General features: G+C 45.1%; 2 protein-coding genes and 1 pseudogene across 2 annotated transcripts; 2 read left to right on the top strand and 1 right to left on the bottom strand.

Moving 5' to 3' along the window:
• The first annotated feature begins 3,325 nt into the window (after nucleotides 1-3,325).
• LOC146195067 (uncharacterized) lies at nucleotides 3,326-6,152 on the top strand (annotated as a pseudogene).
• Nucleotides 6,134-9,187, bottom strand: LOC146195066 (uncharacterized). The gene is made up of 4 exons (XM_084597670.1): nucleotides 8,763-9,187; nucleotides 7,905-8,028; nucleotides 7,698-7,832; nucleotides 6,134-7,624 (listed from the first exon to the last, which is right to left on the bottom strand). Exons 1-4 carry the CDS (start codon nucleotides 9,185-9,187, stop codon nucleotides 6,653-6,655), a joined length of 1,656 nt encoding a protein of 551 aa, XP_084453796.1. The 3' UTR covers nucleotides 6,134-6,652.
• A 29,176-nt stretch (nucleotides 9,188-38,363) lies between these two features.
• Nucleotides 38,364-54,893, top strand: LOC146195065 (glutathione S-transferase 1-1-like). Its single transcript, XM_084597668.1, has 5 exons — nucleotides 38,364-38,611; nucleotides 43,040-43,098; nucleotides 47,330-47,471; nucleotides 52,215-52,379; nucleotides 54,708-54,893. The coding sequence occupies exons 1-5, from the start codon at nucleotides 38,471-38,473 to the stop codon at nucleotides 54,870-54,872; spliced, it is 672 nt and encodes a 223-aa protein (XP_084453794.1). The 5' UTR covers nucleotides 38,364-38,470; the 3' UTR covers nucleotides 54,873-54,893.
• Nucleotides 54,894-72,089: the final 17,196 nt, after the last annotated feature.

Raw genomic sequence — 72,089 nt, 5'->3', positions numbered from 1 at the left:
ACTAAAGCTAAAGGTCGTTATATTCGTCGCAACGCCGAAAAACAATCATGGCAGAAATTCGTGACATCTATAAACAGCTCAACACCATCTAAAAAAATGTGGGAACAAGTCCACAAACTAAATGGCAGCTTCTCCCCATATACGATTCCGATTCTCACAGCACCTGGTATGCAAACGAGCATCGAAGAGCAGGCGAATATATTAGGGGAACATTTTCATAAGGTTTCAAAGTCTACACACTACACAGAAACATTCCTAAAATATAAGAGCACAGCTGAAAAACAAAAGCTTCCAACAAGTGGCAGCACAAACAAACCGTACAATAGTTTAATTACACTGCAAGAATTGAAGAAAGTCCTAGCTAGAGGTAAAAAAACTGCACCAGGTCCTGATCAAATTCATTACGCTCATTTATCCGAAACCTCTGTAGAGGCACTCCTGAAATTTTTTAACAAAATTTGGGTTCTAGGGAAATTGCCGGAAGCTTGGAAAAGGGTCATTATTGTACCATTCTTAAAACCAGGAAAACTGCCAACTTCTCCTAACAGTTATAGACCTATTGCTCTCACCAGTTTTCTAGCGAAATCTTTTGAAACTATTTTAAATACTAGATTAACCTTTGTTTTAGAATCTCATGAACTTATTAATATTCATCAGTGCGGTTTTAAGAAAGTGTGCTCAACAACTGACCACATAGTACGCCTTGAAAACACTGTCCAAGAGGCTTTTATACATAAACAGCATTGCCTCGCAGTTTTCTTCGATCTAAACAAAGCCTACGATACAACTTGGAGGTACGGGATCCTACGACATTTAGCAGATCTAGGCATCCGAGGCCGAATGCTAAATGTCTTAAATAACTTTCTCTCACACCGTTTTTTCAAAGTCCGCCTCGGCGCCACCCTGTCTAGAAGCTTTGTTCAGGAAAACGGGGTGCCACAAGGGTGCATTCTAAGCACAAGCCTTTTGGTTGTAAAAATGAATTCTATTTGCAGAGAAATCCCAAATTTCATTATGTTTTCGCTCTATGTAGATGACCTTCAGATAGCCTGCACATCCTCAAACATACAAACATGTGAGAGGCAAATACAAATAACAATTAATAAACTAGCGAAATGGGCCGACAAAAATGGATTTCAGTTTTCCCCACAGAAGACGGTGGCAGTTATGTTTTCGCTCAAGCGAGGTATTCAGAACAGCCCTGTCCTCCACTTAAATAAAAACGAATTACCGGTGAAAACTGAACACAAATGTCTAGGCATTACGTTAGACAAAAAACTTACATTTCTATTACACATAAATATACTAAAAAAGAAAGCTTCCAAATCTCTTAACATACTGAAAGTTTTTTCGCGGAAACGTTGGGGATCCGACAGGGCATGTCTTTTACATATATACCGCTCGGTTATACGCTCACGCTTAGACTATGGGAGCATTGTATATGGTTCAGCTAGACCTTTATACCTTAAAAAATTAGACCCGGTACATAACTTAGGCCTTCGCCTTGCGTGCGGAGCGTACAGAACATCCCTAATAAATAGCCTTTATGTGGAAACGAACGAGCCTTCACTGAAAGACAGACGAAATGCACTCGCATGCGCTTATGTTCTCAAAATAAGGACACGGAAACAACACATCTGTTACCAGATTGTCACAACTTGCCCCTCCCGAACAATATCCACAAATAAGCCTCAGAGAACAAGACCATCGATAATGCGATTTGAAGACATTTGCCGTGAGCTCCACATTCTGGACACCTTGCCTGATGTCGCTCAAGAAATTAGGCCCCTGGCCCCATGGTACAACTTTCCAACAGTTTGTGACCTCACTCTTACACAGTTCAAAAAGGGCGAAACTCCTACAGAACATATATTACAAGAATATCGCGCACTAAAAGAGAAATGCAGCAAATGCACAGCGTTCTACACGGACGGGTCAAAAACTGCCTCCTATGTTGGCTGCGCTGTAGTGGATCGGAACTCCGAAAAAAATATTCGACTTCCTCAATATACATCAGTATTTGCAGCCGAGTGTTATGCTGTCCTGGTAGCTGTAGCAAAAATTGTGTACGAGGGCACTGAGAACAGTGTTATCTATACAGATTCACTGAGTGTACTCACAGCTCTAAACTCCAGAAATGCAGTCATGCCATTACTCGGTAACATAATACACGATGTAATAAAGATCTCAACCCAAGGACATAACATAATATTCTGTTGGGTTCCAAGCCACATGGGCATTGAAGGAAATGAGAGAGCGGACGTGTGTGCTGCTCAAGCAGGCAGGAAAGAAATAGAGAAAGTAAACATACCTTATAAGGATTGCATAAAGTTAATTAAACGAAAACAAAAGGATATATGGCAGTCTATATGGAATAACCAAGAAAGTAATAAATTGCACCTCGTAAAGCCCATAATAGAAGAATGGGAAACAAGCACTCATCAGGAACGCTTCATGGAGGTTACAGTATGCCGTCTGCGTATTGGGCACACACATCTCACACATAACTTTTTACTAATGAAACAAGATAAGCCTACGTGTGGAGAATGCGGAGAAGTACTGACAGTCAACCACATCTTGATTACATGCTCAAAACTAGATACACTACGGAGAAAGCATTTCACTATTTTTTATGATCGTGCCATTCCTTTCCATCCCAAATTACTTTTAGGAGAAAGATCAATAATGAACTTAACATGTGTTCTTAGTGTTTTAAAAGAAGCAGACGTTCTGAATAAATTGTAAACTTTAACGAACCTTTTTCCCCTTTTCAAATAAGAACAGATTTTAACCTTGCTCTTGGCGCATGATAGCCTCAGTTGCTTATGCGCCAAAAAACCCCAATACAATACAATACAATTAATACAAACAAGGTTAAAGACAAGAGAGGCGGCACACACGTGCCTCTCATGTCCTTGTCTTTGTTTGCACTAAAAAAGAAACCCTACATTAAGGTTAGCTTTAAACTCACCCAGCAGGAAGTTTTAATGATACTGTGCAGGCACCCTTCTTAACTGTGTTCATTTGAGAATAACTTTAGTTTCAATAAGTCCTAGACTATGTGAGACCAAAATTACCATTACTTGTCACAACCTACTGCAAAGAAATGGAAAATGGAGATCGGTTTCTGAACTGGTACTGCTATTAGTGAATCAAACTGGAAATTTGCAGTCAGCAAAAACAAAAACCAAGCCATTTTTAATAGCTGTTCACTGGTAGAGCAGAGCATAACCAATGCAAATACAAACAAGCCTTAGTTTCTCAAACTTATGGAATGCAGACATGCTACTGTCAATAGACGGTTTCATCCAGCGCCGACCGTACACTGGCAACACTGTGCCCCCGTATCCGGCGCCCTTAGAAAACTTCCGGTTGTGGTTTGTTTTGCTGGCGTTTTGTGTGCTCTCGCGCTCGCGCTGTGCGCATTTTGTTCGATTTTTCCGTAGTATATCTATATTTGTGCGGATTGTGGCATTCCGTGCGTTGTTCAGTGTCCAGTGGCTCGCCGGAACAACGCCTTTCTCTCTTTTCGATCCTCTGGCGGCGGTATCGCTTGATTGTATGCGGTTGCTCGCTGGAAATGTGTTCAGCGTCGTACAAGTCACCTGTGAAGCGCTCAAGGATGGGTTCGTGTTGTGTTGTACCTGGGTGCAGCCTTCGCTCAGGAACAAACCTTCTTTCGGCAGTGCGAACGTTCAGGTTCCCCAGCGAGGCCGGTAGGAAAAACGCTTGGATAGCAGCGGTGCGCCGAGACAACTGGCAGCCTACAAAGAGCTCTCAGATTTGCTCTGCTCACTTCATCCAAGGTATGTTGCTACTTACAGTAGCGCCGGCGCTGTCATGTGGTCTAGTTATATAAAAGTGCTACTGCCGCCTATACTTTATTAAGGTTCGTGTCATATCTTGTGTGATCCACGCGCGAGCAGTTTGAAATCTAACCAGCTCCTTAAGTTCATGAGTACAGAAGCGTGCAATGTAAAGTTTGCATCTGCTAAGCGCAACGCCACAGGGTAACGATATTTACGTCGGCGTGTAGCCATACAGTCGCCGTGTTTTTTTTGGTTTTTTTTTTGTTTTTAGTTTTTATCTGGAGCACTACTGCTCTTCTGCAACTTCACTTATTTAGACAGGTGTATCGCTGCCTACCGGCATGTAGACAGCCGTGTCGACGATAATACTTTACGCAGATTATAATCCCAAAAATAACTAGTGGTATCCATACATACATGCAGGGAGTTTCGGCCACTATCCGGGCGTATTTACGGCTTCGCAGAGGCAGGTTATGTGTTATTCTCGTGAACTACAGTTTTTAGTACCTTGCAGGCGTGGCAAAAGTTGATTCCCTTTCAATTGACCTTGCTGTTTAATATTACAAGGACGTTTGAGAAATTCATTTGTGTGTTCATGCATATTAAGAACAAGCCATGCTGATATCACAGAGTGTGCGTATGTGCGCACATCATCTCGCCCTTTTATTAGTGTGTACACACAAGCAACTCTTTTCACTAATTTCATCCTTTGTCTAGCAGCAATGAAAGTGCCATTAAAAAAATGTTTAGTTGCAGATAGTCCCAATGCGTGTCATAATTTTTATCCTTCTGTATTGCAGGCCAGCCATCTTCTGATGCAAACCACCCAGACTATGTTCCTTCAGTGTTTCCTTACCGAACACAAGGAAACTCAAAACAGAAGATTGCCAGATTCGAACGTGCTCAAAGAAAACTGCCTTCCGAACAAAGAGATGGCATTGCCGAGTCCTGTATTTTGACCTCCCCAGGTGACCCCACCGACCATGGCGACAGTCCAAGGAAGACGTGTGATGCTGGAGCACAAACAACCCTCACTACAAAGGACATTGAAGCTCTGCTGGAAGAAAATGAGTTGACAAAAAAACATCTCACTGAAATGAAGCAAAACTTTCAAACTGCTGAAGATAGACCTGCTGCAAAGGAGAATAAGCCCATTAACCTTCCAGAGATCACACAGACTGTGGTGATGCAGTCAGATAAAACTTTAAAGTTCCACACAGGGCTTGTATCCGTAACAATGTTCAGGGCACTGCTGCAGTTTGTGTTGTCTATTTGGACACCAGCCCAGACATGCCTGGATGCTGAACAGCAGCTTCTCCTAGTGTTAATGAGGCTCAGACTAGGACTGCTAACCAAAGACCTCGCATGTAGATTCAGCATTGCAGTAGGTTCTGTGAGTGCAATTTTCCACTCGTGGCTTGATGTGCTAGCCAAGAATTTTGAGCAATTCATCATTTGGCCATCGAGAAAAGCGCTGCAGTCTCACCGCCTGCCAGCTTTTCAAGACACATTATTTGATAACCTGAGGGGTATCATCGATTGCACTGAAATATTTATTCAGCGTCCAACTTCAATGGAAGCTAGGAGTCAGACATATTCAAACTACAAGCATCAAACACCGTCAAGGCACTTGTTGCAATTTCACCTTCAGGTTCAGTTACATTTGTATCGAAGGCATGGGGTGGACGGGTTTCTGACAAAGAGTTCACACTGTGTAGTGGCCTGCTTGATAAGGTTGAGGAGGGAGATTGTTTTCTTGTGGACAGAGGCTTCCGGTGCGAGGACATGTTTGCTGCTCGAGGTGCTAAAATACTAATGCCCTCATTAACAAAAAAACGCCCCCAGCTGCCAGGAGAAGAAGTCACAACATCAAGAAAGCTCTCACGGGTCCGAATTCATGTTGAAAGAGCCATTCAACGTTTGAAGCTCTTCAGAAGTCTCCAAAGTGTGCTGCCAGTAAGCTTCGTGAAAAGGTCGAACGATGCAGATTGTGCAACAATCGACAAGATTCTGGCTGTCTGCTGTGGGCTTGTCAACCTACAAACACCAATCATCAACAACCTAGCTTCCATTGAAGTTGGACGCTGAATAAATATTTCAGTGCAAATTCTTGGCTAGCACATCAAGCCACGAGTGGAAAATTCCACTCACAGAACCTACTGCAATGCCGAATCTGCATGCAAGGTCTTTAGTTAGCAGTCCGTCTGAGCCTCGTTAACACTAGGAGAAGCTGCTGCATAATGAGCACTTCCTCCATTGTTCTCGTGGATGGTGACATTGTGGCGTGATGTGATCGTTTCAATGAGTGCAAGACTGGACTTTTTTGGAAGTAACATTTTTATGAGAGGCTCAGTTTGGCAACATGGCACCCATATTATCTTATTTCATGCCAGGTAAAAACCAAGACTGGAGTTATTGCATTTGAGCGCTTTGCAGTTTCACTTTAAAATTTTTGTATTGTCCTTTCGTTCTCTTTATTATTGCACATGTTTATTGCACTGAACAATCATCATTGTAGATGGGAAACATGAAGCTGTACTTGAGCATTTACAGTAAAAGAATGCAGGTGCCAAATAAGATTACAGCATACCTGCAATCCAGTAAACAGACAATATGAAATCTAGTAATCATAATGGCTGCTCATAATGTCACGGCATGTGTTTAATATTTCACTAATCCTAAACATGGTGTCTGAGCCTTCACTGGCTCCGTGATATCAGAGAAAAAGCGACATATATATAAAATTGCAAGAAAAAAGAAGCAAATCCCACAATTCTGAATGTGCCGTCACAGCAGAATAGGACAACAGATCGAACAACACTTAAACTGTTTCATTAGTCTGCTTACTTTTGACACTTTATGCATGTCCACAATTTTGGTGTGCGTTTGAGGTTTACACACTTGAGGTGAAAACCGTGTAGGCATTGAGTGCACTCTACAATGCGTCCAGATTTGGCACCGTGGCAGTGGCACGTGGATTTCGCACTTTCTATCTTCTTTAAAATTTGCTTTGAGTGCAGCTCTGGGAAGATGTACTGAAAGAAAAAACTTTCCGCTCTGGCTTCTGTGTCTGCCCAGAAGTGTTCATCAAACGTCATAGCCTCAACCAGCACTGAATGTCCTGTGTACACTACGAAGTAGGCTCGACGGATTCTGGTAATAGCCATTTGGGCTTGTATTTGCGTATAGTATGCATGGTCATGCCTCAGCTTTAAATCAGCATTAAGATAAGCCAGCTTAGCAGTAATAGAAGCACCTTTTGCCGATGCAGGACACTTCACCTCCAGCACAGCGCTCTCACAGCATGCACAGGAAACAATAGCGTCTGGAGTTGCTGCCAGGAATGGCAGCCTTTCCAGCACAAACAGGCCACAGTCTCTTATTTCAAGTTGGCTGTGATGCGGTGACTGATGAGTAATGAAAGCTTGTTTTGCTTGAGGCTCTGCTTCACAGCCCCAGCGCAGGTTTGGCTTAACATAACCCATAATTTCAGCAACAAGACCTTCTGCCCCTGTTTTACATCTTGTTACACGGTGTAACACAGAGGCAGTAATCCTGCCTCGGCGCTCTTCCTTCCATGTCGTGTTCTTTGACTGTCTGTTCAATCTCAATGCATGCGACATCTGCACTTGTTTCGCTGTTAGCAACTTACTGTCACCATACACAGCTTGCAGTGGAAAATGCAAGGCTGATTGTTCGGACACGGCTGATTCTTTGGATTCTTGGGCAGCAGCAGCTTCAGTTGACTCGGGGGCAGAATCAGTCTCTTCACTGTCTGTCAGTGAATTCAGCAGCAGTGTGTTTGGTGCAAACCTCTGTAAGAGCAGATAAAGGAATCAATGTAAACCAAAGAAGACAAAATAAAGGATATTGAATATAAGGATTCACCTTGACTTGCTGCATGAAGCTGCGAACCTCATCATTGCTCCAATTTGGTATTGTTTTTTGGGGTCTTGGGACAATCTCAGGAGCCGGATGACCCACTTTGGGCTTGAAGAACTTGATGTTGCTAACTGGTGCTGGCTGCAAGAAATTTAGTGTTTAATCCTTGTTTCTGCACTATTTGTTGATGCAGAGGAAAGGAAAAATACCTACTCTGCTCCTTCGTGTCACCTCAATCCACTTGCACTGGACATCAGTTGGTGATGCATCACTGTAGTGCACATTCGCTTGAATGCTGAAGAGCAGTGAAGCAACATGCGTGCAACATTCTCCGAGGCTGCAAGTTAAAGTAGTGGACACATGCTTATCAGCAACTCACAAAGCACAAGGAAAAAACTTATCAAGAGTTGTTGTTAGCCTCGGGTTGTTAGCGCCTGCGTTTAGTTTTCCTGTTTTTGTCCTCTGTGTGGTTCTGTGCTGTTTTCCATCTTAGAGAAAGAAGCCAATAACTTGAAATGTGTTGAAGAAGCATGGCGAATGGCAACGATAGCAACATGCTAACAGCCATGAAATCACCAGCAAAGCTGTGTCCTAGGTTGACTGGATACGTTTCCTAAGATGGAAACATTATGTAGAAGGGAAAACAGTGCAACCCACGGGACATGAAAAAACACGCTGGCATAACGCGCTGCATGCTATGGGACATTACAGGATACTGAATTTTTCCCCCTTGTCCCTTAAACCTTTCCTCCTGTACGCAAGAATGATCCCACACTACGGGCAGCATGAGCCAAGAATAGCCTAAAGTGCTAATGAAAACAGTGCATTTCGGGACTGAGTTTCTTGCAAAGACCACTGCAAAAAAATTTGTGACAGGACTATGGAAGCACTCTAGTATTATAAATTAGCCGCGGTCAATGCGATATTCTCGTCACGTTATCTAAGGGTTTTCACTAGCGCGTTATCGCGCCACAACTTTGTTTCCGCGACACAAAGAAACAGACAACCCGACACCAGCACTGTCAGTAGGAAGCGGCCGAAGCAGCCAAATACGGAGCGTGTAGTACTTACCCCGCCATGCAGGTGCAGTGAGCAGTCTCAACATTCCCGTCATCTTTGACAACACACCACGCTTCGTAAGACTTCGTAAGCGTTTGGCTTGCGTCCACAGTGGCCGCAACGAGAACCACACCGCCGCCACGCTCGCCTGCTCTGAACGACTTCAGCCGCTTCACCTTTCCACTTAGGAATGCGTTGTAAGCTGCACTCATTTTGTGGCTTTTAAACTGTTCCTTTGTGTAGAAACAGACTCCTTCAACCAGGTATACGAAAATGTCTGTCACTGTGACAGGTGGAAGGTTGCGCGAACCTGACGTGAACGCGAACCGCGCGGCATCGTCGAGTGGGTCGGGAAGCTCTTCGCCCTTGAACGTCAGTTTCTCTCGATATCGGTTCTGTGTCTGCGTGTCAAGCTTCTTAAAATACTCACTCGACATCACGGTACACCAAACTGCTGCAGCATCGCGCACGGAAGAAAATAACAGAGCCGCACGTTGCATCAAGCAGCTAGTCGCGCTGCGAAGGCATGCCGGAAGTACTTGTGCCGGGAGTTTACTCGGGGAAGCCAATCAGCGCCAAGCGCGGTTTGTTTACAAACATTGAAACTGTCTATAGCAGCCACTCACCAGGGCATTCCTGCCTTCACTCTCCAGAGAAGCACCAAAAGCTTTTAATTCCTCTAGAGTTGCAAGAGGTTGCACAAGAGCTGCATCAGCAGTCTCTGGCATTTGGCTTTGTGGCCTTGTTATTTCAGAGATGGCCTCCAAAATTTCTGCTTGCGTATGCCTTATAATGGCGAAATTGCTTAGAACTCGCCGCTGGAAATCTGCAGGCATATAGGAACAAGTTAAAATGCATCAAAATTGCCTACAGTAAGCAACATTGAATTCACCAGCATAGCCAAGGCAATTTGCGCAGTTTTGTGCATCCCCTGAAAGTTAAGTAAAATAGCATTAACTTGAGATGCCTAGGACTGGAATGCATGCAGTTATTCGGCACCACCAAAAATTTACCGCAGTGGGTGCCATCATATTCAACTGCTCGCATATACAAGGGCTCTGAAGGAATTAAATGAAAAACACTTTTGTGTATTAAACATGATACAACTTCACATAAAAAGACAATTATTACAAACCAAACAATAAACTCTACATCTGTGAAGTGGTTTATGAATTTTCACCGCATTAAAAGGTTACTCAGAACACAACAAATTTTTGTTCTACATAAGAAAGCAATCTTGCGGTTCAGTCCGCCTAAGCAGCATTTTTTTCCCATCGCCAATGACATGTACCGTCGAGAGCAAAAGAGATCCTGATCATCAACTGTATGGTGGGCGACAGATGGCAATGCAGCCTTGCAGCAATAATTTGCATGCAAGTAATTGCCTTGGCATCACTGAAGTTATATTGAAAAAATGTGGCCGTAATGGCATTGCATGTAGTACTTCGTTTCTTGGTCTTTGGTAGCTTACAAAAACTGCATTCAGCGACATTAGATCCTGTCATCATTATGCGACAATCTATTGACACAGGCAAACTTCACACATATCCTCAGCCACTGCTCCGAATAAACAGCATCATTATGACAGAAGGAATCATTACATACCTTGCTCGGCAGGATTGTATGGCAGCTGAGCAGCAGTAAACACTTTAGCTGTGTATGCATGCACAAGGAAAGTAAATTATAATTCAAAACACGGAACTGACGACTCAAATCGTTGTTGAAAGGTGATTACCAGTGTTTTCACCAGAACTGCTGCTTAGTGCTGCTGCCACACTCTTCTCCTATGGACTTTTCAAAGAAAAAAAAATTGCAAAATCAAAGGGGAAATAACTGCAGCATTTTGGGTGGGTGCAGAGTGTTGTAAGGCTATCTAAAATTTAGCAACGTATGCCATGCTATACGCTTTCAACATTTAGATGATTGAATTGCAGAGATAAATCCAACATAGTTTTTCGTCAGGTAAGAGAAAAATAACAAATTTTACAGCTCGGGCTACTCACACGGGATTGCTTAACATGCCTGGCATGCTGATATGCCTTAATTTTCCTTTTTTTTTTAATGAAACGCCTCCAGTGCATCACCATGCGCGAAGTCAACAGAAGGTGATCACGTGGTACGCCTGATAACGTGTGTTATTGATCATCTAGGCACACACAGTTTTTGCAAACCTGCCCAATAGCAAACAACGAAACACGCAGATAATGCGCAGTGTCACTGCAGAATGGAAATAACGTACACGTGCTTCTTAGCTGTGAAAGTCCCTGCGGAGCGGTAGTATGTCGTCGCAGTCGGAGTCGCTATTGCTCCAGCGCTGCAGTCGCATGACTCGCTTGCGCTTTGGTGTATTGTCATCTGTAGACAAATCTGATGTATACCGTGCCAGGCCAAGTTTCCTTCGCCCTTCATAGTAGGTGTCTAAAAATTAAAAAAATATTGGAGCTTCGATATTGTATCAAAAAGGTGGTATGTGCTTACGGAATGTTCCTTTTACGCTTGCCGCATAGTTCAAAAAGTCAAGTCCGGGTGGATCCCCACGCCGCGCCAACCTTGCGGCTCTATCGGCAAGCATGTTTGGCCAAAGGCATTTGTCTCCACTGACCCATGTGCACGGCACTAACTCAACTTCTGTTTCTTTAAATTCTACCATCGCGTACATGTCTGAAATATAAAGTTCATCACAGAAGCATTAGTAAACACATCGAGACGTCTCAGCCGAGATCGCAAGCTAACTGCACTTACCGTAATTCTTGCATCGATGCGGCGATGTGGCGATGTCAACGGTTTAAACTAAAGCTGCACGTGCGTACTGCTTGTGCACGTGCATAAGCAATGTGCCGAAGACGTCGTTCCCTCCCCATTTTCCATCCCCCATGCCTCCCCCGGTACCCGTTCTCTCCCCCGTTTTTTCGCTCTTCCTAATGTTTTGATGTCGGTATGTTTTAGTTCGCGCGTCTGCCACGGCGCGGGTGTCTGCTGGTCTCATCAAGAGCTGTTCTTATTGGCTGCCTGCTGTGGCGAGCATGGGTTACGTTTCCGCGCCGATTCCGATGCTGCGCGCTCAAGCACGGTGCACGCGAGTTTAACGTACCCACGAGGCGCCGAATCGCGCATGCGCGCGCGCAGTGGTAGTAGATATCACCGCACGCCATCACATGGTTTAATCACGTGGGACCGACTCGCTGTCTTATTTTTATGGCTTCAAGGGTATTGCCGCGCGTGCCTTCCTCAGTTTTTCTAATAACGTTTATTGCCTCAGGGCATAATGGAATATGTAAAAATTAAAGGGGGTATTAAATGAAAGAAAAAAGGTTAGCTGTTCTAATAAAGTGCGAGAGAGAGCGATGATAAGGCCCTTGAAGATCAATGTATGAAGATGAGTTGTTCGGCGAAAGGCCCACCGCCGCCAGGCGCCGAATTCTCGTCGGCTTCAGTGCCGGGCAAACCAACACAAGTGGTGAATATCTGCCTCGTGATCTGGTGACTTGTAGACAGAACATCCTCGACGTTGATATAAATATCGATATTGCGGCCATGTTCGTGTCACCGCAGGTGTGAGGGCAACCCCGACCAGGATCCTCCGTGGCGCAACCTCCTCAGCGTGGGTAAGACCGCTGGAGAGGGTTACCGCACACGGTGGGATAAGAGCACGTGTGAGGCGCCGGAGGTGCTCCTTTCTTGTGAGAAGCAGAGTGGCATTATCCATAGTGAGGAAGCGTGTTATTGATGAAGATAGATTCGCCTGGCGGGTTGTAGAATCTGCAGAGGTTTGCGAACTGAGTAGGTTTTCTCCTCCATGCAGCAGATACACTAAAACAAAGAGGTGAGCAAACTACATACCATGCAAAATTTGCGCCCGAGTATTTTTTTGCGATTATTATGCTTTATTGGCCAGTCTGTACCCTTGTGGCAAATTACTGATATAGAAGTTTACTGCGTAGTATCTAAAACCTTACAAATTAAACCCTTTCAATATAAAATCTGCTTACTTCAGCTATGACGCCAAAATAAACATTGAAGATCGCATTTGCAACAATTGGCACTAATTTTATCGCGGCTGCTTTTTCCATCGACTGGCAACAACCATGTTTCACGCGCGGTAACCATGCCGTAACCATAAAGGCCATCCATCGACTTCACCACCACTTCACCCGTGTGGAGTTTCAGTGCCTCAATTCACGTGTTTTGTTTGCAGTTTCCGTCAGCCTACAGGTGAATAACTGAGCCGTTTTGCCCATTTTGCTTTTCGATGCACGCACTTCAGCGTGCCTAAAATCAAAGAGTAGCCCTACGCGCGGTCAAGAGCCTCGCTCAAAGCAAAGAGAGCCCTTCATAACTTTGGATGATATGGCTGCCAAAGCCCAATACGCGCGCCATCAACAGCATCGGCAAGTGCCGCTTCCGAAGACAATGCCACAGTAAGATGGGGCACTTTCTGTGACAGTCAGGATTAACAAGTGACTGCTGAACAGGGCATTAACAGATCAGCAACACTTCAGTTTGGTCTCCCAGAAGCGGTGAAGGCCGTTTCATCAGACGTGGAACAGGAAGTGAGCAGCTTCGCTTGCACTCCCGCTCCAGATTGCGACCCATTTGGTGAGCGTCAACCGAAGAGTTGTCCCAGCACAAATCCAGCCGCCGAGTCTGATGATTTGGCTGCAGCACTGCGGACGTGGGCCCTCAAAGAAAATATTTCGCAGCCTGCCTTGACATCCCTCCTTAAGCTTTTAAGTGCGTACTTCTCCGACATTTGCCTTCCAAGCGACGCTCGTACCCTGTTGCGCACACCGCGAGACACAAGGCATGTTTCGGCGCTCTCCTCCATGCCGCCCGGAGAATACTGTCACTTTGGTCTTCAGCACCAACTAAAAGCATGCTTTCCCAAAGAGTTCCTGGAAGCAGGTCTGTCTCTCGGTCATTTAATGTCGATGGGCTGGCTATTTCTAAAGGTTCTAGGTTGCAGTTATGGATCATTCAGTGTCTAGTCATTGAATCTCGCAGGGTTGCACCTTTTGTTGTAGGTGTGTTTGTTGGGAACTGAAAGCCAGATTCAGCCAATGACTTCTTCACTCTTTTGTAAAGGAGCTTAAGCAGTTTATTTCACGTGGCCTGAACATCAACGGTGAGGTTTTTCAGGTTTTGGTTGTTTTATTTGTGACGCACCAGCACGATCCTTTATTTTTTGCATTAAAGGCCACATGGGTTACTCTGGATACCCAAAATGCAGCGCAGAAGTCACTTATATAAGTAATAGGGTCGTCTTCTTTTCGAGAAGCTCTGAACTTCGAACTGACCAATCATTCAGGCATCAGAATGACCCAGACCACCACCACGATGTGTCAGTCATTACTTCACTTCCTGTTGACTGCATCACAAGTGCACCTCTAGACTACATACATTTACTGTGCCTAGGGGTGAGGAAAAAAATTGATGATTTTGTGGTTGGGTGGGCCACTAAGAGTACGTATTGGGCCTGCAGAGCGCAGGAAGTTGTCTGATGTGAACATCTCCTTAGCATCATATGTGGCTAGTGAGTTTGTTCGCAAACCACGGAGCATATCAGAGTCTGACCGCTGGAAGGCGACTGAGTTAAGACTTTTTATTTTACACAGGCCCAGTAGTATTCAAACCTATTGCTCCTTCTGCCATCTATTCTCACTTTCTTACCTTACACTGCGGTGCATTTCTTCTCGCCAGTCCTGCATTGGGCCATAACTTCTTTAGCACTTTTTGAAGATGTTTGCAAAGCTATATGGAGATGACCACATGTCATACAATGTTCACTATGTTTTTCATATTGCAAATGATGTGAGAATGCATGGACCGCTGGATTCATTCAGTGCTTTTGCCTTCGAGAATAACATGCAGTTCTTGACGCGCCTCCTGAAATGCACAGTGCTCCGCTTTCTCAGCTCTACAATCGTATCAAGGAGCGGGAGGAAACGGAGCCTATGGCCAGGTCAGTATCATCCACAGTCGAGCTTGAAAGGAATAACACAAATACTCCTCTACCTATTGGTTGCAGTGCTCCCATGTACAAGTGTGCAAAGGTTGATGATTTTAAGCTTGTAGCAGGGACAGCTGACAATTGCTGTATGGTGGCAGACTCCGTGATTCTTGGGGAAAGTTTTGCACACCTCACATCAACACGAGCTTCATGTGTAATTGGCCGAGAGCTCCTGATCAAGGAAAACGTTTACACTAAACCATTCCTCTCATCCCAAATTGGAGTTCTTTTTGTCTCTCAGCCGTCTGGTATAAAATGCTGGCCAATAGACAATGTCTGTAAGCTCATCAGGTTTCCGTACTGTGACCAATTAATTGTAATGCCACAGTTGCACACATATTAGCTTTCCACTGCATCATAATCGTCATCAGCCTTTCTATACCCACTGCAGGGCGAAGGCCTCTCCCATAATCCTCCAATTAACTCGGTCCTGTGCTAGCTGCATCCAATTGACCCCTGCGAACTTGACCTCATCCACTCACCTAACTTTCTGCCGCCCCCTGCTACGCTTTTCTTCCCTTGGAATCCAGTTTTTTATCCTAAGCGACCATCGGTGACTATCTCTTCGAACTACGTACCCTGCTCATTTCTTCTTGATTTCCACGAGAATGTCGTTGACTAGAGTTATTTCTCTGACTCCCTCAGCACGCCTCCTATCTTTTAACGTTACACCTACCATTTTTCGTTCAAACCCTCTGCGTGGTCTTCAACATAAGTAAAACCCTTCTCATTAGCCTCCATATTTCAAGGTGAGTACAGGTAAGATGCAACTGTTGTATATTTTCCTCTTGAGCGATACTGGTAAGCTGCTAGTCATAATCTGCAAGTGCTTGTCAAGTGCACTCCTTCCCAAACTTGTTCTTATTTCCTTTTCATGGTTCGGATCTGCGGTTACTACCTGTCCTAAGTACACATATTCGCCCACTACTTCAAGTACACATATTCGCCCACTACTTCCGTGCTTCGCTACCTAACGTAAACTGCTGTTCTTTCCCGAGGCTGTTGAACATTACCTTAGTCTTCTGCATATTGATTTTCAAACTTACCTTTCTACTTTTCATGTCTAGGTCATCAATCATTCTTTGTAGTTCACCACCTGAGTTACTTAGCAAGCAATGCCATCAGTAAATCGCAGATTACTGAGGTATTCTCCATCCACCCTTATCTCTAACTACTCCCATTCCATCTCTCAATACTTCCTCGGCTGTGATAGTACTGGGGAGATCGTGTCTCCTTACCTAACACCACCTCGATAGAAATTCATGGTAGAAAAACGGTAAACTTTAATCTGATGTTTCGGCCGGGGTCTGGCCATTGTCAAGGAATGCAAAAAGAAGCAGTCGGTCCTCATTTCTTACATACATGCACAATCCAAGAACACATGGCTATAACATTTTTCACTTGCTTCTTTTTCAGAATGGATGTGGCAGGTCCGTGGAATGTCTCTCATTAGCATTTCATGTCATGGCATCAACAGGTGGGCTGCTACTGTGATACAATAGTCAGCTTTCAAAGGTAATCAGTTTTGCTTCCAAGAGTGCATTTCCAACCAAATTTCAACCGCCTGGATCCTTTGACGTTCTTTCATTGCATAATTTTCAAGAGAACCTGTTCCTGCCGTGACATGATGACAGTCTGAGCTGTCATTGTTGCTCCTACAAGTGCTGCTGTTTGTTGCTCCCCTCTAAGTATAGAGGTAAGTACTGCTGGTGAGTGCAATTGAGAATTTGCCCTTGTGCTGTTCTCATTTCTCGCACTTATTTTTCTAGCTCTGAGAATGTCGACGAGACCAGGACTTCTGTGATATGCTGATATTCTTTGCTAACATGCCACCACAGTTCTAATGGTAGGATACAGCTCCGCGGCAACCATTTTCTAATCTCGCTGCTTGTTGCCTTGTTTCCTCAGGGTAGCTCTATAGCTGGGACCGGCTTGTTCTTAGCAGCTGCATAGCAATTTGCGCTGTGTAGCAGCAATTATTAAGGGTATTTGAAGACTGTTATTTAATCTGCCAACTCAGTACTGACATATAGGTAAGTTTAAGTGTTTAAGTTTTATTGTTTCACATATTTTCCACTTACTCTAGTGCAGTGCACTATATACAATGAGCTCATGCTTTGTGTTCATGCATTTTTCTCAGAAGTTCTCCTTACCACTGGGTTACTGCTGAGTCGGGTAGCATCTTGTCCCTTATGGCATCCCTGCAGCTACACATCCTTGTAGGAAAGCAGATAATTCTTTCTCAGTTATCTAGAACTTAGGATCTTGAAATATTTTCTGCACTGTGCTACATTTTGGCGATGAACCTTATGGCCAGAGTAATTTTGAAAAAAAAAGCCTTCTGTATTATGTCTCCTGGTTAATTGCAAGTATTGTAGACAGAGAGAGAGAGAGAGACTCTTTAATGGAAAATCAGAGAATTTTGCCGGCGTTTATATTTCGCTGACATGCTACTCTGTGTGGGTAGGGGAATTCGGGAGGGAAAGATTGAAAAAAGAATGGTGAGGGAAATAATGTAATTGAAGGGGGAGATAAAATACGGCCATTAAATATGTGTTAAGGTGCTTCGTGGAGTAATGATATAAAATCAAATAATGAAATGCATGATCCGACAAATGTGCTTATGGAGTTCACAGCTTGCAAAATGCCTGAGGGAAACATGCGAGGTGAATTTAGAGTTTGTCAAGGAGTCCAATGTTTTGTATTGTAGAATTGTATTGTAGGAATAAACATACACTCGCCAAAATGTGTTGAAAAAGAAAAATACGATGTTTTGGGGCCCGTACGGGTCCCTTGACGTCGCGTTTTCTTTTTTTTTTTTTTCAAAACATTGTGGCTAGTGTTTATTTCTACAATGTTCGCTCCTGGCCAGACGGTATCCGTCAAACCCTGGACTATAGTTGCAAGTATGTGGTGTAACCTACCCCTTCACAATTTGTTTCTTTTGTCTTGCAATGTGGATGTTGTAACCTATGCTAGTGACCGAAACCCCAGCACTGTGCATCACTTTACAGGCAAATGGTGTAATAGTGCGAGTTTCCTCCTCTCACTTATCTTGCATCGTTTTTTGCGTTGTACGTTTGGAAGTTGTCTGGGTATGGTGCAGCAACTTGTGCCATGCCACAGAATGAGCAGGTATAGGTTGCAGTTGTGCGGTAAATTTGCGTACTGTCACATATTTTGGAGTGTTATTTTAGCTTTCATTGGCGACGTTATTGCCTGTGAAGGTAATTTAGTACCTTGCACTGCATTATGGCAACATATGAGTAGGCTGGAAGTGTGCTGTTGCATTTCTTCATGAAACTATAGTCGCAAACATTATCCGTTATAATATATTGTCAATGCTCTGCAGGCCTTTGCTGTCCTGAGGTAATATATCTCGACAAACAGCAGTTATCACCGTTTTGGTTCTTTACTGAGTTGCTCAATTTTTCCTTCTGCCCTGTGCATTCAGGCTGGTGGGGATAATAACTATATATACTGCAAATACTTGTCTACCCCTGACAGTCATGGATATGCATTGATGCATAGAAGCAATTTAGCAGAAACTTGGAGTTGCCTATTTTCTAATAGTGTTTATAATAAAGAATGTTGAACATGACAAATGGCTTAGCCTTTCAAAAACAGTGCTTTGCTTTGGTCTACTTTTTTTCAGAAAATCATCCCAATTTTGGCTATAAGTCCAGCCATAAGAATACGGCTTGCCCCGATGCTGTGATGGTAGGACCAGCTTGAAAACCTAAGACTGGAAGCAGCATTAATTTCGTCAATAAAATTGCCATGAATGGGGTTCATTGTACTTCGTTGCCATTAGTTACTTTATAGAGGCATGCATCTCACATACTTTGGTGCGCATGTCTAATTTCAAGCATTTCATTGACTCATATAAGCAAATGGGGTCTGCTAGCTTTATTACTTGGCTGCGGTAGTCATGGATTGCTTCTTCTAAGTAGAGGCGTCACTTCCGAATGTCCTCTATAGATACACCAACGGATATCCGGCGCGGATATCCTTGGGAGATTCAAACAATTATTTTTGTACATCCGTTGGAGATTTGTGGGAGATCCGTCGGACGTCCGCTGATCTCCGACGGACATCCGTATATCCAGAACCGGACGTAGATCGAACGTCCGATGTATGTCCTGTAGTTGACTGGGGACCGTACAACAGAGTTACAGTTGTTTAGGGGACAGACCAAAAGGTTAATAAGTGCCTGACGAAGTCTGCCCCCTTTTGCTCCAACTCAGGAGCACAAGACATTAAAAGCAGAAGGCACAAAATTAGTGCATAATTCATAATCAGACATGATGAAACGCTTTATAGTGATGAATGCACCACATGGTACATGGTTCGAATCCGAGCTGTTGATGTAGGAACGCCAGATGCGTGAGTTCGCGCGCGAGCGCATACAAGGGAAGGCAGTCATTTCTATCATGTCACAGTGCGAAAGGTAGGCGAAGTCGCCGATTGTCGCCTGCAAAGACGAGAGGTCTCGTGTTTATCCGGCGTGCGTCGATACACAAGCCGGCGGCGTTCCCGTACGCGAAGCCTGTGCTAAGCACGTTCAGAGGGACTTAGCCCGCCGACTGGCCTTGTTTATGACATCGGTACTCCGGGCGCATGGGCCACAGGCATACTCGGAATAGTTCCCGGAATAGCTCGATTTGGAGCTCGTGGGACACTGAAGCAAAGACACTGCGTAATGGTACCGCAGAACAAGCCAAGTTTTTCGTCGAGCGCATTCTCCTGCGACACGGCGCCCCCGAAGTGCTCATGACGGGCAGGGGAACAGCCTTTACGGCGGAGTTCACTCAAGCCGTCTTGAAGTACAGCCAGACAAGCCACCGCCTACCACCCACAGATGAACGGACTCACGGAACGTCTAAATAAATCTATAGCGGACATGCTCGCCATGCACAACGATGCAGAACGCAAGACCTGGGACGCAATTTGCCGTGCGTGATTTTTCCGTAGTACAACACGGCCATCCAGGAGACAACCAAAGCGACCCCTTTTAAGCTTGTGTATTTCAAGGGACCCGAGACAACACTTGACGCAATGCTGCCGCACGTAGCAGAAGACAACCTCGACGTCGCCGCCTGCCCGCAGCGTGCAGAGGAAGCCCGACGATTCGTACGGCTACGTTTTAAAGACCAACAGCGCACCGACACCCAATGATACAACTTACGGTTACGCCACGAACAGTACAGGCCAGGAAATCAAATTCGGATATGGACTCCAATTCGCCGTTGTGGCCGTGAAAAGTTACTGCGCCGATACCTCGGGCCCTACAAAGTCCTTCGGCGCATAGGACAACTTGATTATGAAGTCATCCCCGACGGCACGACCACATCCCAGTGGCGCCGGGCGCGTCCAGCAATCGTCAATGTGGTGCGCCTGGCGATGCCTTTTTAAGGGGGAAGTAATGCTGCAAATGATTCGTCCTTATGGGTTCTTTTTTGACAGCTGCCGGCATGCGGCCTTATCATTCTGATTCTAGCCCGAGGATCGATTCTGTCCCTTGTTTTTGTTCATGCTCGTTGTTGTGAGATGCTGCTTTATCACCTCTTTGTGCTCGCGCAAGATGCCTTGACAGAAATCTATAAGATTCCTGTCACTCACATGTGTTTCTGCAATGTTCCAGATTACGCTAGTCACGTCGTCTGCGGATTTATCTTGATATTTTCTTGCCGCCTTTAAATTCATCTTTGGCGCGTGCGACGTTCATTCGGAGATCCATGACCGCAGAACACGATTGTTGCTATCGCCGCCGCCGATTGCTTAGTACTTCTGCGGGCGCAAGTCAGCCCAATAGAGTCGATTCATTTGAAGATTGTCTTCTCATTTGTTGGCAACAGCATTGTCACCAACACGTGACATTATGAATTTAACCTTGAAAGCATAGCTTGGGACTATAAATAAAATAGACCATGCTGAGCAAGTGCACATTTTCCCATCTGGAGAACTTAGATAAGTTGGCTAGGCTCTTTTTGCGGGCAGTTTGTGAAGTACTGTGTACATAGAGGTTTAGATAGAAATATGCGGTTGGAATTGCATATCATGCCAATATTGTTCATTGCTAATGATAGTTATTCGGCCATGAGGCAAGTCTGCGAGAAAGAGGCAAATGAAGGCTGAGATATTAGAGGCATTTGGCACGAAACGCTGTAGCATATTCTACACATCAAAGTTCTATTCTGCTGGTAATATGTTTGGGTTGACATTGGGAAGTTGTTCTTTTTCATTCACAGAAAGAGATATGAAACATTATGAAGGAAGAGAAGCACTTGTATTACACAGACTTTATTTCTGTTTTACGTAGATTCAGATTCCTGAAGCCCTGTACATAATTCGCCTCCAAATATCTTCCTGCACTCTCCATGTCGACTACATTCGCTAAGGGAGCAATTAAAGTATTGAATATATTTTGTATGCTCCCAGGATAGAGGTTCCCGGAAATAAAATAAATGATATAGGTAATCATTATGAGACATGTAAGGGACCGACGGTCACAACGGATTAGCACGGGAAGTCTGAGAAAGTGTGTGGCTACCAGCCCAGCTGCTTTTTGTTCTCGTAGCATGAGTAGACGCAGGGGATACACACATCACGCGGGCCCCGATGGAACGCTGTAGCGAACGCCTAACAATAGCACTACACTCGTGAGCGTGCCGTGACAGGACCGCTGACCGCTCTGTTCATTTCTGTTTTTTCTTTTTTTTGTATACCGGGTTGAGCGCGCTGTCTCGACCTCGCGGGGGCAGGTGAGATGCTCATTCAATGCAAGCGCCCAATGGAGGGACGTGATTCTAGGAGTTTTGCCTTTACTTTTTTTATGAGAGAGAGAGGGTTTAGGCCTCTTAAAGTTGAAGGGGGCGCTGGAAGTCGGAACGAACTAGTGTTCCTGTATATACAGGAACACTAGAACGAACTAAAGCCCCTGATAATTTGAAAGCAGCGACACTCTCCTCCGCGCCGCGCTTTCCTCCTCGATTCTCCTCGCGCGCCGGCGGCGAGCTCTGCGCACGACACGCTTTTTCTCCTTGGCGCCCGCCGGCCGGCCGCAGCAGTGAGTGAAGCGCGAGCTTTTGGGCCAGGTCTGCGCTCCAGGTGTGCAAAAACGTTTTGAAAAATTGCGAGAAAAGCATTGAGAATGCCGAAAGTAATGTTCATGAATTGATTGGTTTCTTCTTAGAACTGTTTGAATGGGGAATACTGATAAACAAAGCTTTCAGGCGAGTTCTGTGCTGCAGACACTTTTTAAGTCACATGATAAGGTGTTTTACTTTGTGCACCTAATCTAGTACTGCCTCTGACTTTGTGTTTGTTCTTTTAGAGCTTGACATCTGTCACCGCGGTAAAACTTCGGAAAACGATCCAGGCTGGCGCTTTGAACTTCAAGATCAGAGGTCAAAGCTGGACTTAGTCTATTTCGCTACTGTCGAGCAATCTGTCTAAGCATAGTATATGTCACGTGATCAACCATCAGATTGGATTATTGGTTAATTGTACATGTATTTTGATCAATTACTGGGCCAAATTAATTGATATTTAGTAAATTGCAATTAAAATCTAAATTTTAGCTGCAACATCGAACCGTATACCGTTGGAAAGCTTAGGCCAAGTGTAATGACACTGTGCTAGTTAGCGATCCGCAATAATCTGCGTTAATTAGTTAATTTTGTATAAAACCAAACTTTGAGCTGTTCTTGCCGCTTCGAGACAAGGAAAAGGTTTGCCACGGCTGTCTTGATATGATGCTGATGGAGGAATTAAATAATTTTATGAGTACGCGGCCACTCACTGACTTCGCGTGTGGTTAAAAGACAGCAGGGTACGCTGGGAGAAGTGGTGGGCCTTATTGCCGACACACTGAAGTTCTGGGTCAAGCATGCTGTGGCCTCATGCGCTATGTAAAAGAGCGTAATTTCATTGAACGCAACAATCAAATAAAAAACAGGGGGCACATAAGTCTTCAACGTGCGGAAATGAGAAAGCATATAACTGCCAATTCACTATCGCTATCCTATCTATCACTATATCTACTAATGCCGTCAAGTGACCTGTCATAACTGTCGCTATTCGCAACTAACACTATCACCTCACTATCTGGGCCTATTACTATCGTTTACTATTAATATCCGTAACAGTCACCATCCTTAGCTATCACTATTCATAAACATCCCTATTTAATCTGATGCCGTCCAATGACCCATTGATATACTTCAATTTTCATTGACTCACGTTGTCAGTCATATCTCTATTACCTCATAATATCTGACGAGACAACTATACATTTACTTTTAATTCTTATACTTTCTTATTTTCTTATAAGTGAAGGTGGGAAAAGAGCTAGCCACAGAAATAACTGACAACTATCAGCGCGAGGTTCATTCTCTGTCGAGGAGGCTTCCTTTGCTTCAGTGCAGGTCAGTGAGAGAAAATTGATGGAACTGCGTTGGGCCTCAGTTTTTTTTTTCGAGTTCGTGTAATATTGGCGGCTCAAACCGGTCTTCAGTGAAATGTAGCTAGAACATAGAACGATGAGTTAATCACTCAGGCTAGGTGCAAAAAAAAAATCTTGCATACAATTGAAATGAGTAATATGTTACAGTTCAAAGAATTGTTGCTCGCAAAATGGTCCCCTATTTTTACATCATAACTATAATCATTATTGATTGTTTAAGTTTCGTGAATACAGAAAATTGATGCAATGATTCCGGCTGATTTGACATTGATGGGAAAACGTTTCTCGCAGTAAATGAATGCGCGGAATCGCGGTTTTAGAGCTCCAGCTTTCAAAGCGAAGGTAACCTGCCAACGCCTAGTAGTCATGGTCAAAGTGAAGCGTGTGTGATCATGTGAACACCCCTTGCACATTGGCCGTATCCCTGATAAAACGAACCCATACTTTTTAACCCACGCGTGCGTCGAAGCATGGCAAGATACATTCAAGAATTGACAAAAAAAAAATGCCGTACGACCTAACTAGTGCAGATTACCCGCAGTACCTCGGGTTTACTTGCTAAAGAGTTCTTCAGGGCCAGCATTCATTGCTCCTGAGTAATCGACGCACACTACAAGTACAAGCTGGAAACACTAGCTCCTCTACAAGCCCCGATTTTGATTTTTAGTGAAGGAGGTCAGGGATCCTAGCATAATCACGACAAATGCAATCGAGAGACTGTACTTTTCCAGTTATCACTGACAGCAAAAAGCAATTATAGTGCCGTATTTCTGACTACAGAAGTCGACAGCGTGTGAAATGATGGAGCCTTGGAGCCCCGTAGAATATTCAGCATGCTGCGGAGGACAACCTTATTTTTATACAATGACCATGTTGCAGCCGCAAAAATATTGAGGAGCAAGCAGGAATAGAAAACGCAGCGTCAGGTGACGCGTTACGGGGAGTGAGGCGCATTACGTCGCAAAGAACCCTGTTCTTTCTAGGAATAAACTTTTTTCGACTAATCTTGTGAATCCATTGACTCTTGCGCAAGCCGTCACGCTTGCCTTGAGGTATCATGAATACCGCATAACCATCTTCAGGCCGCTTGCTGCAGTTGTACGCGCTACAGCACGGCATAGAGCTTGCACGCTGCAATAAAACCACAGCGCGCAATATTCGCTCGCCGAGAATAGGAGAAAAATGGCGCGAAGGATAAAGAAAACACAAAGAAAACGCCGGACGCGCGTTGGTTTCCAAGGGCAACGGCAGGGAGACCAATCGTCGCTCAGGAAATCGGGCAGAGAGCCGGCGAAGGGTCGCGCAAGGGGCAAGGAGGAGGCGAGGAGGTAGCGCGGCGGCAGCAAAGTTCAATCGTTGGCGTAACTTTCAAAGTATCAAGGGGTTTTAGAACGAACCAATCAGGTTGATGTTGGTTGTGATTGGTCGTTGCAGAAATTAGGGCTGGACCTAAGGGGGTTAAAACCGAGCCTGATGGAACGGTCCGGCGTTCCGGACTAGGTTTTGATGCTCGGCATCGTCGGCTATGCCGAGGTGGGAATATTTCCCTTTTAGCCGGTTCTAACCTGTATCTCTGCTGTAAATGTTGTAAATATTTTGTGTGTGCATAAAATTCAGTTTTTCTTCTCACCAACTCCTGCCCTCAAGTCTTCGCTCATACCGTCTCCGACGGGGCGCCTCTGGCGCAAGAAACCTCCACTGCAACATGTATATACCGTCTCTGGCGGTGCACCCCTGGTGCACAGGGCTAAAGAACCACCATCGGAACTTAACTTCGCTGGCGCAGTCGTACAGGATGTCTCTACGGGCCAAGTAGAGACAAAGTAAGACAGCGAAGAAGACGGAGGAGGAGCAGGCGGCGAGAAGCGGCAGCAAAGGAAACCAGGAGAGGTAGCAGCAAGGACCAGAAGAACGGACCAGGGACGCGGTACTGCAGCCGGTTAGGAAACGCAGCGCGTCAGTCAGCGGCTGGTCTACGCAAGTTGGCAGCAACGCTCCCAAGGCCCGAGGCGAGCGGCAGCGCATCGCAGGCTCCACGGAAGGTGGCGGTGGACGTCGATACGGGAGAGTGTTCAAAGGAGATCAACACATCCAAACCGTGAGTTTTTCCGGTCCCATTGTTCGTGCCTCTGTCTGCGTTCGAGCCGGTTGGGCAGTTTTAAGGGTGCGTGGGTCCGCATGGATAATTTCTGAGTTTAAACCTAGGTAGAGGAAAACAAGTAAAAATGCACAAAAGGTTAATTTGGTAGCGGAACAGGCGCGGTGAAAGGAGCTGCAGGCAGAATTGCAGAGGCTAAAGCGAGGAAATGCGCTCAGTTCCGAGTGCTGTATGCTCGATTTTAACCGCGCAATTGAAGTTGAAATCGCGGAGCGCCATGAAGCTGATCGGAAGATCGCTATAGCAACACGGTGGATGAGGGCACTGGGCGCACAAATGCCCAGCATAGCGCCACTAGTTACACCACCAGAGCCGGAAAACAATTGCTCTTTGAGTGAGCATAATGCGGCTTCTCCAGCGCCAAGTGATAAAGAGGAAAGCGGCCAGGTATCGGCAAAATGCGAGCCAGGTCCCCATGAAACAGATTCGGCGTTGCCTCAAAAACAACCTCAGGCAAGCTCAGAGAAAGAGCGGTTCGAACAGCGAGAACCTGTCGCGGACAACCGATGTGACCTCGTGGAGCTAGCGAGAGGTGGAAATACCTGGCAGGTGCAACGGCGCCCTGCGCTTGGCATATTGCATGAAGTGTCCTGTACTACTGTCCTCAACAGCAGCTCCCCTTTCGAGGATACGAGTGGAGAGGGATCAGTAGGACAGAACGTAACGAGGGCTGTGCAAGTTTCAAACGCACCCGACGAAAGCCTGACCGCGTCGTCCGAGGACAAAGCATTGTCGCTAGACAATATCGAGTCAGGCGAAAGGAAGGTAGCTCCTGTAGTATCAAGGTTCGACGTTGCCACGGAGCCGGAAAATGTCTGTCAAGCAGGGCAAGATATTGGGAATGTTAGTGGGGCAAAAGGCGCCCATCGAAGTAAAGTGCAAGTAGACAGGTGCGTAGCTCATATGATTTTACTGCCTACCGACAACACCAAGCTATTACTTCTGTGGAAGGGGCCCTTCGAGATCAAGGAAAAGAAAGGTGAGGCAGACTACGTAATCGAGACGCAGTCTTAAAAGAACGCGCTTAAAAGATACGAGGGGCGAGAAAGCCAGCCAAGAGAAAGGGTATGCCACGCGGTCTGCGGCATCACTGAATCGGACAGCGATGGAATTATTCTTATTCCGGCTTGTCAGAAGACAGAGGGCGAACAAGACGTGAAGCTTTCTGATAGCTTGACGGTGGATGAACGACAGCAGCTTCGAGGTGTAATTTCAGAACACGCTCGCATTTTCTCCGACGTTCCGGGAAAAACGGACTGGGCTGAATGTCGGTTAGAGCTCACCACCAGCACTCCGGTGCACGTAAGGCAATACCCCCTTCCATTCGCGACGAGACAAGGTGTCGATAGAGAGGTGCAGCAGATGGAGAAACTCGTAATAATCGAGAAATCGCAGTCCCTAGTCATTTTGGTGAAGAAACCCGACGGCACGGACCGGTTTTCCATCGATTTCCGGCGCCTGAACGACGTCTTAGTCGCCGATTCGGATCCCATGCCCAGAGCTGACGCGGTCTTCGCTACGGCCGGAGAGAAGAAATACTTCTCCAAGGTGGACTTCGTCAAAGGGTATTGGCAAATTCCGTTCATCGAAGAGTCCAAGTCCAAGACTGCGTTTTCAACAACTGCGGGGTTCTTCCAATTTTGTTTTATGCCGTTTGGCATAAAGACAGCCCCCGCAGTATTTTCCAAGTTGATGCAGAGAGTTGTGGAAGGAATTCCGTGAGTGCAACACTATTATGACGATGTCCTGGTTGCCAGTGCTACGTGGGAAGAGCGTCGCTCTTCGCTACGACAGCTGTTTGCAAGGATCCAAGCAGCTGGTCTGACAGTGCGACCCAGAAAAATGCTAGTTCGGGATGGAGAACATCGAGTTCCTCGGGCATCGCATCGGTAGTGGTGAACTCGCGCCACTTGGAAAAACGCTGGAGAAGATTCAGGCGGCACCAACCCCTCTAACAAAGCGTCAGGTACGAGCATTCCTCGGTTTGAGTTGATATTACCGCGACTTCATTCCAGACTATGCTCGAATAAGCGAACCTTTCACCCAGCTCACGAGGAAGGGCGAGAGCAACGTCGTAAAGTGGACCCCGGTCCACCAGGAACCACATGTAATCACGGGACCTGTATATGTGACCCGAGCGTCGCCGCCGGCACCGCATTTTCAGACCGCAAGCTGCACCAGAAGGACCGTTGCCTTCGAGTGCCTCCCGTCTGCGTCGTCTCAGTGATGGACTGCCACCGCGCTCCCCGGTCAATTGTATGTTCGAAACTGCTGTGAACTTTCTTTCCCTTACTGTTACTTGAATTGTTACTTCCATCCCGGAAAAGCATGACCCTGTATACGTAATTCGAAGTATTTAATTAGATTGTTTCTTCACCCATGTCGTTGCCTTTTAGAATGTAATTGCTTCCCTCTAAATGTTGTCTGTATTTCTCGTTCTGAGCCTATAAACCTCTTCTTATTGTTGTTAAGTCAACGCGTCTTCGTCTCATTCTCCACGTTTGCTTACCGGCTACGCCGGGCATCGAACGACCACCCCCCTCTTTTGTCATGTCTCGGTGATTACCGAGCGCGTGACACCCGCCAATTTCCAGAACATTCTACCTCAACGTGGCAGGTTTGGCTAGACTCGGAGCACTTGATGTAGTTTTTGGCCATGATGATCTCGACACCCCCCCCCCCAAAAAAAAAAAAAAATATATATATAAAGAAAATAAAAAAATTGGCACTTAAATACTCAGTTTCATTAGGTTTTTCTTCTCCTTCGCCTCCACATGCCTGAAAAGTCTATTTTCGATCTATCAATACACTTGAAATCTCGCTGCGAGCCATTCTTAAATGGAATAGAAAGCTACTGGTCTTTAGTGGAGGAAGACATGTCAATTTTGACATGTAGAGGCAGATACTATCGGAATCGACGTAACGATATTAGTACAGGTTATACGGCTTAGATTTAGAGAGCGTACCACTTAAAAGGTTCTTTCCACTTATTATCCTGCTCCTTAGCACGGAATTACCCTGGCATTGGATGTGGCAAGCAGTGCACACCGAAGAGCTACTGAGTCCCATTCATGTCGATAATTGTTTGGCTCGCAAGTTCACTTATTTACACATGTTTTCGGAGTGGTGATATATCATTTAAAAAAAATGTACCATTTTCCTTTGCCTTGTTTACAACGCTCAGCTCCCGCTTCCCTGAAAGTATTATCGGCAGGTAAATTGCCTCTTTCTGAGGCTGCAAGCATTGCATACACTTTTCGAACACTTTCATTTTATCACGAAGGTTCTTTTTTTTTGCTAGTATGGTTTGGCTGCAGGGTTTAACGCTCCAAAGCGACTCAGGCTATGAGAGACGCCGTAGTGGAGAACTCCGCAAATGTCGGCCACCTCGTGTCCATTAAAGCGTTCTGACATCACACTGTACATGGGCGCCTTGCTTTTCGCCTCTGTCGAAAAGCGGATGGCGCGGCCGGCTTTGATTCCGCTTTCTTGGGTACGACAATCGAGCGCCCTAGTCACTCATCCACAAGGGCTGGGATATCAATAAATTCTCACAGCTCAAATGAGAACTCCACCGGAAATCAAAATATTCACGCAAGCATTACCACCGCCAAAATAATTTCGTAAATAGGCGCTTGCAAGAACATAGAATTTTGTAAGAAATGCGACATGAAAACGAACAGGAAGTAATGAAGCGCAAAGATTAATAGCCTTATTTGTGCTGAAATGAGTAAAATCACTTTCATTGCCAAAATTAACGAGTCTGTAGAGACGTTGTAGTTACCGAGCTTTGTTAGGTGCGTGGATAGTCTGCGTACCAAGAATCAGCACTACCGTTATCGTCCCGGCACCTCTTGCTGACAAGCAGCAAGAGGTGCCGGTTGCTTGGAGTTGTGTAGGGTAACTGCGTTTCCATCATTTTCCGATATGTGCATCCCCAGAATTCAGAGGCTTGATACTTCTGGCACTTGCAAGCCGTTCACTTTCATCTTAATGTTTTGCAGCTGATCTCTAATGGTCAGAACCTGTGACTACGTTTTTGAGGGAGCATTATACACCCACTCTATTATTGATTTACCATACTTGGCCCGTTACCCCTCGCAGTGTTTCTTCAATCTCTCTTTTGCTTCCTGTTTCTATCCATAGGATTTTGGTGTTTGCTTATAAGAGCCCTAATCGTGAGATTTTCTCCAAATATCGGGCTATTAGAATAAGCGCAATGTCGAAAAGGAAAGATGATGGACTGATTTTTATGACGCAAGGACAAGGGCATCTTGGGCAAAATAGGGTTAAACACTAGAAAAGGAAATGTGATAGAAATGATCCTTGAGGGGTGTCCTGCTACAGAGATTAAATGTTCGGGATTTTATGGAGGCCAGCTGGATGTTGGCTGTCGTATTAGGTTAGAATGCTTTTATGTCGCGTCAAAAGAACTAAGTCAGACATTTTAGCACGTAGTTGGTGTTTATGAACTTTGTAAACACCGAGCGTCGCAAACAATAACATCAAAATCTAAAAAAATAGAGCTCTGCGTTCTTAGAAACATGCAAGGAAGTGAGAAGCCGTCTGTCTAACTGCTCATTGTGTTTGGTTCTAGACGTTCTTCCAGGAACTGACATTAAAAAAAAAAAAGTGTGCTGACGCACCTGACATTCTCATGGCGGGGTTGATAAATTAGCTGCACTTCGCAGTGAGCGAGAATGCATTCATCTGGGCAGCATTATTCTGCTCTACAGTCAGAGACAGGAATATTCCGCTATGGATATCCCGCAGGCTTTTAACTAAAACAAATGCGGTTGGTATAACTCGCTGAAGACGGCGTAAACAAAGCTTAAAAAATTCATCCCTGCAGTTTAGGAACAGCCGGCGAAAATGCGTAAATCGGTTCGTGTCGGCTCAACCAACTGCGAGTTTTGCATGTAATCGATCTTAAACATTAATGCCAGTTATTAACGACTGTAGTAACCAAGTGTCTAAGCGAAACATTTGAATTATTATAAACAGGCGTCCTTAAAGCCAGTCAGAGTAGCAGTGCTTGCGCGCGTATGAAGAAAAATAGATATGAGAGTAAAATGAAATGTTCGTTGTGCCATTAAGCCCCCTTCTCTCATTTTGTGCCTCACGACTGTAAAGACCTGAACATTTGCTGCTTCGACAGCCCTAGGCCCTAAATCATGCGCGGCCAAGTTTGCTAAAGGGTAGCATGCCACTTCCACTCCAGCTTAACACAGCCGGCTACTCTTTCCCGTCCCATGATTCACAATATAAGCACGACAACGTTGGAGGACCCGTTGTGCAAAAATCCTTGTGTTTCGGCATTGGCGTTGCCGCCGGGATTTTGAACGGAGATTCATGGATCCGGCTCAGGCAGGTTGTTATTGGGAGATGGCATGATCGCGTACTGATTCGACAAACGATTGCCTGACGTAAGCACACCACGTGATATACCACTTTTGGAAAAAGGTCTGGTCGCTTATTCGAGGTGGGATCAGAACCAATCTTCTAGGGTTGGTTGATCCTGAGTAAGGCACCGTACTCGCAGGCCTCGCAGGCACTTTCGGAAGGCTTCGTAGAGCGAGGCTTTATATCTTTGCCGAGTAGCGCCTCACGACCGGTAGCTGGAAAATTTGGTAGCTTTGGAGTGTATGATAATATGAAAACGCGAATATTAGAGACACAACGTAAGGAATTGGTAATGAAGTGAATGGAGAAATTCCGCGCGAATAGACCATCGACGGGGGAGCCGCAGACGGGAGCCAATAGGGAGTTTAAGAATTGGTTGACGGTATCCGTTAGGAGGATATGGGGATAGCGGGGCGCATGCACAGAACTCTATATCGCCCCTTGGAACCTTGCGCGAGGGGGCGACGCTAACCCAAAACACGTGAGAAAGCGGGCCCCCAAACGCTATCGAAAAGCCGGATATGGTCGGGCAAGATGGAGGCGTCCAGCGAAGCGGAGGCCACACGACTCCCCCAGTTTGTTCTATCACTCCATTATGTCTCGCGTGAGCCGCAAACGTGTTGGGAACGAAGCCTTTTACTTGTCCGATGATGACGGCACCACAAAAGTCTGGCGACAAAACGTCTAAAACGTTAAGATTTCTTGCTTACTGACACTTGCTGGTCTTTGCGAGTAAGCGTTGCTCGGTCACCATAGTGACAAAATGTCGGAAAGCGCCGGATGTTCTAACATCTTTGTTTAGTTAAGAAAAAGAGGTCCACCGTTTGTTGAATTTCATATATCTTGTCGCATATTTCCACCATTACGTTTAAAAGGGGACGCTCTTAATCCATCCATTCACCCCCCGGACGCGCCGATACGCCTATTGTAATGCTCTCGCGTATGCACATCTGTCGCAAGCCCCCGCATTTATGGCCAACCGAGGCACGGGATACCCTTTACGGTTACCCGTCGTCCCTGTATGAAGTTTGAGAATACAAGTAAAGGTTCGGCCGGTCAACCCGTGAAGTCTGTGTGTCGGTGTGTGACTGAGGATAAGTTGAGGACAAGTCACTTTGTTTGTCAAACAATTGGATATTTATAGATAGTAGTCCAAATTACACTGTATAGTAATGAAAAACGCAATGACACGATAAGGACTAAACACGACTCAGTAAATGGCAAAGGGAAAACGACAATGAACAAAAACGTTACGATAAAAGAATACGATAAATATAGCAATGAAAGTATTCCAGAAGTAGAGGCACGGGTTATACAGAAAACACAGCGTAAAACACTAAGCCAGATCAACGTTTAAACAAAGGCAAAAACAATATGCGATTAACCGACAGTCTGTGCCAAAAAGGAATTCTCACAGCTTCCTTGTTCGATCAGGTGTCGTAGTCGCAGGGTTGATCGGTAGCGGCGGCCGTACAAGGTGAGGAGAAACGATGAGTTGATCGTGGGCTTGGTGAAAAACAAAACAGTTTCCCAGAGCGAGCAGCCCCGAGAAAGGCCCGGAAGACTGAATTTTCCCAGAGCGCACAGCGGCGGCCTCGTTGTGGTCTCCCTTTTTATACTCTCGGCTGGTTGCGCTGCTGCCCTCGTCAAGGACGCGCGCTTGCCGGTCGCTGCGCCGGAGATTCATGTCGAAGCATGCTTGGATTAGCGAGAAGATCCCGTAAGTTCTGCTCCATATGTGAGGCAGGAGATCCCGTAACTTCCGCGCTATATGTGAGGCAGCTTGTGAGACTGCCCCTCACTGAAGAAAATAGTCTTGGAATATTCTAGACACCCGCAAGCGCCGAATCTTGGTGAGCGACGTTATTGCGCCCCATGAGGAGTGCAGTGAATTGGGTCCGTCTGTTGCACTGAAGATCGTTCGCCACTCACTACGGTTCGTGACGCACACCATATACGCACTGATCAGAACCCACACAGCACCACAACACTCGGCAGTCATGCCCGGATATCAAGGAGGAGGAGGAAAGGCAGCGAGGTACAAATATGCAGGCACATAATATACGATTTCATTACGCCAATCAAAACAAAATGCAACTAGGCAGTAGAGCACAAATATACTGACACATAATGTACCACTTCATTACACCAGTGAAAACAACGCAAGTAGGCAATAGTGCAAGTTGAACGACTATTCCAGCCGGCTCATGTAATCTGCTCCACACTGGTCAGTCCCTCGGAAATGTGTACATCCTCGAGAGACTGTGTCTGGGAGGGCCTAGGAAGCTCTATCTCTCCAGCATCTGTGTCTTCTTCTGCCGACATTACTGCACCGACGGCTGCCACGATGATGCCGTCTTTCCCTTGCTGGTATTTCGTTAGCATTATGATATGGAATATTTTTGTGACATTGCCTGAATCCACTTCATAGTCGACATCGCCTCTACGGCTGATGACCGAAAAAGGCCTCTTCCATTGCATGAGCAGTATATTCCATTCTGTGGATAGAAGAATAAAAACCTGCTCTTCCGGTTTGAGTGAGCGTTTATGACTCTTAATATCGTAGTAGCGGCTTTAAGCTCTTCGTGGGCAAGTTTACAGGTATTTTCCAGTCTGTGCCATAGAGCAAGGACGTACTCGTACGTAGTTCGCAACTCGTCAGGGATGGTAGCATTAGTCAAAAGCTCTCTGAGTGCAGTCAGAGGTTTACGCACATTTCACCCATATAAGAGTTCGAATGGGGAAAAGCCGAGGCTTTCATGGGGTACTTCCCTGTATGCGAACATGAGTGCAGCCAGGTAGCGATCCCAATTGGTTGGTCTCTCCTGGCACATGCGCTAAAGTAATTGTTTAAGCGCGCCGTTAAACCGTTCGACTAGGCCATTCGCTATCGGGTAGTAGGGAGGGGCATCCAGCTGTTCTACTGACAAAAAACGGCTAACCTCTCATTTTTTCGGGCATAAAATTAATGCTCCTGTCACTGAGGATCTCCCTGGGCACTCATACACGGGCAAACATTCTTCGGCTAACCTTTCGGTCTCAATCCAAGGTAGTGCGACTGCATCTGAGTACCGAGTGGCATAGTCCATCATGGTCAGGATGTAACGATTGCCTTGAGTGTACTTCGGGTTGAGTGGGCCAACAATTGAGTAGACCAACCCTCTAAAACGGGATCTAAATGATAGGAACTCGGACCAAAGGCACTCGGTGGTGTGACCGTTCGGAGTTGTGCGTGGGCATAGATCGCAAGAGGCAGCGAACCGCTCAGCGTCAGCCTGCATTGTGGGCCAGAAGAATTCTGTCTGCAGCTTTAGTAGAGTTTTCTTCGCGCCTTGGTGGCCACACATTAACGCGTCGTGTGCCAGCTTGACAAGAGCTGATCTGTAATTTTGGCTCACAAAAACTTGTGTATACGTCCCGTCAGACTCAGCCACGTATTTCCTCTGAAGGACGCCGTTAGCAATGAAAAACTGGTAACTATACTTTCTCTTTTTCGCTTGCGGCGGACCCACGCGATCGAAGCACGAGCGTAAGGTCGCGTGATTTTCTTCCTCTTGAACCAACTGTTCGCGGCATACACTAGGGAGGCCTTGCAGGACTTTGAACTTTTTTGGCATTTTATTCTCGCATACATACTCTCTACTCATTACCGGACAAGCTTCAGTAACATCCAAAATGGGTGCGGTCCTCACGGTGTCAGGCACTAACTCTCCAACTTTTACTTCAGTGGATTTCGCAGTCTCACTTTCTTTCGTCTTGTGCCAGTTCGGATGGGGTCGTTTGCTGGCCTAGCACCTTCCGCATTTCCCAGCACCAAATTATATAGGAGATTCTCAATGCATTTAGCGCGAAGTCGTCCCTTAAAGTATGGAGTGTCGACATCGACCTAAGCTTCTGGGAGGATTAGGACCGAGCGGTTAAGTAAGTAAACTGGAGACTTCGTATCGGTGATATCTTCCTTCCGTGCCAAGTCCTTCCTTTGCACCGCCGTGTTGCAGCTTGTGTCTCTCAGGACTCGGACTGTCAGCCCCTAATCACGACGGCCACGACAGGTAAGCATTCCATGGCTGCGCGTTCCTTATTGGTGAATCCAGCGTCGATGGCAGGGATCTTCCCTCCATCCTTAAGTTCTAGGTATCCATTCTCCATGCATATTGCAGCGGACTTCGATTTTCCTCTCCCTGTTTTGAGGCCGCATTTGCCCATTACCTACAGCTTCGATGACTTGGCTTGCCGCATTTGTGGCATTTCTTTGGTGGTCCCGATCCATCGGAGGTGCAGGCCCGGCAGTTTTCGGGGCGGTGTTCCGTGCGCGCGCAAAAAGAAAAACCATTACTTTTCATCGCTGCTCTTCGCGTCCTATGATTGAAGCAGCCTTCTCTCTCTCTCTCGGTAGTCTCAGAGATGGCGCTTTATGCCTTGTTTTCCGGGGTGCTTCGCTTTTCGAAGTTTGACCAAACGTGGACCTTCACATATTTTTCTACCCTTGCTATTGTTTCCGAGAAGAATGTGTGATTCTTTTCTTTCAAAATATTTGTTGCGGAGTGGAGCAGTTAGAAAGGAACTGTTCCCTAATCAGTTCAAAGAGATCTGCGTAATCTTTCTTTGTGTCCGACAGCTTTAGCCATCTGTCTAGGAAGTTCTGTTGGCGCGTCAAGAACTGTGAACACGTTTCCTCATCCCGGGGACTAGCAGACCTGACTTTTTCTCTGAACCGTTCCTCTGTCACGTGGAAGCGAATCACGAGTGCCTGCCGGAGCCTATTGTAGTGGAAGCACTCAAACGCAGACATGCGACTAAAAAGGCTGAGCGCTTCGCCGCTTAAACATAGACTAAGGGCTGCAGCCCACTGCAGCCCAACGCGAGGAATTAAGATATCATTGTACACTTTCTGTTTTGGATTTGAGCAGTCCCACTACATCCGAACGTCATGCATACCTTAATGGATCAGTAACCCTGTTCAAGTTTCGCCACCACGTGGTCATACAAGCATGCTCTAGACGTCATTCTTTCCATGGACAGCGGTCGGCTTCTGCGATCTTTCACACCACATTGCCGCCATCACTTGCTACTGTGCGTTCCGTGAAAGCCCCACCGCTAATTTCACAAGAAATGATGCTGTTCTTCCCTCTATATTGCGTCCGGGGCTTGGTTAAGGCGTGTACGTGTATATTGTTACGGGGTGGCAAGCTGATGAACAAAGGAAAAGAGGACAGAGAGATGTGCGATGAAACGAGATTAATGAACGCCGGCCGGCTTAGCGCTTAAAGGAAAAACTTAAGTGCCCTTCCAGCAGTTCTTCTTTTTCAGGCCCAGCTAGCACTAGCAAAGTTATCCTTCGCTATCAGATTTAAGACTTAATTCTTCATTCCGGTGAGACTCTCTGCAGCAATAACGCCACAAAATGATCTCCGCTGCCTAAAGTATTTTCGGAAACGGATTTAAATGCCGCAAGATTATGCAGCAGTTTCACAACCATCTAGCCTAGAACTATTAAACGACGTTATCCCAGAAGAACCCGTGGAAGCACATACTGAACGTTAATAGGGGCTTATGGGCATCATATTACCTTAAACTGAGACTGGGCTTACAGTGATCCTTTTACGAAGTCATGTAACAAAAAAGACCCCAATGCGCTCCTCGGAAATGAGGATTTTATGTTATGATGGGCAAAGAGTTTTGTCATTTATTTTACCTTGCTGCTGGGGCTTACTTTACTATACTGTGAGCGCGAACAGCAACCTTAGACAGTCTACTCAATAACAAGTTATTGAAATTTATAATTGCACTGCAGTAGCGAGGTTAAGTCAAAACATGGTAGACTGTTTAGGAGTTGAGTGCATTAATTAGCGTTTGTTGAGTGGAATTTTCCGCCGAAATGTGTGGAGAAATAAATGCTCCAGATCTAGCCTGGGGACAGTGGAGATACGTTTTGCCCTTTATTCCCACAGTTTCCGACAGGAACGATGTAGAGCAGTCCAAAAATTCAGTGCGCCTGCGGCACGGCACAGCAGCCCATGCTAATCAGCTTACGTGCTCGACCAATGGAAGTCCTACAAAGGAAGTACAGGGAATAATTGCTCATAAGTATCCACCTCAACACAGCCTTATCAGTAGAGAGAAAGCTATGCTTCTTTGTCGAAAGTTCAGTACTCGAGAAAGGTGCATAGCTTCCCTTATAGCCGTATGGCTACCACCGGATAGAAGGCAATAATTATTTATTACAAATCTGCTTCAGATTGGTATTTGCATTAAATATTTGACAAGAAACACTAGGCACTTTTTGCCGAGGGGTAACGCGTTAATTTGCGCGGTAACGCGGTAACTCGCAAGTTCCTGCCTGGTCTTGCTTTGAGACTGAACTGCGCTCGAATGAAAACTCATGATGACGGCGATGCACGGCGCAAGTAAGTGGCTTTTTAGCACATGCGATTACGCCGCTCCAAATTGGTCATCATATCATGTGGGTTTGTGCCATGCTTCAAGAGGGTTCGAATCACGATCACGTCAGTATGCTTTTTGTATGTTTCATTTGTCATGCGCCCATCACAAGTGGCATGGCGTCCCACTATGATGACGGCAGAATGGTTTCAGTGCCTCGAGGCCTCATATCAGAAATTCGCCGGCGAGACGTTACGTTCTGCGCATGCACTATATGCCGCGAATGCAAGGAGCACAACATCGTGCATTGGCTAAGCTCATGTAGGGGTTTCCTCAGTTTCCCCCACTGATTTCCCCAGTAGAGCCACTATTAAGGTTTAGGAGAAGCAGCTCACGCTGCGAAGTACAGAACTTGTGTATGAGTTTCGGGCGACGTCGCTTATCACTTCAGTGTTGTCTCCTATACAGCGTTGCTGTGCGGAACCATTTTCCTCATAACTCATCATACGACAGGTGGACAGCATTTCAATCATTCCTGCGATGTTCAAAATGACATAATCAATAATTAAGCCCAAGGCTCCTCCTCACAGCATAGATTAGTGCAATGAAGTTCGGGAATGATGTCACGGACATAATGAAATTTAAAAGTTCCGGAGCTTTCTCCTACACTTTGCCTTGCGGTTTTGGATGCCGCAAAACAACGCTGCGTAGACTCCGCTCTCATTAGATCTGGTTTCTTTTAACCCGAACAACCATTTCTGCATTATGAGTGCACCGCCCCATAACCCGTTGATGCCGCCCCCTCCCCCCCTTTCACTTTCCTTCTCCGCTCCGCAGGAAAGCCAGGACGCGGTAGTAGTTTTACCTGATGATTATATGAAAGCTGTCGCAATTGTAACCGATCATGTAGTCACCATTTCCGAAGCTAAATGAAAAAGTCGTCTCGTGTTTAACCATCACGCTTCATAAAATCAGTTCTTTCAAGCTCAAAAATTCTATATTTTCCCCTCGCCCTTTAATATCTATTCACATCACACGGGAAACGGGCACCTTTTGTGTTTCCCCTCCATCGAAGCTCGGCCTCACTACACCTATGAGAAGTATTGACAGGAATGCGAGGAAGACGGGGAGCCGAGCAGCATACCGGCGGGTGGTAGTTGTGACGTCGCACCGCTGTTTTTCTCACGAGCGCAGCTGCTGACAGCCATTCGCATTAGCGCAGGCCACGTCGGAGAGCACGAAAGCGCGCAGCGTCGGCGGTAGTAAGAAATCGCGGAGCTTCCGAAAAGCTAGGTTGAATCAGGATGACCGTGGACTTGTACTTCTACCCGACCAGCCCACAGTGCGCTTTCGTGCGCATCGTGGCCCAGAGGATCGGCGTTCAGCTCCGACTGCATCCGCTGAACCCCGCTGTGAGAGACGAGTTCCAAGAGAAATTTGCTAAGGTGAGTCGTAGAAACGTCGTAGAAGCAGGGACGGTGCAGTTCTCTCCTTCTCTTTGTACTGATTTAGTTAGTGAAATTGATGATAAGAACCAAACTTCCGTGCCAGAGCTCAAAATAGTTTAGCAAAATAGACAGGTTTTGCATGTTTGTGCTGCCCGGAAGGGAGTGAAAGAAAACACCTAAGAAATTGTAAAAGGAGAAGCGGGAGCAGACCTGCGATGGTTGTGCGAACCAGTATAACAGCCGCTGACCACGTCGAAGTAGAAATGACGTTTCGGAACCCATGTCAATTTTTTTTTTTACTTGGACTTGGTCAGTCATTGTTATACTAGGCAGTGCTATGATAGGGGCCAGTTGGTTCTGCATGTTGGTTCTCAGTGCACTAGAACACACTAACAGATATTTGTCCTGCATGTTTTCCCGTTTTTTTTTCATGTTAGTGTGTCCTAGCGCGCTGAGAACCAACACTGTTATAGTGTTTGTTTAACAATGCCTGACAAGACGAACTTTGGCGAACCTTGGCATAAGCCTGGCTAGATCGTTGTTCATTCTGCACGAAAATAGCGTGCTGTGCCAACGACCAAGAGCTAAACGAAAAAAGTGAATAAACACAAGACAGGTAACAATCCGCGCTATTACTAAGGTATACGCGACATAGACGTGACATTTTGATTTTCTGCATGAACTATTGATTTCGAAATTGCAGCTGGACATCTTTAAATAAAGAGGGGAAAGAGGAACAAAACTCGAAGGCAGCACTGAGGTGCTTTGAAAAACTAGCCGCTTTGAAAAACTAGCCATTTTAGTTCCGATTAAGAAGTTCGAAAAGACTATTTGACATGGGTTTACCCATGTGCCGCTAACAATCGGCCTAATATTGGTACCCTAATTGCAATTCACTGGTCCTATGTTGGGCGGGACATTGCCAACAGAGTACCAATATGGGTAAATAATTTGTGCCGCCCGGGATGCTTAGCGACTCAGCATTGAGAGGCTGGAACAGAGTTAAACATCTTTACTGTAAAGCCATAAAATTAGAGGTACATACGTCGTTGCTTCGAGTTGCTCTTGCAAACTAGCCTCCAACTTGAGTAGCAAGTTAATGTTAATGAACAGCGGAATGGTTTGACAATACCCTAAGCGCTGCATGCATAGCGGTTGTGTTATACAAAAGGAGAAACCTAGGGTTTCGCGGAGGTGCGTTAGCGATGCCTAAATGTAACTGGCGTGCCAGACGATTAGGCGGAGGGTCCTTCCCACAGGGGTACCTTTCGTGCATGCCGTCGTCCCACTCGTCGCTTGAGTGGCGCGACAGCGGCTTGCATCGCAATTGCTATGGCAATCAGCGAGGTGCAGGCAAGGTTTTTGCTCGACTCTAAGGTTGCATAAGTGCTTTTACACTAACGCAGCGCTAATGACCATTGTTCCTCTGCCGATCCCAATGGTGAAAAGCACTCCGGGAAGGAAGGTAATGGTGAGAGAAATAAGGAGGGGTAGTGAAAGCTTTACATGAGGAAATGACATACTCTCTACCTGCCCTGAGTGCATGTCTGAGTGTATGTCAGGAGTGGAACATACCGGTACGCTAGCACGTGAGCAAGTGTGTGATGGGAGGCTCTTCGAACACGGCCGGCTATTCGCGCTGATTCAGGACGTCGTTTGTAAGTTTCTTCCTTCAGTCCGTCATCATCACTGCACTAAAGCACTAATGATGAGGGCTTTACGCATCAAAGAAGGCGCAATCAATCTTATCTTGGCACTGCCTGATTACGGGGCTGCTATAAAATTGTGGTTCATACTGGCATTATATATGGGCGTGGCCTGATTGTCAGCGTGGCTGATCTATTAAAACAGGCTTAACTGCTCCGTGAACAACTTCCTTGGCGGCTGTGAAAAATTGTGCAATCATTAGATTAGATTAGCTTAGCTTATAGAGGAAGTGAAGGGCATCAGAAAGAACTGTTTGAGATAAATTGGAGCAGGTAAGTGAAAATATGCGAAACTTTTAAATATCAGGTCGAATACCGCTCAATTCGACTCGCTGAACCTTATAAAGTGTTCATATTTCAAAATAAAAATTAATCGACTGCAATCGAAAGTGTTCGAGTAGTTTTCAAATAACAGACTCAACGTTCTAAACCTTTCTGGCTGCGACTTTCATTGAATACTATTTAGGAAGGTTGACCGCCACTAACGTCTCACAGCATGCTGCCGTGATTGCTCGGTGTGTTCAATTCCATGTAGCAGGCCATCCTTTATTAGGCATTCTCAATACGTAAATCAGTGGTCTGCACTACTTCACGACGCGGAAGAGTTCAGTCCGCCACTGAAATACTAGATATTAGAGGTCTTGGCTCATAAATCTTGGCCCAGTCATTAAGAAAGATGCTGTTCAGTTTCTCACTGTCATCATCATCATCATCAGCCTGATTATACCCACTGCAGGGCGAAGGCCTCTCCCATATCTCTCCACTTAACCCGGTTCTGTGCTAGCTGCATCCACTTGACCCCTGCGAACGTCTTAATCTCATCCGCCCACCTAACTTTCTGCCGCCCCCTGCTACGCTTTCCTTCCCTTGGAATCCAGTTTGTTACCCTCAGCGACCATCGGTTATCCTCTCTTCGCACTACATGTCCTGCCCATGCCCATTTCTTCTTCTTAATTTCCACTAGAATGTCGTTAACTTGAGTTATTTCTCTGACCCACTCTGCTCGCTTTCTATCTCTTAATGTTACCCCTACCATTTTTCGTTCCATAGCCCTCTGGGTTGTCCTCAACTTAAGTAGAACTCTCTTGGTTAGCCTCCACGTTTCAGCCCCATAGGTGAGTACAGGCAAGATGCAACTGTTGTATACTTTCCTCTTGAGCGATACCGGTAAGCTGCTAGTCATAATCTGCGAGTGCTTGCCAAATGCGCTCCATCCCAATCTTATTCTTCTTGTCACTGTCATCACTAACAGCAAAAGGCAACTTTCCGATGGGGAAGAAATAACGGTTACAAAGTTAATATATTGACTTTGTGCACTGGACATCCCACTTTCAAGAGCTACATTAAAAAAAAAAAAAGCATCGCTTACAGTGCTGTAGCCGCACTTTCTCGCTTTTAGCATTAATACACATCCTATACTAATATCAGCACAAGCCGCTAATAATCATTAACATATTCAGTTCGCATTACAGTATATTCTTTCGATATTTGATTCGTATATTGTACGGGTTATAGGTAACCGATTCGCATCAAGTTTGGTACCGAAGTAAGGCTTTTTGTATTCTACTTGATTTTGAAAAACAGCTATTCTCATTTCTCTATACGATATGGGACTGACCATTCTTCCCGTCCAAATCCGTAATACCGTTCCAGGGATGTAAAGATATTGTCACGACTCAAGCCACAGGGAGCCGTGAAGGTACACGTAGACGAGGACCCGAGAATAAGGTCGGCTTCTAGTTCCGATAACAGAATCCAGCACCAGCGCGCCTCTTGAGCCAACAACCGCTTCTTCGTCATCGGCACCAAGCACGGCAGTCGCGCGGCGCTAGGCACGTGGTATTACCCCCCCCCCCCCTCCCCCCGTGAAAGAAAAACATCGTCCCGATGACAAATGCCACGTGCCTAGCGCCGCGCGACTGCCGCGCTTGGTGCCGATGACGAAGAAGCGGTTGTTGGCTCCAGAGGTGCGCTGATGCTGGGCTCTGTTATCGAAACTAGAAGCCGACCTTATTCTCGGGGCCTCGTCTACGTGTACCTTCACGACTCCCTGTGGCTTGAGTCGTGACAATATGTTCAGAAACACTACAGTACACTTTGCTGCGCTTTCCACTCTTAAGTTCAACAGCTTTCATCAGGATGTGGTTATGTAAAAGTTCAGGAGCGTTAGTTAAAGAAGTAGATTACCAATGAATTGCCCTAGACCTGATGCTCAGATTGCGCGGATATATTTTTCTTCAAGCCTTTATCACAGAGACACAAGCCAGGACAGCAGCTTGGGTACACAAGGCTGAGTCGCGCTATTGTGTTGCTGGCGGTAATTTCTCTCTGAGGCAAGAAAATGCCTCGAGAGGAGCTTCGACAACTTAACCAGCAAGCAGAACTGCTAAGCGTTTTATATGCAGCAAGAGAAACCATGGCCCATATAAAACAAGAGAAGTATGGCCCACAAAAAAAAATCTCTGGTAGTGCTGTCAATAGCAGATTAATTAGGTTAATTGCGCAGAAGCATTACGTAGTCACTGAAAATGCGGCTGTTATGTCGTGTTTGCAGTTACGTATTTATCGATATACTGTAATGACAGCCTTAAAATTTATTGAATGTGCAATACCTCCCACGTCTCGACAATGACGTGGTTATAGAAGCTATCAGTGATTGCGTGGAGCGACTAAAAGCACGTACGTTTGAGGCCTTAATGATGATACTGGTCTTCTGCAGGTGAATCCTCAGCGTAGCCTGCCCATGATAGACGACGACGGATTCTTTCTGGTTGAAAGGTGAGGTGCAATAAACCATCAATGACAAATCTAATCATGTAGCATACCATTTCTCGTTTTGCAGGATGTGGAAATATTATTTGCATCCGAAAAGTGTTTACTTGAACGCATGAAGTTGGGCTTCAAGTCAGAGCAGCAGACACTGATATGTCATGTGTGGTGTTACAAAGCAGCGTGTCGCGGTTGGCCTGGGAGCTAGCGTTCGGCGACTCCAACGCAGCATTTTGAATTTTTTTTTCTCCATGGCGTCCTCATGCTTTTGGTGCCCCGCTCTCTATTATCCACACAAAGCACCAGTGACCTTGTTTAGTTTTGCTGGCCGCGATGTCTGCAAGAAAAAAATTGCACATCATGCAAATTATTCTCCTTGTCATAGGAATACCTTCATTCGAGCGATAACGCGCACAGCCAGTCGCCATGAGTATTCAGCTTTTACGGTGCTGTGCGGTAAAAACTAGAGCCTTTTCCAAATACTCGTGCGTAGCTGACATTATATAAACGTACACGGCCATCCTCAAGATCAAGGAAGTCTGCATGTGCAGCCCAAAACAGACGCCTCAATGGCGACACAGATCACCCGTGTTTGGGTCCCGCCTTGGTGGTGCAGTGGTTAGGGCGCTCGGCTGCTGTTCCCAAGGGCGCCGGACCGAATACCGGCCGCGGCTGCTGCTTTTCGGTGGAGGTGAAAAGCAAGGCGCCCGCGTGCTGTGCGATGTCAGTGCCCGTTAAAGAACCCCAATGGTCCAAATTTCCAAAGCCGTCTACTACAGTGTCTCTCATTGCCTCATCCGCTTTAGGACGTTAAAGCCCATAAACCAAACCAAACCTTAGTTTGCCAGTGCTGAGCAGATCTGGCAGGCTCCACTTTCAAGCTAACTTCGTAAGTTAAGAATTGTCTACCCCTCTACTTGTGAAAATAAATCTTCTTCATCAACACTTATGGAAAACAACTCTATCTGCTAGGCAGTTGAACATTTTTGGCATCGCCAAAAATATGACGGCCCGATTTAAAGGTTTCGCGCCTTCAAGCGAAAAAGTGGAAGGTGATCGAAAGCGGAATGCACTGCAGGCACCCTACAGTGCCTTCAGGGCACTTAGATTTGAATTCTGCTAAACGCTTGGAAATAGCTGGATTTAGCCGCTAGGACTTCTACAAACGCAATATTCTAAACGGTTAGCGGCAAGCGTTTGGCTGCTAGCATTCCTTCCCTAACTCCTCTCGACATAGCTTAGTTCGCGCACAATGCAGTCTTGTAGACGTTAAATGAAACATCTAAGCGATTACGGTTACCTCATCCATAATGTAACTGGCTGTGTTCCGATAAACACGACTTTTGGGGTCGCCTGATAATTTCTGGATTTCAATGACAGTTTTATAAGCGATGTGGAAATGTGCCGCCACAAAAGAATGGACGTTAGTTTTGCACCGTGTGAAGGAGTGTTTTATTTTTTCGAAAAAAACCAAAACATGTCTCAAGAGTTTGAAAACGTTTTCGCCATTTCGTAAAGTAGAAAGATTTGAGCCCCACTCTATTCACAGCAAAAATTGCCGTACGTCGTTTCTTACTCACTAAACTTGTGCAACCTTTACTCTCACAAATACTACAAACAACATTTTTTTTGTTGCGAAATTGAAAAAATAATCGCAAACTTTGCTTCAGAAGCGACGTACGCGTTACACACACAAAAAAAAAACAATTTATAGTGCTTCATTCGGCGACCATGCACTGATATGTTGGCACAGAAACGTTCTTCGTATTATGCAGGTTATTTTGAAGTAAAATTCGTAGCTGTAGACGAGAGGCGGATGAAAGCGTGCACTTGTTTTTTTTTTTTTTGGGGGGGGGGGGGGGGGGAGGGGGGAGGGGGGCAGGTGCGAAACTGAACACATGTCTCTACCGATATGGTCGTTTCGCCCTAAACCTCAATTCTTAGTGCCTTATAGCCAATTTGAAAACAATTTGTTGACAATGGTTAGCATGATCACACACTGTAACCCGCACTGAGATCAAAAACTAACATTTGATGCCGGAATATGGATAGGATTCGCGACAAACATGACCACAAGCGGGAATTAACAAAATTATAGTTGTAGCATTACACAGGGTACCCTGATATATTTTTTTATTTACCCTCAATGCCCTACTGAGCTTTGAACCGGGAAGGAGCGTAACACTCACGTGTCACGGACACACCGTTTTACAGCACCACGAAAAACTCGCCGGCAGGCCCAAAATATTCTGGATGGTCGATGCTAATCGAAAAACTAGGATATTCCACAGTCGACAGCTTGCTGAGGATTGAAAATCTAGCTTGTCCCGAGTGGAAAACTTGATGAGGATTTTGAATTTTGAACCGTTTCGTTGGAACCTTTTGCGATAAAAGCAACGTCAGCTCTGAAAGCGCTAGATTTGCATAGTAGACGGAACTATTCTGAGATACTGTCACATTTACAGGGCACTAAGGTTGAAGTTTGAAGTTTAAATCTATCACAAATGCCCATTTCTCGGTTTCACCGTAATCAACCTCTACGGAAGCGGTGGATAAAAGCGCAAATAGGTGGCGTGGAAAGCACTGCGAATGCTCCAAACACTTTTTAATCGTCTCCTTAGGATGCGCCATAGTTATATAGGGCACATATTATGCGAGTCCGCAGTGAAGCGCAGTCCAAAGGCTGACTAGGATGCATTATAAGCGTCAGAAGTGTTTGTGTCAGTCCTGATAGATAAAAATGCTTTTTTTTTATCACTGGCAGAAAATGACGTCTTAGCCGAACACATTCATTAGCTTTAAAAGCAAAAACGGCTTTCCTTGCTCTATGCTTTCCATTCGGACGCAGTTCAATGCTTTTACTACAATTAAAGGTACTAACACTCTCGCCATGTCTAAAGTCAACACCCAAGTATTCACTGCTCTAACGGGAAAAGAAATTCCCAGTTTTGAACACTATTCAAAAGGGAAATTTTCGTTATTTCCGCGTGCATTCCGACGCTTGTTCACCTGTTAGCAAAAGCATGTTTTTAGCTGTATAATGCATTGTACACTCACGTTAATTGTTTGGGCTTTTCGTATCCTCCATTCTTCTTTACAACTTAATCAAAACTTCGTAAAGAAATAAAGGCGAGCTTGTGGTGGGAAGCTCTACAAGGCTGCGTGTGCGAGTGGGTCCGCACGGAATTATCTGCAATGAGCATAGCTTTATGGTAGATTATCCTTTTAGTGTAATCTCTTCACTTCTATACACCATGCGTTTACAGATGCATTCAGCGGGATAAGCAGTAAAAACATTCATAATAAAATTTACTTGTCATCTTATATATGGAGATAACATTTCTTTGAGCAGATCGGGCGAGAGCATGCAGAGTGCGGTAGAGGTATTAAACGAAGTATTGGCGGATACACTTTAGCACATCTTTCACATCTAGGACGAGAGCGAATTAATGGCTTCCGTATGACGGCTCCGCTTACCGATCCTTGTTCCTGTACGCAGAATTTCATACTTGTATCACAAACCCTCCATTTACGCCCTTGTTATCTCATGCTTATTCATTTGCATAAAATTGTAAGCTACCACATCATCTGAAAGACAACCTGACACAGATATAAAGCCCTGCACCATACATCGTCTCTACTATTCTGAGTCACCTTGAGATATTGAAACCCAATAATCGAGGCCATATATATAAAGCTCCGTTTTAACCAAGCCGAAGGACAAGTTCAGAATACCGGGCAACTTTCAACTAGGAAGCCGCTTTGCACCTTCAAATATTTTCCCGCTTCTCGCCTTCTCACCTTTTATGGCAGAATCTGGAGGCTTATGAAAAGAACAATGCACGGAGCTACGGAAATTAATATCACTGAGGCTACTTTAGGATGTAGCAAATAAAACCGAGGGGACAATCGATAAAACGTTGCTTATTATCCCAGTTCAGAAATAGGAGAGGCATTTAAGGTGGAGAGCAGGCAGTCTTATAAATAGGAGATAGCCTACAGGGTAGCAGATAGCCTATAAAACAGCAGATAAGAAGACCTATAGGATTGCAAGATGAGGAAACATAGAGCTTGAATTGGGTGCTGCAGGCACAGGAACGGTTTGATACAGTACAGCCGTTTTCGCTCTGTAGTGGATACAGTGGCGCTAATAATGATCCTTGGAACCAAACAGTTGCGTGTTGCTGCCCCTGATAGCAAGAAATAAGGCTTCAGGAGGTCCTCTGGTCGTGTTTCACAGCCGCGCCATAGGGATGTACCTGGTGAACAAGTACGCCCCAGATAGCACCCTCTACCCAAAGGAGCCACAGCGAAGGGCTGTCGTGGACCGAATGCTGTTCTTCGAGATGGCTTTCATGCAAGAGAGCGCACGCGCCGCTCTGGTAAGAAATAATTTACGATTTTCTTTCTACTCTGAAAACAATTCTGCATATTGTATACGTTTTTCAGTTAAACGGTAGGCGTAAAACCATTTGTGCACCAGCAATTGTATGCAGGCAGGTTTTCATAAGACCAAACCGCAATAAATACCTCCTCAAGTAACGGAACACTTTTGATCAAATGATTCTTCGTTGCGCAAGTAACAGTATGCCGATACGTTACCTTTTATTTTTAACGTAATGGTTTCAGTGGTAGTAACAGCGCCGGGGGGTGAAACATGACGAGTAGACTAGTAGACAGTGAACCAACTTCTTTTTTTTTCTTTGTGGTGGTGGACCGGGGGGGGGGGGGGACTTTCGCGCATAAAATAATGCAGCAAGCATGCTCTGCAATCGTCGAACAATGCATGTTGCTCCGCGGCGCGCTAAATTTAAAGCTGACAAGGAAGCTTAAAAGTAAGGCGCCAAAGCCACTCACACATATCAGGAGTAGTTTGGCAGCAGTTCCGCATGGTTGCGATATTTCGAGACGACCCTGGCCGTACTTCGTGCTGTAGTGTGACGAAGCAGCAAACAGGTTTTATCCCTTGGTGACCGGCTTTGAGCGTGCACCAGCGATGCAACGCGTAGCGGCATCACTGCCCTTTCTGAGAAGCATCGACTCGTATCTATAAAAGAAATGGAGAAAATTATAGCGCAATTTGTAATATCATGAGAAAGGGGTGTTCTACGGGTTTTGCTATTCAGCCTACTGCTCTATGTAGTTAGCTGTAATGAGACAAACATTTGTCACGAAATAATTCGCGTTTGGTAGTTTGCTGCACGACAGCGCTCCATGCTGCGGGGCATGCCGTTGCTTCTGCAACGCATTGCTGTGCAGCTGTTGTGCAGCCGCTGTGCGTGGCAACGCGTTGGTAAACAGAGCTGTTGTTCAAGCTATGTCGCTGTTGACTCATCACCCCTGCTGCTTGGGCTAGACAAGATTGTGCTCGGTTCAGCGGCTTCCGCACCAGTGCTTTAGGGGCGGCAATTGTTGAGGTCACCACATATTGACTGAGGCCTTCTAGGCTGAAGCCCAGCTGGGGGCGCTCGGAATAAAGCATTTTGTGTTCCGTTCTGGAGTGGGGTGGTCTCCTTGCTTTTTCTCCCGGCTTTCATGGCTGGTGGTCGCCTCACGGCAAGGGAGCACGTGAATTCCCTCACAACAGCAATCATCTACGATGAAGGCTGGTCACGCACGGCAGGCCGCGAATTTCAATGCGCTTGTCACCTATGATGACCCTCTTCACCAACATTACATGCCTTCATCTCTTTTTGCCAGTGCAGAGCAGCAAACAGGCTTTTTGCCCCCTTAACCTCACAGACTTTGTTTCTTCTCCTTTAAGCGGGAAAAAGTAACACTGACAACGAAAAATAAACGCCGTGGAAAACATGTGTTCATTAACGCCCATATTATACGGCACCAAGCGTATAATTTCAGGGAGCGCGCGGAGCCGCTGGAGTGTTGTCACTTCATCGGCGGAAAGGTAGTGATCAAGCTCTCATCTTCGACGAACGAAGTTTTAGAATCCGAAGTAGCAGCGCAAAAGGTCTTCACTTAGTCTGCGGAGGCGAATTCCTTCTTATATACCCATACACGGTCGTAGTGTGCTCGTACTTATTACAGCGTCAGCGTGGAATGGCCCGTCGAGCGTCGGCACCCTGCTGGCCATCGGGTAGTAGCCAGGGAAGCTGTCGTGCTTATGGGAGCTCTGCAGGCAAGCGACGACACCGGCGTCCTTTCTACTCGCAAGCCAACACAGCGTGTGGTGATTGCTCGCAGCCTTGTAAGGTCTTCCGTATAAAAACAGGGGGAGTTTGATGCAGCCCGGAAGACGGCGAGACATTGCGTAGTTGTCGAATAGTTAGCGTTGGCCTCCGACAGGAAAGGAGCAAACTACGTGATTGCGTTTAACAATCCGCCACTTTTATCGACGAGGATGGCACCTAAACCCACGCGCTCGCGTTGGTATAATCTCAGTTTGGCGTTCTGATCAGTATGTAAGGAACATATTGGGCTAAAAAAAGAAAGAGGATAAAATCCCTTGAAATTTTCCACCCGCGGCGTCTCCATGCATAAAGACGCGTCTGCCTTTGGCAGTTGTACCAAATGCTCGTCGACACAAGAAAGGCTATTGACAATTTGTTGGTAGCATTCGCACAGGCCGAGAAATCTGAGCTTAATTGTCTTGTCACCGGCAGGCGACAAAACTATGATCGAGCTCTACTTTTTTTTTCGAGTCGACGCGAACTCTATCTTCGCCCACGATTCATTTCATTTATTTACCTTAAAGGGCCGATGAGCTCTAACTCAATGTATGGATTGCAAATGTTATGTTTGGCAAGTGTTCAACACAATGAAAAACGAGTGCGAAAATTCATGGCGAAGTTCTAGATGCACAATATCACTGAGCAGTCGTCGCACTCTGCAATGACGCCAGCAAAAAAATGAAGCTGCTACAATAACAGTACGGGCACGTGGTCGAGAACCTTGGGAAGGATGACGAGTACAATGAGATATGCGGGCTGGTGGGACAACGTATAATCGAGAAAGAGCATCTCTTTGTAGGGAAACTGGAACTTAACTGATTTCAAAATTAGCTCTGACTGTTCACATACAGCACTGGTCGGAAGGTTTACAGACGATGGCTAAGGTTTTCAAACCAAGGTGACGTCATCATCAAACGTCTGCCACTCCTGGCTTGCCTGCAACTATATCGAATACTCGTTGGAAATTAGCTAGTTGGGAAACCGAGATAAAGCTATGAACTTCAGTGGAAGATGCAATCAGACATGATGAAGGCGGCCATTTCATGATCTCTTTATTCGACATCGTGTTTTCCAATATCCGTTGTTGAAATCCGTCGATAGAAATTGCTTGACGTTCAAGAGCCGGTCCGGTTGATTAACCGGATCAACCATCTGTAGTCAACGTAGAACCGAAGTTTGATTTGGCGTATAAGGTTTAAAGTTCAAGAAAACTCAGGATATGAGGGGCGCCGTAATTTAGACCATTTGCAGTTCTTTAACGTGCACTGGCTTCGTGCGGTACACGGGTGCCTTGCCTTCCACCTCCACCGAAAAAGGACCGACACGGTCGTGATTGAACCCGCCCTCCTGGGCTCAGGAATAGAACGTCCTTGCCACTGATCCACCGCGGCAAGCTCGAGAGCAGAAGCGTTAAGTCTTCACTCTCCACCAGAACAACCACTGTTGCTAATGACTATGGAAGGTTCGGTGGTCTGATGAAGTCGCCGTGAAGTATTTTGTCCACTTAATCTTGGATGGTTCGGCGTTACACGGTAATACCCGGCATGTAAATTGGAGTTGGTTCGTGGTATTTAATGAACGGCGCGAGGGACGTGGTCTTAATTTCTATCTTATTTTTTGTGTTCGTGTCATTTGCGCCTTTCATTGCAGAGCATGAATGAACTATTCCTACAGCAAGTACAGACGGCAGGGACTTCGATGGAGGTTACAGGCTTGTTCGTCGGTTGAAACGCTCTTCTTTACAAACGGCGCCTGTGGGACCTCTTGCGACCATGAAGAAGAGCCCTTGCTGTCATTTGAAAATGACTGGGGGCTTATGTTCTCTATTACGGAGTAATGTTCGGTTGATGTCGAGAATGGGCGTGTGGTCTTAGATAGGGCGCTGCATCTGCGCATCGGTAGCAGAGGCCAAAGACTTCTCGAATAGCTGCTAGTTCGCTGAGGAAAGCAGTTGCAATGTCGTTCTTAATTGGCGGTATGTTCACTTAACTTTGTCACCGCCCTCTAAGCTTCCGCTGTCTTTTGTATCAGTAGCTTACCATGGACTCGGCATGTACACACCCAACAGTTCGTTGCGAAAGCTACACTGCGCTACCCTTGAGCATTTCGCCAGTGGCTGAAGGAGCTGGCAGACGCGGTATCTGGCAGCTGAAACGACCGCGCATTGAGAGGATGTAGGGTTGCCTGACGTTACGTTCGGCAGGAGCTGCCAACTCGGAGCTCTCCTTTCACATGGAAGATGATATCAGAATCAGCCTGACAGGACCCTTGAATTGACGTTACCCCTAGAAAACGCAGGCACGTTCATACGAATTGAAAAGCGGGTGTTAAAGAGGTTATCGCTACAACACTGACAGCTTTCACTCTATCACTAGGTTCAAGCCATGCTTAAAAACCCCACAATATTTTTGCACATAGCGGTCTTTCATCACGAAATTTAGTAGAAAGAGCTCCTCGAATCATTTGTACAATATCACAAGTGCATTTTTGCTTTACTATGATCAGTGGGTTAGGTCCTAGAATATTTATGCACTTGGCACGTTATCAGAAGCCTCATATGTGAGTCCCTGGACGTAAGCAAGTATATGAACGCCAACGACGATTATCAACCGATCCTATTACCGAAAGGAACTGTGATTCTGAAGTAACTAACAGTACCTTTTGGAGGGTCTTGTTTTTGTGTCATGCATACTGCTTTGCTTTTCTGTTTTCTGCCGCATTTGTTTTAAGTAAAGCCTGAGCTTTCTCTGTGTGCTTCCAGCATGACAGATGTGCTTCCTGAAAATGTCCAGAAAAATAATTTGTCACTGAAGCACAGTGTCAAGATTGCAGTCATTTTTTAGCATGGCCTTTCTCTGAGCATGACATAATTCTCACAAGAGCAAAGCACACAGCATAAATGCTCAATCTTCTCTTGTACCCCCTCCCCCATTTCAGAAAGACGTCATTAAACGGGGAAGTCTAACCTCCGAGAGAGCGCAGATCGTAAACAATGGCCTCCGGATGGCGATGGAGCTGCTGGGATCCAATAAATTCCTTGCCGGCGACGAACTGACGCTGGCAGACATCGGACTTGCTCTGAGCATTGGGATGACAATGACGGTACGCTACGCTGCTCTCCATCTAGCGGCAGGTCTTAGTAGAATACAGCAACGGAAATATGTTCGTCCTCCCTTCACGCGTCATAAAAGTTTCTAATTTATTTATCATCTATGCTGCAGTTTTACTTTGTTTCTTTTAACACTGAGGGTATAGCGGAACGCTCGCTTCCGCCCTCAAAGAAAGTTTGGTTCGGCTTATGGGGCTTCACGTGTCAAAGCAACGTCGCCTATGAGCGACGCAGCAGTCGAGTGCGTCCGAAATTTCGGCTGCCTGGGGTTTTTAAAAGTCCACTGACAGTGCACAATACACAGGCGCCTTGCGTTTCGTCTCCTTCGAAAGGAGGCTGTCGCGGACAAAATTGAAAGCACACCTTCGGGATATATAATAAAGGTTCAGCTACAACATCACCATCATTATGATAAGTGCGCTCACATTATTAGTGCTAGAGTGTACAATCTGCTCTAGGGTAGATGGCATAATAGGTGGTTACTAAGGTCATTGCTATAATTTCTTCGAGAGACATATTCAAGGCTACTGATGTAATCGCTATAAACTCTTCCACAGCATATATTTTTACACTCGCGCTCAATGTGGATACGCTCTTGGTAATGATTATAAGATGTAGCTTAAGGAGTAAACGTAGCTCATGACCACCTCATATGAAACTGGCTTTGCCTCATTACGCTTATGTTGAACCGATCAATGTTGCTGCGCCAGTTTCTACTGTGAAATGAGATATAAACGAGGAGGGATGTACACAAAACGGTTCCCCCCGCCGGGGTGGCGCAGTGGTTACGGCGCTCGACTACTGTTCCCAAGGACGCGGGATCGAATCCCGGCCTCGGCGGCAGCTTTTCGATGGAGGCGAAAAGCAAGGCGCCCGTGTGCTGTGCGATGTCAGTGCACGTTAAAGAACCCCAGGTGGTCCAAATTTCCGGAGTCCTCCACTACGGCGTCTCTCATAGCCTGAGTTGCTTTGGGACGTTAAACCCTACAAACCAACCAAACCAACAAAACGGTTCCACACGATATTTTCCTGAGCCTTGCAGAAAATAAGGCTTGCTCTTCATCGTCCAAGCACGAGTCATTACGGCGTTGCGTTTTTCTTGTAAAAGGGTGTGGTAGACAGTTCCAGCACTAAAGCAGTACGTTTCGACAAGCTATGCAGAAATAAATTTTGCTCCGCATTTAATTCGATGAAGACAAGTTCCTGCATTTTTCCGCAACGATAAACGCTCAATCAGGTTCCACATAGGTTGCGTTTATAAGTATAAATTTTAGAAAAGTTCCACTTTTAACTGAAACCTATGTGGAACCAGCTGAGTGCACTTTTGGCAAACTTGGCAAATCGTAAATACATTACACGCTGGACCTGCTGCTGCCTAATAGGCAGTGCCAATTTATTCCAAACCCAGCGACGAAGGCGTACGCAGTATCTTTTACTAGAAAGGCGGACGTCCCAGAAGCAGGATTTAGATCTGCAAGCGGATCGGCGATCTGGTGGTTGAAAGCGAAAACATCTAGCCCGCAAAATAGACCTGCATTACGTTCAATGACAAGAGAGTTAAGGTAGCGTAATTCAAAATCCAAGCAAAGGACGCTTTCTTGAGAACTCTACACATGGCAGTCGAGCTGTAACTTGCCGCCTTACCGATATCATTCAGCGTGCCTGTAGAGGTCAAAAGGAGTGTGTATCGACCTCATTTTACAAAACAAACATTGAATCTTTTTTATTCGATGCCTTTTACACTAAGCCAAATGAGAAAGCAGGAGGCAATGGAGAGAATGTTAAAGAAATGAGAGTCGACTAGTATTGCTCAGAAACTGGCAAACTTTAACGATGAAACGATTATCCATTCTCTACATCCGATAGCTGCATTCCAGGTCCCATCGTGAATGCCACTAACATTTAATCTTAAGCATCCATCATATAGCTGCTCTCTTTTAGCAGTCGCAAGGCCGTCTTTGCTTCGATAAGAATTAAAGCATCAAAACGCTTAAAATTTGCGTCTCATACTTGTGAGCTTGATCATGATTTCTGCGGCGATCACAATGAGGCGGAATATTCTAAGCTCGACACCATTAAGTGTTAGGCGCGCCCTATCGTATAACCCAATGTCGCATTTTCGAGTTTCATCCTGGTTCGCAGATCGTCTGACAGGCGCACTGATTCCATTTTATCTATGCATGGCTGTCCGTGTTTCTGCTGTCGGCTATATAGTTTTAAACGTATTTTTCTTCCTTAGATAACCTGCGTAGGGTGAAGCATTTTAGCCGCACCGTGTTTCGCAGGTGTGAGCGCACTGACAAACCTTCCTGTTATTGCAGGGTCTAGGAGGAGAAGAAGTGCAACACTTCAAGGAACTGGAGGAGTACCACGACCGGGTTCGGAAGGAGGTTCCCGAATTCGATGATCATTTTGCGCTCATGTGGGCAGCACTCACTGAGACCGTGGCAAAAAGCAGATTAGCGATCGGCAAAGAAGGAAAATAAACTAGGATTAGCGGGCTTCAATTTTATTCTTCGATTTGTGCATGAGAACGATTTCATCGTTTTTCGCCAACAGAAGCGAAACACAGAAATTAAGTACAAGGTCGTCTACTCTTACCGCGAACACGCAAACAAGTGGTCTCTCCTTTCAAAGCGACGTTGCATTAAACTCGGCCCTGCAATGAAGCGAAGTTCCAGGCCATGCGAATCATCCTCACCAGGCTCATCCGTGTCTGTGCCAATTTGGTTCAATGTGCGGCCGCGTCGAACGTAGCAGCGCTTAAAAGTGAACGACCACCTGCTTGCGTGTTGGCACTAAGCGTTGACGACCCTGTAGACGATGGCGAAAGTCTAGGTGGCGTCCAGTTGGGAGACAGTTTATTATTTAAAAAATTCTGACACTAAACAATTGGCCACGCTTATAATTTGAAACGATGCATCGACCAGCGCGTGCAATTGGCCTGCGCCCACTAAAAGAATGTTAAACGTCTACAGAGATAGCCATCAATGCGACGTTTCGCGCCGTCGGTGTCGTAGACAAAACACACCAAATGAAGCGCGTCAGGCTGGCTGTTCGAAATGGAGCTGCCTCGCGCATGAGTCATGAGAGCGCGCCACGTTTATTGCCCAAAATGCGAATCATTAAGTCTTGAAAACACAATGACTGTGACACGCTCAGTAGAGTTCACTTGTGTCTAAATTTAGTGCCGCGTTATAGACGAAACCCAAATGCTACACCCGTTGCCGAATTTACTACAGGCCGTGCACCCAATGGCGTCCGCTGTTTGTCATGAAGTCACAGTTAGAGCCCTAGCCTAACACTTCAGTTGAATGGCACGATCCCCGAGGAAAAGTAAGTAACAGCGACGCCACGACCATCGGATGATTCTGCTGGCTGGATGATGTCATTGGAGGGGCACTTGAAGCTTCGTATTTCAGCTGTATCCCACTTATATAAACGTTCCGACTAGGATTGGGTTGTATTTTTTTCTTTATAGTCACGCACAAGACAACGCTAATTCGCTTATCCCCGGTAAATATTGTATATTGCGCTTCCCCGCGTTCCCCGTATTTTCGATTTCACTTTCGACAGCCGAACGATGCTCCAGGTCACATGCAATTTTGGGCATAGTGGAGCTAAAACGTCGAGGAAAATCCGTCTGGTATGGTTTGTGGGGTTTAACGTCCCAAAGCGACTCGGGCTATGAGAGACGCCGTAGTGGACGACTCCAGAAATTTCGACCACCTGGGGTTCTTTAACGTGCACTGACATCGCACAGCACACGGGCACCTTGCTTTTCGCCTCATCGAAAAGCGGCCGCCGAGGCGGGGATTCGATCCCGCGTCCTTGGGCACAGCAGAAACATTCGTCTGGCCAGGCATGCGATACAATGACATGAAGCCCAAGACTAGCCGTACGCCCTTCAACGTTCAAGAGATGAGCAGACTGCTACGGTCCCGCCAAAGCAAAGCGTATTTTTTCTATCATTAAATGTTCTACAGACAGACCAATTTACGAAATATTTACTGGACATTTGGCCTTGAGGTAGTGTGAACTTCATGGGCGGCTAGCGTGAAGCATCCATCAATTTAGAAAAAAATTAGATAGCTTATCTTGAATCAGTTGTAAAGTAGCACAGCAAGTGCTTAAGTGTTTTTAGATTATTTTTGTTCCGTAATCTCTGGCCATCTCATCTCGTGTCACATTTTTGTCCCCTTTTTTATTCACAATATACTTCCCGTAAACTTTTACAATAAAATTAATTGATTCCTTAGAAGCTCTGGTGTGTGTCCATCCCTACGTTTGGCCTTGTCTTATTTGCGCTACGTTCTCGAAAACGCCCTTAATTCTCCCTAGGTGATAAAGTGGGAGGGGGGGGGGGGAGTGGACTGGTGAATCAAGGAACGCGCGCTTCTCCTTAAAGAAGATTAAAGAGGCTACTAAGATGGAAAAAGCGGGGCGAGTTATAAAGGGACGCTTTTAGGCGAAGCACTCCTGTTAGGTTATCGGTGTGTACGGGCGTCTGTTTTCTTGCGGTTAATCTTGAATCCAGTGTATCTCAGGGCGCTTCGTTATTTTCTAATTTAGAGCATGCATCACCTGAGCGATGCCTAGCGTTTTTATAGCTACTCTGCTTTGTTTATTAGTAAATATAGAGTCGATGTAAATGTGAACTACTCTCATAGAGAGTATTCAATTCTTTATTCTTTATTTATTCAATGATTACCCCGCTTAGCCCGAGGGCTCTACAGCAGGGGGGTTACAGAGTGGGAAAAAAACACATCTTCATTTATGGAGCACACTTGATGACTTGAAAGCCGATTCCATTCACTGATGGATCGAACAAAAAAGGAACTGGCATACATGTTAGTTCTGGCACTGTATTCCAAAATTTTAAAACAATGATCTGTGCGAGCAGAAACATAATGTGGCCTATGTAAGTATATTTCCTTTCGAATGCCTGTTTTGTTGTGGTAAATTTGGTACAAAAGTTTAATAATGGCAGCGTTTGGGCGAGTTGGTTAGACATGTTAAACCTGGAAAGCGCATAAAAACAACGGACAACAGAAAGAGACAGACACACGAGCGCTTGATGGCGTTTGCGGTGAGGGAAACCAGAAAACATGGATCCACATTCACACAGGAAAAAGAGCCCATTGTACAAGAAATATAGTTCAATAATGGCAGCGTTTGGGCGAGTTGGTTAGACATGTTAAACCTGGAAAGCGCATAAAAACAACGGACAACAGAAAGAGACAGACACACGAGCGCTTACTTCCAAGTGATTTTTATTTTCATGCGAGAAGCAGAATATATGTACACTTCAGATCACATGCGCATGCGAAGAAAACTCAAACAAGAAAAAATATTATCTGGCTGCACATGCAAAAGATGAAAGATATGCAATCTCTTTCTCAGACAGCAAAATCGACGCACCACTTACACAATCATCGCCAGTTCGTGCTATCTCACTTGCCTCAACAATTTCACGCGTTGTTTTACACTTGCTTTTATACAGAACTTCACATTGATGAAAGAGAGGACGACAATTCTTGCTTTTGCACTTGAGGCAATGAATGCTCAAATGCCCACCTTTTCTGTTTTCGACAGCGTAATTGTGTTCACCTAATCTCTCATTTAGGCATCTACCAGTTTGGCCTATGTAATATTTACCGCAAGTCAATGGCATCTTGTACACAACCCCTTCTGTGCATTTTACAAATGGTTTTTGGTGCTTGATCATGCAACCTGACTCAAAGCAAGAGCCGGATAAGACAAAGGATAAAAGAAAGTTTGCAGTCATCCCCTATAAGCACAGGTTGTCACACAACCTAAGAAAAATTGGTAACCGAGTGAATGTAAATGTGTTGTTCTCTGCCCCAAGTAAGCTGAGTGCGCTAAGTAAGCAGAGTACGTAAAAAAACAGGCTGAAGTCAGGTTGCATGATCAAGCACCAAAAACCATTTGTAAAATGCACAGAAGGGGTTGTGTACAAGATGCCATTGACTTGCGGTAAATATTACATAGGCCAAACTGGTAGATGCCTAAATGAGAGATTAGGTGAACACAATTACGCTGTCGAAAACAGAAAAGGTGGGCATTTGAGCATTCATTGCCTCAAGTGCAAAAGCAAGAATTGTCGTCCTCTCTTTCATCAATGTGAAGTTCTGTATAAAAGCAAGTGTAAAACAACGCGTGAAATTGTTGAGGCAAGTGAGATAGCACGAACTGGCGATGATTGTGTAAGTGGTGCGTCGATTTTGCTGTCTGAGAAAGAGATTGCATATCTTTCATCTTTTGCATGTGCAGCCAGATAATATTTTTTCTTGTTTGAGTTTTCTTCGCATGCGCATGTGATCTGAAGTGTACATATATTCTGCTTCTCGCATGAAAATAAAAATCACTTGGAAGTAAGCGCTCGTGTGTCTGTCTCTTTCTGTTGTCCGTTGTTTTTATGCGCTTTCCAGGTTTAACAAAAGTTTAAGTCGTAATTTCCTTCTTCGAGAGGAGAGGGTTTCCCATCGTAATTCATTTTTCATGACGGTGCAGCTATCAGTTCTCGAGTACCGACACAGGACAAACCTTGCTGCTCTATTTTGGATGTTTTCAATTTTATTGCTGAGTGTTATTTGCCAAGGGTCCCATACGGCACAAGCGTATTCGAGCAGTGGTCGACCGTACGCTAAGTAGGCTATTGATTTCAAACAAGGCGGCACGTGTTTCAGATTTCGCGGTATAAAGTTTAAGGTCCTGGCGGCTTTTGCAACTACGGTATCCACATGTGTATTCCATGAACAGTCGGCTGTAAGTGTCACACCTAAGTATTTATGCGCCACTTTTTGTGTCACTACAATACCGCTGATGCTATACTGTGAGGCTAACTTATGTTTTTTTACGTGCAAACGTAACATGAACACATTTTTTAGTATTTAACTTCATTTTCCATTTGGAACACCATTCAAGAACACATGATAAGTCACTTTGTAAGTGGGCAACGTCGTCTTGATTTCTAATTTTTCTATATAAAACACAATCATCGGCAAACAACCGTATACTGCAATTGATTCCGGAACAAATGTCATTTATATATATTAAGAACAAAAGTGGTCCTAAAACTGAGCCCTGTGGGACGCCTGATGTTATATCTACAAAACTAGATTTCATTCCATTTAATACCACGCACTGTCGGCGGGAAGATAAATAACTTTCGATCCAGGCAAGTATTGTAGGATTAATATTTAATGCAGCAAGTTTTCTTAAAAGCAATGGGTGCAAAACAGTATCAAATGCCTGATGAAAATCCAGGAAAACGCAATCGATTTGGCCACCCTTGTCAAGATTGAATACAAGGTCATGATAAAATTCAATAAGTTGTGTCGTGCAAGAGAAGCCCTTACGAAACCCATGTTGTTCTGAAGCCAGTAAGTTGTTTGCTGATAAGTGTGTTATTATCTCTTTATATAAAATGTGTTCTATTAGGTGCGCCGACAAAGAGTCAGAAAAAGGCTTGACAGAGGTCGACGCACCCTACAAAGAGTTGGCAGCAGTATGCACAAACAAGCATTAGTTACATAATAAGTAAAATCTTTTTTTAGTCTCCATCGCAACACGAATAGCATAATGCTCCCTCCATTACAAGTGAGTCTGGGAACTGGAGGTGCGTTGTTACTAAAATACATTAAAGCTACTACAGGTCAGGCTTCTAGAGGTATAAATTTTATGTGCCCCGCCGGGGTGGCGCAGTGGTTACGGCGCTCGACCACTGTTCCCAAGGACGCGGGATCGAATCCCGGCCTCGGCGGCCGCTTTTCGATGGAGGCGAAAAGCAAGGTGCCCGTGTGCTGTGCGATGTCAGTGCACGTTAAAGAACCCCAGGTGGTCGAAATTTCCGGAGTCCTCCGCTACGGCGTCTCTCATAGCCTGAGTCGCTTTGGGACGTTAAACCCCCCCAAACCAACAACGTTCATCATCATCATCATCAGCCTGATTATACCCACTGCAGGGCGAAGGCCTCTCCCATATTTCTTCACTTAACCCGGTTCTGTGCTAGCGGCATCCACTTGACCCCTGCGAACTTCTTAATCTCATCCGCCCACCTAACTTTCTGCCGCCCCCTGCTACGCTTTCCTTCCCTTGGAATCCAGTTTGTTACCCTCAGCGACCATCGGTTATCCTCTCTTCGCACTACATGTCCTGCCCATGTCCATTTCTTCTTCTTAATTTCCACTAGAATGTCGGTAACTTGAGTTATTTCTCTGACCCAATCTGCACGCTTCCTATCTCGTAATGTTACCCCTACCATTTTTCGTTTCATAGCCCTCTGGGTTGTCCTCAACTTAAGTAGAACTCTCTTGGTTAGCCTCCACGTTTAAGCCCCATAGGTGAGTACAGGCAAGACGCAACTGTTGTATACTTTCCTCTTGAGCGATACCGGTAAGCTGCTAGTCATAATCTGCGAGTGCTTGCCAAATGCGCTCCATCCCAATCTTATTCTTCTTGTTATTTCCTTTTCATGGTCTGGATCTGCAGTTACTACCTGTCCTAAGTAGACATATTCGCCTACTATTTCCAGTATTTCGCTACCTAATGTAAACTGCTGTTCCTTCCCGAGGCTGTTAAACATTACCTTAGTCTTCTGCATATTGATTTTCAAGCCTACCTTTCTACTTTTTCTAGGTCATCAATCACTATTTGCAGTTCATCCCCCGAGTTACTTAGCAAAGTAATGTCATCAGCAAATCGCAGATTACTGAGGTATTCTCCATCTACCCTTATCCCTAACTGCTCCCATTCCAAGTCTCTGAATACTTCCTCTAAACAAGCTGTGAATAGTACTGGGGAGATTGTGTCTCCTTGCCTAACACCTTTCTTTATGGGAATTTTGTTTCTTTATGCAGAACTATGGTTGCTGTGCAGCCACTATATATATCTTCCAGCACTTTCACATACGGCTCGTCTACCCCCTGATTTCGCAATGCCTGCATCACCGCCGAGGTTTCAACTGAGTCAAATGCTTTTTCGTAATCAATGAATGCTATGTATAAGGGCTGGTTATATTCCGAGCATTTTTCTATCACCTGATTGATGGTATGGATATGATCGATAGTAGAGTACCGTTTCCGAAACCCTGCTTGATCCTTTGCTTGATTGCAGTCTAAGGTTGTACTGATTCTATTAGCGATTACCTTAGTAAATACCTTATCGTAACAGACAGTAAGCTGATTGGTCTGTAATTTTTAAGGTCCTTAGAGTCCTCTTTCTTGTGAATGAGGATAATGTTTGCATTCTTCCATGGTTCCGGTACCGTCGATGACACCAGGCACTGCGTATACAGGGTGGCCAGTTTTTCTAGCACGATATCCCCCCCGTCCTTCAGCAAATCTGTAGTTATCTGATCCTCTCCAGCTGATTTCCCCCTTTTCATAGTTTCTAGTGCTTTCTTGACCTCGTCCTTCGTCACTGGTGGAACGTCTGACCGTTTTTCCCTACCGCCCTACCCTACCAACAACGTTAAGTAAGAATATATACTGCAACTTTGGGTAAGACGAGATGAAATGAAGAGTTGGACGAAAATTCGCTTCTGTAGTCACCGACCAAAAAACACAACGTGACGTTGTGTTTCTAGATCCCCGACTACAATGTCACATCCCTAATTAAGACAACTTTTGCGCCTCCCTCACATTCCTTGGTCTGGCAGCTGTGTGGGTCGGATACAGGGCAAGGACGAGGGCCGTATTAAGCCCCGGTCATAAATATGTGACAGTTATCAAAATGACGTAGTGATGAAGTGTCACGGAGTGACGAAAATCAGAATCGGCCAATAACAAGAAGATTACGGATGCCGCCGAATAAGAAAGGTTTGCTACATGAAAAGAAGTCGTATGCGATTTTGTTTGTACAACGATGCTATAAATAAAAATAATGTTTTATTTCTCCAAGAATATATGCATAAAGTTACTCAACACCAAGCACAACGAAGAGCAGTCGAAGTTCTGCAATCGAATATTTTTGTGTGTACCTTCTGCTGCCATGGTGGCATGCTGACGGCGGCAAAACCTGAAAAACTGCTGCTTGTATGAAAACAACTTATTGAATTGTAGATATTTTTTACGCTTCATGTAAAATCTAGGTAGTGTGCGGTTATCCCAAATGCGCAGAAAAATGCATTCGAGGGCTGTGAAGGCAACGGGATGGCAGAGGGAAGCTCGACAGAAGCGCTTGGCATGGAAATCGACGGTGAAAACTTGCTGTGAGGAGAGCGTGTTACTTAGTCGGCGCTTATAATCGATGACAAGCAAAGGTATATGTAAGAGTGGCGTGTCGCAGGTGCGTGCTATATGGTTCTGCGTTTCTTTCTTGTAGGTTTGGTTCCGTTTGTGAGATTTAATGTCCCAAATCGACTCAGGCTATGAGAAACTCAAGGCGGCCGCCACGGCCAGGGATTCGACCCCGCGTCCTTGGGCACAATAGTCGAGCGCCATAACTACTGCAACACCACGTCGGGGCTCCTTTTGTGTAGGAAGTGGATGGCGGTCGTGAAGAACAATTCGCGGAGGAAATAAACTTGGTTGGTTGCATAACCGTGTGCTTCTTACATATGTGGCTGATTCTTAGAAATTATGTAAGAAACGGCCATGGAAACGCATAAGGGCGATCGGAACAGTTAGGAACACAGAACCAACTATATTACTGGTTCTTGTTCGTTTCTGAATCGATATATGAATGCATGCAACCCGACAATGACAGACGTAAGCTTTTACTGCGCAATGCAGGCATAAGCCATGGACATTCGATCCCCTTTGGGAGTGGTTCACCGAAAGCGCCGCCCCACTAAAGTTCCAATTTGCGCTAACGCGGCGACCATGGCGCTGACTGTCGATCCTGGAAGCTGCCTGGGTAAAAACAATCACCGTGAGCAGGAGCAGATTCAGGACACCAAGGGAAAACGTCTAGAGTGGGATGCCGCTATAGGATATATTAGATCAGTTATCGCCGAATCATTTAGCCGCAATGATTGGGCAATCATGGCAGAGTGCCAGTGGTCATCCGTTTTTGCAAGCCTCGTTTTCTCTTTATCGTGTCACATTTGAACGGGCGTCGTTCACTGCTACAGAATCATTGGAACGCGTGATAGCACAAACATGCTTTTGGAAGCGAACGGTGCTTAAAACCGGTGTTGTGATTGTTACTGACCGCTTGCGTTTTGATGACCTACGGGTGGAAGAATAGACGACTTGCGCAAATAAAAAAGACTTTTTCCCGCTTATTTATTTGGTTTTTTATTTGGCAACCCATAGCGCCCGTCCGACGTCATAACCTTTCATGGACGTTGGCTGGGAGCACGCAAACAGAAATATTTATCCAGATTTCTGAAGTAACGAGGGTCAAATTAACGAGAGTATAGTCGCACGTTTCGGAGGTTGCGCGGAAGTGAAGTGCAGGCCGCCAAACCCCTACCCTCCGAAGCCGCCAGGCGCCGAACCAGTCATGGGGCCAGAAATAATTTAGGAGCTTTCTCCGTAATTGTGGTTTCTAAACCAGCTATGATATCCTTAGTTGCTTGTGCGCCATAAAACTCAATACAACACTGATTAGGACTGATACAAGTCCTAATCAGAGTCGGTGGTTGGCACACCATCTCGGAGGTGCATCTTACCGAGAAATCGTGAGAGGCATCTTGTTCTCATGAACGAAGATGTTCCATGGCAGAACAGAGCTGATGATGTTCAGGTAAAGAAAGGTGGAGTTTCCATGTCAGGCCTTACCTCGAAGTCTGCCATTCGGAGTCATGGTACTGGTGACGAGATATGAAATGTAGCCGCAGTTGCTGGCTGTGTCGGCTTCCTGGAGACAATGACACAAGCTCGCATTCCGAACACAGGTCCACGTCCTGATCCACAGGACTGAAACGCAAGGCATTGGGAAGCCCGCCTGGTCATAGGGAGTGGCAATTGAACGCCATGCACGAAGATGTACGCTGTGAGGCTCGGAGTTAGGCTGAAGGTTCAAGGGCAGCGACCACTTGATAATATATCATATCTCACATTCATGTACACCTTGGCGGCCAAGTATATTGGTGATAGAGTTACAATTTCAATAGTTGAAAGACATACTCTACTATTGCACTATCTAGTCTTAGCTTAAAAATGCAAACGAATTTGCCGTTATTGAACTGTTATATCCCAAGCGTCGCAACAGTCGCATATTAGTCTAAAGTAAAGTCTGAATTACATATCAGTCCAAAAAAAGTGAATCGGGCGTCAATCCTTGAAACGTTTCTTAATCGCATATTCCGTCAAAAACAGCTATGCGTAAGTAGCTTAGACATGGCCAGACACTGCCACAAGCAGGTTAAAAAGCCCTTTTTATTGGTCATTTCCCTTAAATAATAGAAACAGGCCATGCATTTGTGTAATTCAGTGAGTAGTACTTTGCTTCCTAACTATTAGGCTTGTGTGGCTTTATAGTAATTTATTCTGGTTTTCAACGGCTAGTTTTAACTGAAGATGTCACTTTTCTCTGCTCGTTGTGTCTGTCATCCCACTCCCGCAGTGTCACTAGCCATTGACTGCTGTCATCACGACCTTCATGGACATCTCTTTACTCATGGGCACGAGATTCCTCCTCATGCATCCTAGAAAATATACGGAAGAAAATATCAGATTTCATCTGTATTCATATAAAGTGATTTTTCAGCTTGTTCAAAGTGGGCCCATAATAAGTAGCAATCTGCTTCTCAACTATTAAGCTTGTGTGGCTCTATAGCAGTTTATTCTGGTTTTAATCTTCTCGTTTGATCTGAAGATTTCACTTTTCTCTGCTCGCTGTGCCCGTCATCCCAATGCCAGTGTTATGAGCCATCGCTTGACATCTGCCATCACGACCTTCATGGACACCAGTTTACTCATAGGTGCGAGACCCCTCCTCATGAACCCTAGAAAATGTATGGAAGAAAAATATCAGATTTCATTCTGTATTCATAAAAACAGTGATTTTGAATCTAGTTCAAAGTGGGCCCATTACAGGCTTTCATTCAGGCTGTTCTTACATGGATTGTCAGTGTGATCAGTGCTGAGGTGTGGTGTTGTATTCATCAGCTAATATCTCAAGTCGACTGAAATATGGTGTTTATCCGGCGCATCTGCTGGGTATAATTTTTCCATGCTCTTCGAGGACATCAACACCTTCTTTCTGACATATGGCGTCTGTATCAAGTAAGGGCGCATTAAGACAAAGGATGATTTTACAATAGCATAGTTTGCAGGCATGTAAGACTCAGTTATTCAAGTCCAAATTCATAACTTTACTAAGGAGGGCGCATGCTACTATATAAGGTATCCCATAGAGACAACGCCTGGAGAGCCGTCAAACACAATTTAAAAACCAGCTAATGTCTGTTGCCCAATGGAGTCAAGACATTGCAGCAGGCTGGCAGTTACAAGACAACTGATTAGAACAAGGTAAATAGATCCTTTGATTTGAGGGGCAACTGTCACTCAGTTCTCAAGTTGTTTTTAAATGAGACCAAACTACGTTTCATTACAGCAATACTATATTCATTTTTTTAGATTAAATTATGGTGGGATGCACTGAAAAACTGAAGTAATCAGATATCGCAGCAAGAGCATATTAATCACTTTGTTATGAAAAACTGTGGTAGAATGGAGTAGGCAGTGTACAAAAGCCTGTTGAGTGTTTAAAAGCTAGATTTTTTACAACAATACTTTGATAATAATGGCTACAATAATTTGAAATAAATGATACCTATCGCAACTCTGCACAGTTGTAGGCCGAGAATGACTACTTGCCCTTCCTGCTATGCAGGCTGAAAACTTTTGTTCTTTCGTGCTCATTATAGCACTCATGATGCTGCCAAGGCGTACAAGCTTCTGCAGCTGAAATCAGTCGTAGTTACCCAAAAGGTATTTACAAATAATAACATGGTATAACCATTTCGTTTCCAAAATATGACAACGGACAATGCAGGTACTAGCTATGAAAATGGTGCACTAATACTTGCTAGGATATATCACCAATTACATTAGGCTTTCTTTGCACGCCCCACGTAACCTAAACACTTATCTCAGGATAGCAGTTGTTCGGTTGTCAAAACTACAACAGCATAAAAAATGAAATTGTAAATTATTTAGCTTTTGAATACCACAGGAATTTATATGTGTTGTAAATAAGTGGTGGCAGCCATTTAAAAACTAATGAAAGATAAAAATTCAACAGTCAGGCAAAAGGAAGGTTTCACGTCTGAAAACCATAGCAGAAAGTAATAATAGAAGTAAAAAACTCTTCTAGTCTCTTACCACTAGCACAACTGAAATATGCTGGTTTTGCTCTTCAAAAGACACCGTTGCAGTCGAGGGCATTGAGAAATTCTCATGACACAGTAAAGACCTGCTGGGGTGACAACCCAGGGCGTGACACGGGAAAGAGAACATGACTTAACTACAACTCCATGAAAATCACTCAACCCCAATTGCTTTTAGACTATAATTAAAGCATTTTGTCACCCCTGGCTCTAAGTAATGCTACAATACATTAACTCGGCTTAGCTTCGTGTAAAAATATGTACAAGAAGACCCCTCAATATCGATACTCCAATCAGAATAGACAAGTGTTACTTGCATATTTTAAGAAATGTAATACTGACATTACTGCTATGCATGGCTGGGGATCAAGTAATGGTAGCCATCTGGGAAGCTGATACCAGTCATGTTACCTGATCAATTCGCGCTTTATTTTTCCTGTTCCCATAGCAATGACAACAAGCACAGACAGTAAATTCACTTCGTTTGGTGCAGGTTATATACGAAAATATACAGCAACTACCACGTAAGAGAATTCTGTTCAGTCGGATGAGGAGGCAGCATAGTCATTACATGCAAAAGCTACATAAACTATGAGCCCTCCTCGGCTACCACGAATCTAATAAAGTGATGACACGGAGCCTGAATTGCCACAAATTGCCATGAAAGCTGCAAGAGGAATTCATAATATCTAAAGAAGCTTATTTTAGTGAAAATATGAGCCATGGAAAGCCTGGAAAGCACACTGATGGGGTCGTTTGAGGACACAAAGCATGCATCAGAAATACCCCGTTGAGAATTTTCCAACTGGGAATCTAACAGGGAATCCTACTTGAACTGGTCCCAATTAAAACGGTTTAACAATTTCCAGTTGTCCCCCATTGCAACTGGTTTTAGTTGGTATCCACTGCAAATGGTCCAGTCAGTCCCCATTGCAAATGGTCCCATTTGGTTCCCATTGAAAGTTATCCTCATTGGTGCCGGCAGCTGGCTCCGGGTCATACCGGTACCAAAAGCAGGTGTAGAGAGCATCACTCAGTCAAAATCACTTTTGACTATTTATTCCTCGACTGAATTATTTGCCTCAGCTTTGCGCAGTGCTTTTTTCACATCTTGGATCTTCTTTGCTAGGAGCCGAGGAACATTTCGCCCTTGCTCTGAAACATCCACACCTATGATGTTGCCCCAGTGTTTCCTACTGGGTGGAAATAAAGTTACGTGTAGGTATTCATGAGCACAACAAACATGTAGTATGTGCTGCTTACCTATCACGACATCAGCTTTGTGCGGCGTAAAAGGCTGTTTAGCCTGTGCACCTAATGCCCGCTGCTTTGGTGCAACTACCCCACTTCAGCTTCTGTTAGCAAGCACCTGATTTGACCACACTGCTTGAGCATTGTTTTTGCAAACCAAGGTTGGTTTCTTGTTGGCCGATAGTTTTGCTGCTTGCGCCCTGGGGATAATTCCACGAGTCAAGTGGAACTGAAAAAAAAGCACAGAATAACTGACTGTTGGACACTAGTTTCAAACCTCATCCCAACTGCGCGGTGTAGCATAAAGTTCAGATGTGAATGCAGTCTTTTTAAATGGCAGCTGCTATTGTGTTTGTGATCTCTCCCCTGGTACTGCTGCGCTGCAATTTCTAGTATGCCACAAGTGCCATCTTTTTTCAGCATGTTTGATTTAACAAGGGCAGCAGTCATATGCATCCACTCCTTTAAGACATGTTTGATCACATGTCCTATTCCTTGATATACATTACAACCTTCAAAAACATTACTCCGAAACGCTATTGCAGGAACCTGTAAATTAGGAAAGAATTTTGTGCACAGCTTGATTCAGATACCGTGATTACCAAGGAACTGTTAAGCCTTGACAAGGAGAAATATAAATATCTCTTACCATCCCATCCTATGTATACAAAAAATCATGTTTTGCGGCTGCAAATGAGAAAACATACCATTTTTTAACTGCAGTAAGACAGTGAGCAAAAATATCCCAATCGAGCTTGTTGCCGAGAGTAGGCGCAAACATCTAAAGGCATTGAAGGCAAGAAGTACTACACTCAAGGGCATGCCATTTCTGCTCGGACATGTTCACCTCTTCTCTCACAGTGCGGTTGAGGCACCCACTGAGAGTCTAGGAAGTTTCGAGCCTTTTTCTCTCGATGCGAACTGTTTGCTGTGCAGTATAAATGAATAACAATTCTTAACATGATTAATTAGAGGAGCTGGCTGGCACTTTGAACGTTTGTTGCATTTTTATAGTTCTTTGATTTGCTCAGTGTGATTTTCTGAGTACGCTAGTTGTTGGCAACTTTCGTTTCGTTATTGTCACACTTATTGCACTATCAAACCCACACATGGTCAAGATGCTGGTAAAATATCCAGCATCAGGGATAAAAGGCAGATTTTGTATCTGTTCTTGCAGCGACTTTTGGGGCTGAACAATTGCTGTGATGTGGCTATATTCGTTCTGTTCAGGGGGCTGATGATACCAGTTGCATTAGGAGCTGCTTAATCAGTTCCATTTTTCAAATTTAGTTGGGTTTGCTTCTATGTTTTCTTAGTCTCCTGTGGGCTCTCCTCGGTTGCTCACATGTTCTCTCGTGGTTCTCATCTTGTTTCTTGTATAGACTTGGAACAAGGTCGCAGAGAGTGGGAGCTAAATCCATCTCAAGCTAAGAAGGCCATTAGTCACTTACGAGTACCTGAAATAGTTCTGGAGGGAGGTTCGGGCTTGAGGCGGGCGGAAAATTCTGACCGACGTGGAGCCTGAAGGTCTGAAACAGTTTGTCAGCATAAGCATAATCACTTGTGCATGAAGCCCATCACTCAAAGTTGTCTCATGCAGCTGCGTCCCGACATGGTGGCTCAGTGGTTGAGTTGAGGAATTCGATCACTGATCCCAAGAATGCAAGTTTGAACCTGGTAGCAGTGATCTCATTTCAATGGCGGTGAAACGCAAGGAGCTTGAGTACTGTAAAAGACGGTTCAAGTTAAACAACCCCCGGTGACAAAACTTATCCGGAGCCTTCCAACAAGGCGTTCTTCCCAATCCACATCATTTTGGTTTGTTAAACCCCGAAAAGGCACCACCTCATGCTTATTTTACCAATACATCTAGAGTCTCAGGTTCTTCACTTACTGAGGACAGCCATATTTATCCCATGATGCTTGTAAAGAGACCATGACATCTACACTTATTAATTAATTTGTAACTCATATTTATAGACTGATGCTTTGAAGTGAATTAATTGCTGAAGGGAAAAAAACACAAAAATACCAGTATGCTTCATCCCTCATTCATTGTCAGTCTGGTACTTAAGATAAGCTAAACTAAGATTTAAGCAAATTGAAATGAAAAGCAAAAATCACATTGCAATTTATATATGCCATGTAACCTAAATTAAACTTCACAATCACACAAACTTTGCCATTGCAAACCTAAAGAACATGACAAAACAAGCTTAAGAGTAAAAGAATGACTATGTCAGATAATTCTGCGTGGAAATCTGTGTACATTGTGCCTGAACAATAAAATTTTATCCATTCATTTTTTTTCTATGGACATGGTGGTCTAAAATATAAACCTACCTGCACAGTTGCCGGTGGTGAATCTTGGAGGGGAAGTGGCAGGGGCAGCTCCACAAACTGCATTTCTTTGCTCAGTTACTGAGCAGTACCCGCAATCGTCTGGAGGAGTATGGTTGTACACAACAGCTGCAAATGCCTCACAATGTGCAAATAATGAATTTAGTTAAGCTGCCTTTAGCATGAAATGCCCTCTAATTATCTATGTAAAGGTATTCCACGTTTTTCCATAAATTGGTAGGGAATAGATGAAATTAACAATCCTACCATTCTCCACAGAACTTATCTGATTGCAGCTACAGAACTCTGTGATCACAAACAAGTTGGCCTTGCTTCACTGAAACATCAGAGTTAATAGACAAAAAACATGCCACTGAGGCACAGCCTGTCAGGTATTGCGATGATGTGAAACTATGATGTGAAACACAGTCAAATATTTTCGCCTCAAGACATCGCTGCAATGAATAAATTTGCGATAGCAGACGATCGTTTTGCTTCTCCAGTTGCAGTGCCTTGCTTATACGTTTTTGCTTTTAATATTATGCTTTTTGCACTTCGCTCCTTGCACACAGAGGCTTCATCACTCGAAGTGAAAGAAAATGTTCTTGGTGTTTTAGTGGCCTGCAAATATTTGATTTGAATCAGTTTGTTCACCAAGACGAGTACTAAGCTTACCATTTTACTTCCCCCAGTACTGCCAACGCAGTTCAATGATGATTGGAAGTTTTTGCTCGTAATTGTTCTTTAAGCCAACAATTTTGCAGTTCGAAAAACCTCGCGCTTCTGGAAAAAGAAATAAATTTCTTTGCTAAAGCCGGCGGCACACAATACAAATGAAAAAAGTATACATTTAATGTACCACGTGTCTAAAAGGCCAACTTTGTATTTGTGCAGCAAAAAACAATGCCTGCTTTTGTTCTGCTCCAGCCAGAATTATTTGATAGAAATTCTTCAGACACTGCCTCTGGTGTAACGTTTTGCCACAGAAATAGAGCATCTTTTGTGATAAACTACTGATAAGCAAAAGAAAAGCACCCTAGAAGTTATATGCAACACACTGCACTGAAAGTTTCCGTAAAAAAAGAATGCATATATTTTGCTTTAGTAACATGCACCAGACAGTATGTGCCCACAATGGGCGGCAGTGGGGTCGCCTCCTATTTCTCAGTCCGACCCCATACTACTCCAACCATCTGCCCATCACTGCCCGCCTCTCTGACTTCAAGTTTGCTACACTGAGGGAGAATTGTTCGTGACTGATGTGAGCAGTCATGCTGCCTGAGGTACTGCAGCACAAGTCAGTGGCTTTTTAGTTTCATTTTAGGACGACGTCACTCCGTTCTAACACCTATTCATATTTTATACGCATTGCTGCTGTTGGTATGCTGCCATGAAGAAACTGTGCTCTGATGTAGGTGCAATCAAGACAGAGTAGAAGTGCCTAAAAGAAAATAATCTAACTTTCGACAGTGAAGGGCTAGGATCATTCGGAGTGGGCTAACGAGCAGCCGCACTGCATACCCAGATGCGCACTGAGACACGGGTACCTTCCTCGTGAATCTGTGATGCATCTTCACCTCTACAAGCAGTCCAGCTTGGTCATCACCACTACAGCGACTATATTTCTTTTTATGTGAACACACAACATTTTGAGAGAACAAGGAACGATTGGGCCTGCGGGTATGTGATCGAAACAGTTGTGCATGTCGGTAACGCAACTCTCGCGCCACTTTCACTTGCTTGGGCACTGCTTACTAAGCGACGCCACAAACAACGGCATTCGTTACCGCGACGTTCGTTCTCACGC

The sequence above is a fragment of the Amblyomma maculatum genome, chromosome 3 (assembly GCF_055883805.1).
Source record: "Amblyomma maculatum isolate TAMU_Amacu chromosome 3, ASM5588380v1, whole genome shotgun sequence".
Lineage (NCBI taxonomy): Eukaryota > Metazoa > Arthropoda > Arachnida > Ixodida > Ixodidae > Amblyomma > Amblyomma maculatum.
Note: the sequence above shows the minus strand (reverse complement) of the source record. Positions and strands in the feature narration are given on the sequence as shown.

Bases quoted from the DNA above. Each gene is read 5' to 3' on its own strand.
- LOC146195065 (XM_084597668.1), top strand. From the start codon at position 38,471: ATGACCGTGGACTTGTACTTCTACCCGACCAGCCCACAGTGCGCTTTC. The intron at 43,099-47,329 runs GTGAGGTGCAAT...CGTGTTTCACAG, and splicing joins GGATTCTTTCTGGTTGAAAG to CCGCGCCATAGGGATGTACC. The intron at 52,380-54,707 runs GTACGCTACGCT...CTGTTATTGCAG, and splicing joins GCATTGGGATGACAATGACG to GGTCTAGGAGGAGAAGAAGT.
- LOC146195066 (XM_084597670.1), bottom strand. From the start codon at position 9,187: ATGTCGAGTGAGTATTTTAAGAAGCTTGACACGCAGACACAGAACCGA. The intron at 8,029-8,762 runs GTAAGTACTACA...TTTAACTTGCAG, and splicing joins CACTGCACCTGCATGGCGGG to CCTCGGAGAATGTTGCACGC. The intron at 7,625-7,697 runs GTGAATCCTTAT...CTGCTCTTACAG, and splicing joins GCTTCATGCAGCAAGTCAAG to AGGTTTGCACCAAACACACT.